Source organism: Cervus elaphus, chromosome 33 (genome assembly GCF_910594005.1).
Source record: "Cervus elaphus chromosome 33, mCerEla1.1, whole genome shotgun sequence".
Classification (NCBI taxonomy): domain Eukaryota; kingdom Metazoa; phylum Chordata; class Mammalia; order Artiodactyla; family Cervidae; genus Cervus; species Cervus elaphus.
Window position 1 is genome coordinate 75,103,401 of NC_057847.1, and position 72,089 is coordinate 75,175,489.

Here is a 72,089-nt window from a genome sequence, read left to right on the forward strand (position 1 = left end):
GAACCCTCTTACACTGTTGGTGGGAATGCAAACTAGTACAGCCACTGTGGAGAACAGTGTGGAGATTCCTTAAAAAACTGGAAATAGAACTGCCATATGACCCAGCAATCCCACTTCTGGGCATACACACCGAGGAAACCAGATCTGAAAGAGACACATGCATCCCAATGTTCATCGCAGCACTGTTTATAATAGCTAGGACATGGAAGCAACCTAGATGCCCATCAGCAGACGAATGGATAAGGAAGCTGTGGTACATATACACCATGGAATATTACTCAGCCGTTAAAAAGAATTCATTTGAATCAATTCTAATGATATGGATGAAACTGGAGCCCATTATACAGAGTGAAGTAAGCCAGAAAGATAAAGACCATTACAGTATACTAACACATATATATGGAATTTAGAAAGATGGTAACAATAACCCTATATGCAAAACAGAAAAAGAGACACAGATGTACAGAACAGACTTTTGGACTCTGTGGGAGAAGGCGAGGGTGGGATGTTCTGAGAGAACAGCATTGAAACAAGTATACTATCAAGGGTGAAACAGATCACCAGCCCAGGTTGGATGCATGAGACAAGTGCTCGGGCCTGGTGCACTGGGAAGATCCGGAGGGATCGGGTAGAGAGGGAGGGAGGCGGGAGGGGGGATCGGGATGGGGAATACATGTAACTCCATGGCTGATTCATGTCAATGTATGACAAAACCCACTACAATATTGTAAAGTAATTAGCCTCCAACTAATAAAAATAGAATAAAAAAAAAAAAGAACACTGAAATGGGTTGCCATGCCCTTCTCCAGGGGATCTTCTTAACTCAGCGTTCAAACCCTCATCTCTTACATCTCCTGCACTGTTAGGCGGGTTCTGTACCAGTAGCGCCATCTGGGAAACCATCAGTTCGGTTCAGTTGCTCAGTCGTGTCCGACTCTTTGTGACCCCATGAATCGCAGCATGCCAGGCCTCCCTGTCCATCAACTCCCGGAGTTAAGAGGCATCAAATGGGAAGGTTATAGACAAAGCAACAAGAATGACCAACCCACTAAAAACAGGCTCTATGATCCTCTTGTGGAAGAACATGCAGAGCTAACCCACCCCCGTCTTTTGGTCCTGGTGCTGGGAGGGGTTTGGACCGTGTACCTGTGGGGTTTGGCTCTGCCAGCGCCTGCCGATGGAGCGCACCCTTCTCTCCAGGCGACTCCCCTTCACCGCTCAGTCAACACCTGCTCAGCACCTTAATCCCGCTGCCAGGGTTTTTCACTCCATCATTCCCTCCCCACCCAACATTTAAATGACAACCTGGTCCCCAAGCTGCAATAAATTAAAAGAGGAAGAGAAATGACTTCACCAGAATTTATCTTGTGACCTAAAGAAGTTTCTCATGATTGACCAACATTTAAATTCACATATTTAATAAAGTGCTTTCTAAGGAAAGAAGATTAATCTAGATGTTTTCCTCTCTGTATGGTAGATAGCGGCCTGTCATCTTTTGATGTGTTTTCCTTTGTACATTTTCATTCTGAAACTTTTCCATCTTTAGTCAGTATCACTCATCCTGAAGTTGCTCTCTGGAGAAAGATGTCTTTTCTGATCATACTTTCATTTCTCAGAAAAAATTTTAGGTTTCAGTACCTCAGTCTCAGCACTATTCTCATATATACTTACTCACTTGAGGAAGATATGAGTGATAGAAAGTTGGTACTTCCTTGTATATGGGCAAAAAGTGCAAAGGTAATTTTAATATTAGAATTTATTTTAGGTTAATATATTCAAAAGAATGCATATAGTATAATATCTGCTGCTGCTGCTGCTAAGTCGCTTCAGTCATGTCCAACTCTGTGTGACCCCATAGATGGCAGCCCACCAGGCTTCCCCGTCCCTAGGATTCTCCAGGCAAGAACACTGGAGTGGGTTGCCATTTCCTTCTCTAGTATAATATCTAGTCTCCCTCAAATGCCTTCAAAAAGAGAAGTGTTGTGATTGCTCACACCCAGTTCAAGAACTACTAGTTTCTTTTTGTCTCTTATCACAAGTTTTAGATTCTGTATATCATACTTCATATAAGTAGGACCCTTTATTTCAGCTGCTCAGACTTTCCATTGTCAAGAAACTGCTCAATGACCTCCAAAATCTTGCCTTTAATTACATCACTGGATGAACTAAAAGAAATAGTGACTTTTAATGAACCACAAATAAAATCAATAAACTGTCAGAAATTGGATCCCAAGATAGCTCATCACCAATTGTTTTTTTATTCTCCATCGCCCTCAATAGAACTGTGGATTGAAACTATCCACCTTCTAATGAATGTCTAGGCTTTACCTAAAGTATTATATCTGATTAGCAACACAATAACCAATATTTCCAGAATGGCATTTGATTTCACAGATGCAAAGATTGGGATATAGAGTTGATTCTGTATTCCTAAGGAAGGACATCATCTTATTGAAGCAGTCTAATGAGAGCGATCTGTCCAAACTGCATGGTGGCTGAAAACTGACCCAGTCAACAGGAAGTTCTAGGCTCCAGGGACGCCCAGAGCTTTTGGGATTACTTACCTGGATGGGTCTACTTCATCCCCTCTCTCCCTTGTTCCTCCTGTCCTTCATCATCCTCTGTGGGTGACATACGGTACCTGCGTCCTTCCTCACCCCTTCATATTCTCTCCACTTTGTCTCAGTCTTGAATATCCTCCAGTCTTTTCTTCAGGTCTCAGGGAACTTTTGAACAACTCTCAGCGTAACATTGGTAAGTGGATTCTTGATAACTAGAGCCACTTGAGGTTTGATCTCTGGGTTGGGAAGATCCCCTAGAGTAGTCACTGACAATCCTCTGCAGTATTCTTGCCTGGAAAAATTCCACGGATGGAGGAGCCTATCAAGCTACAGTCCATGGGGCCCCAAAGGGTTGGCTATGACTAAGCACGCACACAAACCACCACACAGAGTAATGTGGTTCTTTGTTTCTAGTGAGCATTTGAAACTTTTTCTACACTACAAAAATCAAAAATGTGTGGTCATGGCCATGATACAACACATCATTGTGCATTGTTCAGTCATACAGTGCTTGAGGCAGATTTCAATGTAAGTTATTTGGAGTGTGGTACCTACACAGTTCCATTTCCATAGGCCAGATTATTCAGTACTGTTCTTAGTGTCTCTTTGCCTGAATTGCCCCTTGTATAATCTTTGTTCTCCAAACTTGGAATTTCAAACATACACAAAAGTAGAGTAGAATAACATTATGTTATAAAACCCAGTGTACTTATTATTTATATTCAAAAATTCATAATATACAAATATTTCTGTTAACTTTATGCCCCCACCCCCACTGTCTCCAATGGATTATTCTGAGCCTAATTCCAGGCAATATATAATTTTATACATAAATAGCTCATAGTTATAAAAATGTAAGGGATTTTTTTCTTTAAAAATCACACTTGCAAGTCCATTGACACATCACATGCACAAAAATTAAACTGGTTAATAGAACCAAGTGTCAAGTAAGTGTCCAAATGTGCACAGTTATCTTACTCATAGCTTCTCTCTATCTCTTCCATTCTCCCTGAAACTATCGTGCATAATTTGACAGATTAAAATCAGAATCTAAATAAAGTTGGCCAATGTCATTTGGTTGCTATCCCCAAAGTCTCTTACAGTCTGTCAATTTCTTCTTTTTTTAATCTTGTAATTTATTCTTGGAGACTTTGAGTTCATCACCTTTGCCTTCATATCCAGCACCCATTACCTTATTAACACTGAGTTCGCAGGCAGGACTTAAGCTCATCTTACTTATAGGCAGGTATCCCACTGCCTCAGTGAGAGACCAGAGTTTCACAAAGAAGACCATTTTGCCCAAGGACATATTTCCTAAAACCTGCAAGGGTGTGCCACTGCTTGAAGTAGAGCTTCATTTCTTGCATTCCCAAAAATGTCTGAGGCAAAGTGGTTTTTATTTAGGAAGGAGGGTGTCAAGAAAATGTCAATCATAGAAGAAAGTGGGCTTTAGTTACATCATCAGGAAGCTGCAAATGTTTCTGTTTCGCAGAGACTTCAGGGGCTGAGTCCTGCCGCAGAGGTGAGAAGAGCCTGCTGGTAGACCCTAGGCCTGAACACTTGCATGAACAGGAGCCCGGGTCCTCAGCTCTTCCACAGACCTCCTCTGTGACGCCAGTGTGGAGCCTGGGGCATTTTGCTTCAGCTAAGAAAGGTTCTGAGGACTGGAGGACCTGGGGCAGTTGAGCTGAGCCTGTCTGTGTCAGTTCACAGTAAGGACCCATGACATCCACGGTGGAATTCAACTCAACCTTTGAAGAGCGACATCACAACAAAGATGCAGATATAGAGGCAACGATGAGCAACGCGGCAGGAGGTCATCACCATAAAAAGGAGGGCGAGGTAGGAAGCGTGGACCAAGGGAATGGGATACACCAGAGACGGCACACACAAGGAGTCTGAGAGCGTGACTATTGTACTTGTCTGCTACTGTGGCCTCCGTGTCTGGCACAGGCACAGAAAACGCGTATGAGACATTAAATACATGCATGAATGAATTATTGCAGGAAAGCAAACCTGCCCAACCAATTAGAAGTACACATCTTGACAGATTGGTACAATAAGAGATATAATACCAAACAGGATGGAGAAACTGGAGGATGCAGGGAGCTGCCAGGTTGCTCTATTCTTCTGAAATATTTGTTTATTTATATTGGCTGTGCCAGGTCTTAGTTGTGCCACTCAGGATCTTCATGTGGCGTGAGAGATCTCTAGTTGCAAGATGAGGGTTCTTATTTCTGGCATGTGGGATCTAGTTCCCTGACAAGAATGTAAACCTGCCCCGCCTCCCCCCCCCCAACACTGGGAACACAGAAACTTAGCCACTGGGCCACCAAGAAAATCCCCAGATTGCTCTATTCTTGAAATATTTCCAGCAAGATTTAAAAAATCAATTACTTAATTTCATTATCATATTTTCATGAATGTCTAGGGACAGAATATCTAGCCCCTTGGTCCTAATATTCAAAGAGCCTGTGATTTGATTCATGAAACAAACAGCATACAGAGAGGATTTGCTATAGCTAAGGGGTATCTTGAGCAGAGAAGCACAATTGGTAAAGTCAAGACAGTGGAATGAATCTCATATTGTGAAGAGAAACCACACACATGTACTTAGTTTATGTATGCAAGGAAGAATGTTGTCTTCACTGTAATTTCAGGGTAAAAGATTAAAAATGAAACAACCGGCTTTATCGAGCCAAGTCAGAATATTTTATTTAAAATAAACACTTAATGTTCTAGTTTCAGCTGCCATAACAAAATACCATAGACTGGCTACATTATAAAGAAACAAACTTATTTCTCACATTTCTGGAGGCTTTGTCTGAGATCAGGGTTCCAGCATGGTCAGGTTCTTGTGAGAGCCTGAGGAAGCACAGTAAGGGGACATTGTGGGGTCTCTTATAAGAACCCCAATTCAAAGGCCCAACCCTAATATCATCACATTAGGGGTTAGGAATTCAACACGTCTTAGAGTGACACAAGCGTCCGATTCTTTGCACTTAGCTTTCATAATAGTTAAGTAAAGTGGGAACATAATTACGAGGTAATTGATTTGTGACCAGATTCCTTCCTCAGGGAAACCAACTTTGTTTACATTCAGGATGAAACTGAGAAAAACTCTCTGATTCTAGTTAATACACCTTGTGAGCCTCAGTTTCTTATTATAAAAACAAAGAGCTGCAACCTATTTTAAATAACAGAAAAGCAGCCTAGCCTTGATGCACTGCCTCTTGCAGGCTTGAGGAGACTGGGAAAGGAGAACTGTGATAGTTTGACAAAGTAGAGCAGCACCTTTGCTGCTAAATTAACAGACTATCACTACTTTGCTTTTAAACTTTTCCCACTTCTTTTATTTAGAAGTTTGCAGAGAAGATCTCTTCTTGGTAATTAATATGCTTCCACTTTCAGAAATGACAGGCTAAAAGTTCTACTTACCCAGATGGGAGCAAACTGCTTTTTGGCTTTTCTTCTTGAGAAGCAGCCAATACCACCATGGGTTTCTGGGTGAAATCCCAATGCAGAGACTCCCAAATCGCTGGCCTATAGGCAAAACACTCAATGTGTACCTGGTTTGTGCCAATCAGAAAAAAGAATTAAGAAATATAAAAATATGTAACTACATCCTCAAACATTTCCAGATTAGTTCAGAGAGGTTATTTGATAGGGGATTTTTATTTTTTTTTAATTGTAAGAAATAATTATTACAAAGATTTTGCTGTATTAAATAGACCTTGCTTTTCTCACACACACAAAAAATATGCATTTGTATTTGTGTATGCTTGTGTGCATATCAGGTTGATAGGTGAATCACTGAGTAATAAGATCAAGCAGATCTGAGTGGTGAGAAAGAAAAATCTCTCAATCTCTGCTTAGTTACAAAAGTAATTCAATAATCAGTGATAGTTTGAGAATAATGTAAAGATTATCTTTTGTATAAAACTTCATATTTGTCTTAAGCTGCATAGAGGGTAGAATTTTATTTAAGAGGAACATGGGCATGTATTTTTTTTTCAAAACTGGAAAATATGATTCTGGTCAAGTCAACGCCTCTGAGAGAAACTTCAAAATGTAGAAATCACCTCAACATTGTGTTTTCTCATGAAGAGAACACATTTCTTCCTAGTTGAGGACAATCTTTTGGCAGAAGGGAGAAAAGTGGCAAAGGGGGAAGGAATGGGTTACTTCCTGGTAGTGGAAATCACTGTGTTCATTATAAAACGTCACCTTGAAACACTAATTTATGGGTCATTTGAACAGCAAAATGTAGAAGCCAGGAAGGGTATATCTGAGAAGAGCTAGGAAGCAACTTATAGATGAAGCAAGACTCAGGACTAGCATTGAAGGAATGAAGGAATGATGTGCTGAATAGAGAAAATTTCATCATGTCTGAAAGCCTCCTTCAATCCTTTTAAATTATTTGTGAGGACAAAAATGCTCTGTTTTTTCTCTACATATTAAAGAGTGAAAATAGGTATGTTTACCAGTGTCTGCAGTGTTTTACATAAGTAAGTCTTGAAGAAATTAATGGCCACATGTCTTAGTTTAGATTATAGAATTTACTTTTCATACACATATATCTAAACAGCATTGGTCTTTGTGGCTCTGTGTGCACAAGATGTAGTAATAGCTATGTGCTTCATTGCTCAGTCATGTCTGACTCTTTGCAACCTCATGGACTGTAGCCCACCAGGCTCCTCTGTCCACGGGGATTCTCCAGGCAGTAATACAGAAGTGGGTTGCCATGCCGTCCTCCAGGGGATCTTCCCAATGCAGGGATGGAACCCAGGTCTCGCATATTGCAGGCAGATTCATCACTGTTTGAGCAACCAGGGAAGTCCCATTAATAGCTAAAGAGAATATTTTCTCCAAATATAGGTATGACAGAGATGGTAGTTCATTGACTTTCCCTCTAGCAATTCCCAATATTCTTTTTTTTTTTTTTAACCTTAAAATTTTAGGAAATTGTTCTCTTGAGACAAGGTCAGCTATGCTGTCAAACCAGCCTTACTGAAAATTCTGGTATTAGAACAAAATAATCAACAAAACCCCCAAAATGTCCTTAAGAAAAGTGTGCATTTTCAAGGACTCATGAATGCATATTATCACTAACTTTGTTGTTATCATCATATATTTAGACATTTCTAAGGAGATAAGGTTATGTCCCTGGAAACTTTCTTAGAAGTCCAAACCCAAACAAGGAAACCAAGTATAGAAGTTTAACTGAGAAGATGAACTCTAGAGTTAAGGTCAAGATTAATAAGAGGATACAGTGGTGTTCAAAGACAGGGTCAATGAGCACATCACAGATGCAAGAACTAGAGGCTCTGAAGAACTGGGACTGAACAGGTGGGGGTCCAAAGCAGGAGAACTGGCAGAATCCACCTTTGTGAAAATAGGGTTCTAAGGTTCAAAAGGAAAGCCCTGTCAAGCTAACTGCAGAGTCCTGAAAAGACTAAGGCTGATGAAATCACAGTCCAGGTCAACTCTGAGCGAAGCTTGATCATGCTCTTTCCCACATATGAATCTTTTTAAAGACTCTCTACTAAAGACATGTTTCTATTTCAAAACTTAGCAACATATTGTCTGGCTCTGACTCTCCTTCCAATTCCTGTCCTTCTAAATCATTTTTGAGAGCTAATTAGGTTTAGTGCCATTTTCAACTGCTACGTTGGAAGATAAGGTACATGCCTACATATTGTTCACTCACTGCTGTGCACATCTGTGCTCCATATCCATCTGCAGGGACTTGGAAAATTAACATCTCTTTAAAGGCAAAACAGGATTATAATCAAAGGGATGTACTTCTAATGGCCTTTGGTCTTTGTTCTTGAGGATACAACCTGGACTGCAATTGAAAATGTATTAAATCAGTAGTTAGGCTTCCAGAAAATTTTGGAGGTACTCCTCTCCCACACAAACACACATAGATAAAAAAACATAATTGGAAAATCTATATATGTATCTTAAAAAGAAAATGAGTATTAAAAATAACAAACAATTTTTGAAAACTTTGCCATGTCAATATAAAATGGAAATCCATTTATAATGTCAAGGAAATTGGTTATTGCAATTTTATATCAATTTTAAGATGCTTGAGATGGGGAGACCAAAAACAAAGAAAAATCATTAAATCTTGATTGCAATTATGATCTCTGAAGGCTTTAAGGTAGAAAAATATCCAACTATTCTTTCCCTATTAGAAGTGCAAATTTTTTTCCCCTACCACTTTCTATTTTATATTCTAGGTCTTAGTCCTTGGATTCAGAACATTTGTGCCTAGGAGAAAGAGAATAAGTTAAAGAGATGTGTATTTGTGACTCTTAAGTTTTACTTTAACTATTCTTCATAAAGAATATTTTAATTAGTGAATTAACTTTTATTTATCAAAGTTTAGGTGATTTATAATCTTACATGCCGTGTTAGTTTCAGGCGTTACACAGCAGGTCCTTGTTGGTCATCTACTAATACTGTCGCTGCTGTTAAGTCACTAAATCATGTCAGACTCTCTGCGACCCCTGGACTGCAGCACGCCAGTCTCCCCCGTCCCCATGGTCTCCCTACATTTCATCTATAGTAGTGTGCATATGTTAATCCAAAATTCCTGATTTATCCCTCCCCATTTCCTCTTTGGTAACCATAAGCTTGTTTTCTATGTCTGTATATCTACTTTTGTTCTGTAAATAAGCTCACATATAAATGGCAAACCACTCCAGTATTCTTGCCTGGAAAATCCCATGGACAGAGGAGCAGGGCTGGCTACAGTCTACGGGGTTGCAAAGAGTTGGACACGACTGAGGAACTGACACATTGTATATATACTTAGATTCCACATGTAAGTGATATCACGTGATATTTGTCATTCTCTAGATCGATCCATGTTGCTGTATATAGCATTATTTCATCCTTTTTTATGGTTGAATAATATTTCATTGTGTACATATACCACATCTTCTTTATCTGTTCATTGTGCAAGTGGACACCAAGATTGCTTTCACATCTTGGCTATTTAAATGCTGCTGCCACAAGCACCAGGGTGCGTGTATCTTTTTGAATTATGGTTTTCTATTGCTAAATGCCTAGGACTGTGACTGCAGGATCATATGGTAGCTCTGTTTTTAGTTTTTTAAGGAATCTCCATACTGTTCTTAAAAATTTCCTCTGTTTATTATGAGAATGCATATTATAGACACTTGAATACAAAGAGAAAAGTCTTATACTGTTTTTCATAGTCTCTGTACCAATTTACATTCCCACAAATAGTGTAAAAGGTTTCCTTTTTCTCCACACCCTCTCTGTCATTAGTTATTTATGGCAGAAAGTGAAGAAGAGCTAAAGAGCCTCTTGATGAAAGTGGAAGAGGAGAGTAAAGTTGGCTTAAAGCTCAACATTCAGAAAACTTAAGATCATGGCATCCAGTCCCATCACTTCATGGCAAATAGATGGAGAAACAGTGGAAACAGTGGAAACAGTGGCTGACTTTATTTTTTGGGGCTCCAAAATCACTGCAGATGGTGACTGCAGCCATGAAATTAAAAGACGCTTACTCCTTGGAAGGAAAGTTATGAGAAACCTAGATAGCATATTAAAAAGCAGAGACGTTACTTTGCCAATAAAGGTCTGTCTAGTCAAAGCTATGGTTTTTCCCGTAGTCATGTATGGATGATTGAGAGTTGGACTATAAAGAAAACTGAGCACCGAAGAATTGATGCTTTTGAACTGTGGTGTTGGAGAAGACTCTTGAGAGTCCGTTGGACTGCAGGGAGATCCAACCAGTCCATCCTAAAGGAGATCAGTCCTGGGTGTTCATTGGAAGGACTGATGCTGAAGCTGAAACTCCAACACTTTGGCCACCTGATGTGAAGAGTTGACTCATTTGAAAAGACGCTGATGCTGGGAAAGATTGAGGGCAGGAGGAGAAGGGGATGACAGAGGATGAGATGGTTGGATGGCATCACTGACTCAATGGACATAAGTTTGGGTAAACTCCAGGAGTTGGTGATGGACAGGGAGGCCTGGCTTGCTCTGGTTCATGGGGTTGTAAAGAGTCAGACATGACTGAGCAACTGAAGTGAACTCAACTGACTGATTCTGACTGGTGCTTCATTCTAGCTTTAATCACAGTACAAATGATACAACTCTTTCCCCAGGAAGAAAGGATTCGGTAACATATAGTGGTAACCTGGAGAGATGAAGGAATTGACAGGTTTGATGATTTCTTGAAATGGTCTTTAACCCTTTTAAGATAGAAAGAAAAGGAGCAAGATCGGTAGCTAGCAACACCCAGAGGATCAAGCCAAAGTGAGTTTTACAGTGTATTTTTAACTCTCTGGTGCTGTAGTAGGCACAAGGAGAAGGGAAGGTGAATGATATAAGAACAGAAACCTAGACATGTAGAGGGTTTGCTCCATGATTTATAAATGCAATTTATTACAAATATAATAAAACAGTATAGGCAGAAATCAAAGCAATAGGATGTATGGGTGAATGAAAAATAAGGCAATATAAAAGAATAAGGAAGTGAAACAGCCTGTGGCCCTGCTAGATTTGAGACCTTCGGATAGTCCTTTCTGCAAAGGGATGGATAGTAAGTATCACAGGTTTAGCAACTACTTGATTTTGACATTGTAGCAGAACTGTTACAGATAATATGTCAAAAAATGAGCATAACTGTGTTCCAATAAACACTTTGTATGGAAACTTAAGTTTGAATTTTATATAATTTTCATATGTCGCCAAATAAGCTGCTTCTTTTTTTCAAACCATTAACATGTATAAAAACGATTTTGAACTCTTGGGCCCTACAAAATCAGACCCCGGGATGGATTTCTCCCACAGACCTTCGTCTCTGAGTCCTGCTTTAGAGCCTTGTGCTCACACACGACTCTGTCTCATATGGGGATAGAGGAAGCACATTGCAAAACCCTCATGTTCTCTCTGACCACTGTGGTGTTTAAAATGCACTCCCTTTGAGTTACTTATTTTCTTGAAGTTAAAAACTCCCAATTTAGAAATACAGACATTAGAAGATCTGGCAAATGAAAGAGAATTGTGGATTACTTTTCCATTGAATGTTTTAAAAATAAATAAAAACAACTTTGATTGACATCACTGAACACACCAAAGCTTATTTCTGCAGATTAAAAAGCCAAATGCTATCTCATACAAAACAGAGACTGACATACATGTCAGACTCATTTGGTATTTCTGATATGATAAAAACAACAACAGAAAACAAAGACTTCAATAAGACCAATTAATTTATTTCTCTTTAGCATTGAGGCAAGTCATCTCACTCATCTCTTTGTGTACAGAGAAATACGTTTTCCATTGTTCTGTGCTGGGATGCTATTAAACACCACTGCTTTTTCAGTTACTCTTTATTATACTGACAGGAAAACAAAGTAACAGGGAAGCTAAATAAAAGCCATTTTCCCAAGATCAATTTGAAACGGTGGTTCATTTACAGTTTAGTGGCCTTGAAAATAAAGGAATGCTTTGTATTTTTCATCCAGTTTGTTATGGGTACTTTTGTTCAGTGTTAGTTACAAATGTACTATCTATATAAGAATGATTGTAGTCGTATAATGTTTACTCAGGCAGGCTGAACAATGAGAACTATTGTCTCCTATAATATTCTTCAAATAAAAAGATGAGTAAGGAGTAGTTCCACCTTGAAAGTACACTGCCTCCAAACATTGGCTTGGACTAGAAATTCTAGTACCTACATCTCCATCTGTGGATGTTAGAGAAGCCACCTTCCATCACATCATTTCATGGACCTACTTTATTCAACTGTTACTGTATTTCTCAGACTGCATTTATTTTCCAATAAACCCCAGGGTTTCTTGAGGGTGCCCACAAGCAGAAAGAGGGGCAAGCAGAAATGCACAGGGCCTGTCACCTCTGCCTAGATAAAAGACAGTTCTGATATGAATGTTTCATACCTATGAAACTTCTGCACAACATTCTATTTGCAAGCATATTTCTGTGGTTTAAGTCATGTGAAGTCAGAATGAAAAAGAATTTTCAGTAGATTATTCCCAAATTACTTGCTAACTAATAATCACGTTGATTTCCCTTCGGGTTTTCTCTTGAATGTTAACGTGTAGGAATACCGGTACTCAAATCATGGTTAATAATAAAAAATACCGAATGAGATCAGTGGTGTTGATGAAAAAAATCAGTAAAGAATCTATAATATGGACAGGAGAGAGTTTTACACGAGCCACACTGAGGACTATACCCTGGAAGACAGCTTCTGAGATAACTCTGAGGAGCTGCCCTGGAGAAGAAGCATGGATATCAACACAGTTTTCTGCCTTGTCAGGGCAAAGAACATCAAAACGTGGCAGGGATACATTCCCTTAAGATTAAAAAGGAGCAGTTCAGCATGCGCAGTGAGTCAGTGTGGCTGTGGCCCTTGGGAAGGGCGTCGGATCAACAGGACAGGGCCAGCTCTGAGACCCCAGCATTTAATCTTCATTTTTAGCATGGACTTTCTCTACTTTTGGCCAATGCACCCTTTCTTTAATAATTAAAGTAAATGTACAGTGTTTACTTGATAAGCCACAAACAGGTATAAAATCCACGTTAGCTCATGTAAAAGCCAGAATGACTCCTCCGTATCTCAGTATGTGAACCTTTCTTTATCCGTGTGAGTGGTGGAGCAAGGACCTCTAAAAATCCATTTCTCCTTAAAAACAATGAGAACATTATCAAAAGCTGTCAGAATTAGCTCCTTTTAGAGGAGTCTGTAAATTAGTCAAAGGCTTGAAACATCGTGGAACATTTTTTCAAGAAAGATAGCTGAATCTTAGCAATAATGAAAGTCTTTATGGCATTTTACTTGTCCTTTTCTCATCACCCTTCCCTCACCTCCACGGTCGCCTTGAAAACCAATAGTCTCAAAATCACACTGAAAGTCAGCAACCTAGCATGTACTAGTGAAGAAAGAATGGGTTTGGATCTTCCTAAAAGCAATGTTCAAAAAGAATTGCCATTATCTGATTGTTTGTATCAGTAAATGCCTATGTTAAAAATAAAAATCTCAAATAAATTATTGAACTTCTCTGCCTTAAAAATCTAGCAAAATAAGAGTAAATAAACCCAAATAAATCAGAAAAAAATTAAGTTTAGGGTGATAATAAAACAGAATAGAAAAATAATATAAATGTCACAAAATCACAGCTGGTTCTTTGAAGAGTTCAACAAAATTGACAAACATTAGCTAAAATGCCCCAGAAAAAAAGAAAGAAAATTTGATTTATGAAAATCAAGAATTAAAAGGGGACCTTATTACTGATATTGCAAATTTTTAAATTTTTTTTAAAAAGGTAATACTATAAAAATTATATGTCAACAATCTAGTAATCTAGATGAAATGGACAAATCCATAGAAAGTCACAAACTACTGAAAGTGACTCAAGAAAAAATAAAACTAAGAATAGATTTATAATAAGTCAATAGATGGAATAAGTAATCATGAAACTCCCACAAGAAATACGACAGGCTCAGATGCATCAGTGGCCAATTTATTTATTTATTTATTTATTTTAATTTGTTCATTTATTCTTTTTTTTTTTTTAATTTTTTTATTAGTTGGAGGCTAATTACTTCACAACATTTCAGTGGGTTTTGTCATACATTGATATGAATCAGCCATAGATTTACACTTATTCCCCATCCCGATCCCCCCTCCCATCTCCCTCTCCACCCGATTCCTCTGGGTCTTCCCAGTGCACCAGGCCGGAGCACTTGTCTCATGCATCCCACCTGGGCTGGTGATCTGTTTCACCATAGATAGTATACATGCTGTTCTTTTGAAACATCCCACCCTCACCTTCTCCCACAGAGTTCAAAAGTCTGTTCTGTATTTCTGTGTCTCTTTTTCTGTTTTGCATATAGGGTTATCGTTACCATCTTTCTAAATTCCATATATATGTGTTAGTATGCTGTAATGTTCTTTATCTTTCTGGCTTACTTCACTCTGTATAAGGGGCTCCAGTTTCATCCATCTCATTAGGACTAGTTCAAATGAATTCTTTTTGACGGCTGAGTAAAATTCCATGGTGTATATGTACCACAGCTTCCTTATCCATTCATCTGCTGATGGGCATCTAGGTTGCTTCCATGTCCTGGCTATTATAAACAGTGCTGCGATGAACATTGGGGTGCATGTGTCTCTTTCAGATCTGGTTTCCTCAGTGTGTATGCCCAGAAGTGGGATTGCTGGGTCATATGGCAGTTCTATTTCCAGTTTTTTAAGGAATCTCCACACTGTTTTCCATAGTGGCTGTACTAGTTTGCATTCCCACCAACAGTGTAAGAGGGTTCCCTTTTCTCCACACCCTCTCCAGCATTTATTGCTTGTAGACTTTTGGATAGCAGCCATCCTGACTGGTGTGTAATGGTACCTCATTGTGGTTTTGATTTGCATTTCTCTAATAATGAGTGATGTTGAGCACCTTTTCATGTGTTTGTTAGCCATCTGTATGTCTTCTTTGGAGAAATGTCTGTTTAGTTCTCTGGCCCATTTTTTGATTGGGTCATTTATTTTTCTGGAATTGAGCTGCAGGAGTTGCTTGTATATTTTTGAGATTAATCCTTTGTCTGTTTCTTCATTTGCTATTATTTTCTCCCAATCTGACGGCTGTCTTTTCACCTTACTTATAGTTTCTTTTGTAGTGCAAAAGCTTTTAAGTTTCATTAGATCCCATTTGTTTAGTTTTGCTTTTATTTCCAATATTCTGGAAGGTGGGTCATAGAGGATCTTGCTGTGATTTATGTCGGAGAGTGTTTTGCCTATGTTCTCCTCTAGGAGTTTTATAGTTTCTGGTCTTACATTTAGATCTTTAATCCATTTTGAGTTTATTTTTGTGTATGGTGTTAGAAAGTGTTCTAGTTTCATTCTTTTGCAAGTGGTTGACCAGTTTTCCCAGCACCACTTGTTAAAGAGGTTGTCTTTTTTCCATTGTATATCCTTGCCTCCTTTGTCAAAGAGAAGGTGTCCATAGGTCCGTGGATTTATCTCTGGGCTTTCTATTCTGTTCCATTGGTCTATATTTCTGTCTTTGTGCCAGTACCACACTGTCTTGATGACTGTGGCTTTGTAGTAGAGTCTGAAGTCAGGCAGGTTGATTCCTCCAGTTCCATTCTTCTTTTTCAAGGTTACTTTGGCTATTCGAGGTTTTTTGTATTTCCATACAAATTGTGAAATTCTTTGGTCTAGTTCTGTGAAAAATACCGTTGGTAGCTTGATAGGGATTGCACTGAATCTACAGATTGCTTTGGGTAGAATAGCCATTTTGACAATATTGATTCTTCCAATCCATGAACACGGTATGTTTCTCCATCTGTTTGTGTCCTCTTTGATTTCTTTCATCAGTGTTTTATAGTTTTCTATGTATAGGTCTTTTGTTTCTTTAGGTAGATATACTCCTAAGTATTTTATTCTTTTTGTTGCAATGGTGAATGGTATTGTTTCCTTAATTTCTCTTTCTGTTTTTTCATTGTTAGTATATAGGAATGCAAGGGATTTCTGTGTGTTAATTTTATATCCTGCAACTTTACTATATTCATTGATTAGTTCTAGTAATTTTCTGGTAGAGTCTTTAGGGTTTTCTATATAGAGGATCATGTCATCTGCAAACAGTGAGAGTTTCACTTCTTCTTTTCCTATCTGGATTCCTTTTACTTCTTTTTCTGCTCTGATTGCTGTGGCCAAAACTTCCAACACTATGTTGAACAGTAGTGGTGAGAGTGGGCACCCTTGTCTTGTTCCTGATTTCAGGGGAAATGCTTTCAATTTTTCACCATTGAGGGTGATGCTTGCTGTGGGTTTGTCATATATAGCTTTTATTATGTTGAGGTATGTTCCTTCTATTCCTGCTTTTTGGAGAGTTTTAATCATAAATGAGTGTTGAATTTTGTCAAAGGCTTTCTCTGCATCTATTGAGATAATCATATGGTTTTTATCTTTCAATTTGTTAATGTGGTGTATTACATTGATTGATTTGCGGATATTGAAGAATCCTTGCATTCCTGGGATAAAGCCCACTTGGTCGTGGTGTATGATTTTTTTAATATGTTGTTGGATTCTGTTTGCTAGAATTTTGTTAAGGATTTTTGCATCTATGTTCATCAGTGATATTGGCCTGTAGTTTTCTTTTTTTGTGGCATCTTTGTCAGGTTTTGGAATTAGGGTGATGGTGGCCTCATAGAATGAGTTTGGAAGTATACCTTCTTCTGCAATTTTCTGGAAGAGTTTGAGTAAGGTAGGTGTTAGCTCTTCTCTAAATTTTTGGTAGAATTCAGCTGTGAAGCCATCTGGTCCTGGGCTTTTGTTTGCTGGAAGATTTTTGATTACAGTTTCGATTTCCTTGCCTGTGATGGGTCTGTTAAGATCTCCTATTTCTTCCTGGTTCAGTTTTGGAAAGTTATACTTTTCTAAGAATTTGTCCATTTCATCCAAGTTGTCCATTTTATTGGCATAGAGCTGCTGGTAGTAGTCTCTTATGATCCTTTGTATTTCAGTGTTGTCTGTTGTGATCTCTCCATTTTCATTTCTAATTTTGTTAATTTGGTTCTTCTCTCTTTGTTTCTTAATGAGTCTTGCTAATGGTTTGTCAATTTTGTTTATTTTTTCAAAAAACCAGCTTTTAGCTTTGTTGATTTTTGCTATGGTCTCTTTAGTTTCTATTGCATTTATTTCTGCCTTAATTTTTAAGATTTCTTTCCTTCTGCTAACCCTGGGGTTCTTCATTTCTTCCTTCTCTAATTGCTTTAGGTGTAGAGTTAGGTTATTTATTTGGCTTTTTTCTTGTTTCTTGATGTAAGCCTGTAATGCTATGAACCTTCCCCTTAGCACTGCTTTTACAGTGTCCCATAGGTTTTGGGTTGTTGTGTTTTCATTTTCATTCATTTCTATACATATTTTGATTTCTTTTTTGATTTCTTCTATGATTTGTTGGTTATTCAGAAGCGTGTTATGTCTAGAGAAGATCCTTTAGCATTTGTTGAAGAGCTGGTTTGGTGGTGGTGAATTCTCTCAGCTTTTGCTTATCTGTAAAGCTTTTGAGTTCTCCTTCATATCTGAATGAGATCCTTGCTGGATACAGTAATCTAGGTTGTAGGTTATTCTCTTTCATTACTTTCAGTACGTCCTGCCATTCCCTTCTGGCCTGGAGGGTTTCTATTGATAGGTCAGCTGTTATCCTTATGGGAATCCCTTTGTGTGTTATTTGTTGTTTTTCCCTTGCTGCTTTTAATATTTGTTCTTTGTGTTTGATCTTTGTTAGTTTGATTAATATGTGTCTTGGGGTGTTTCGCCTTGGGTTTATCCTGTTTGGGACTCTCTGGGTTTCTTGGACTTGAGTGGCTATTTCCTTCCCCATTTTAGGGAAGTTTTCAGCTATTATCTCCTCGAGTATTTTCTCATGGCCTTTCTTTTTGTCTTCTTCTTCTGGAACTCCTATGATTCGAATGTTGGGGCGTTTCACAGTGTCCCAGAGGTCCCTGAGGTTGTCCTCATTTCTTTTGATCCTTTTTTCTTTTTTCCTCTCTGCTTCATTTATTTCCACCATTTTATCTTCTACCTCACTTATCCTATCTTCTGCCTCCGTTATTCTACTCTTGGTTCCCTCCAAAGTGTTTTTGATCTCATTCATTGCATTGTTCATTTTTAATTGACTTTTTTATTTCTTCTAGGTCTTTATTAAACAATTCTTGTATCTTTTCAATCTTTGTCTCCAGGCTATTTATCTGTAACTCCATTTTGTTTTCAAGATTTTGGATCATTTTTATTATCATTATTCTAAATTCTTTTTCAGGTAGATTCCCTATCTCCTCCTCTTTTGTTTGACTTGGTGGGCATTTTTCATGTTCCTTTACCTGTTGGGTATTTCTTTGCCTTTTCATCTTGTTTAGATTGCTGTGTCTGGAGTGGACTTTCTGTATTCTGGAGGTCTGTGGTTCCTTTTTATTGTGGAGGATTTACCCAGTGGGTGGGGTTAGACGATTGGCTTGTCAAGGTTTCCCGGTTAGGGAAGCTTGCGTCAGTGTACTGGTGCGTGGAACTTGATTTCTTCTTTTTGGAGAGCAATGGAGTGCCCAGTAATGAGTTTTGAGATGGGTCTATGTGTTGGGTGTCACCTTGGGCAGCCTGTATGTTGACATTCGGGGCTATGTTCCTGTGTTGCTGGAGAATTTGCGTGGTATGTCTTGCTCTAAAACTTACTGGCTCTTGGGTGGTGGTTGGTTTCAGTGTAGGTATGGAGGCTTTAGGACGGTCACTTATTGCTTAAAGTTCCATGTAGTCAGGAGTTTTCTGGTGTTCTCAGGTTTTGGGCTTAAGTTTCCTGCCTCTGGATTTCAGTTTTATTCTTCCTGTAGTCTCAGGACTTCTCCAACTATACAGCACTGATAATAAAACTTCTAGGTTAATGGCGAAAAGATTCTCCCCTGTTAGGGACACCCAGAGAGGTTCACAGAGTTACATGAACAGGAGAAAAGGGAGGAGGGAGATAGAGATGAGCAGGAGGAGAAAAAGGGGGACTCAAGAGGAGAGAGACAGATCTACACAGCTGTCTGTTCCCAGAGTGTTCTCCGTATCTCAGACACCTACAAGGATTCACAGAATTGGATTGGGAAGAGAAGGGGAAAGGAGGAAATAGAGGTGTTCTGAGGTAGAAAACAGAGAGTCAAGATTGGGAGAGAATAATCTTCGGTTTAAAGATAGGGCTTCTCTTTTTTTTTTTTTTTTGGTAAGGTTATAGTGTAGTGAAAACGAAAATGAAGAGTAGTAGAGGAGTACTAGAGGACTTTAAAAGAAATAAGAGAAAAAGAAAAATAGAAAATAAAAGAGAAAACGGAAAGAAAAAAAAGAAGAAAAAAGAAAAAAAAGAAAAAGAAAAAAAAGAAAAAAAAAACAAAAAAAAAAAAGAAAGAAAAAAAAAAATTTTTTTTTTCCCCTAATTAAAAAAATCGTAAAAATCTATGTAAATGAAAGTTAAGGAGTAATGGGGGAGTAATAGGGAATTTTAAAGGAAAATAAAAGAGAAAAAATAAAAGAGAAAAAATATAAAAAGAAAAAAAAATTTTTTTTTTTTTTTCCTTACTTAGAAAAAAAAAAGTAAAAATATATCTAGGAGTTTCTCTGGAGCTGCTGCGGTCAGTGTGGGTTCAGCTCAGTTTCAGATAGCTCCTCCTTCCAGCTTACACTTCTCGATAACTACAGGGCCCTTCCGGTGAAGTCGGTGTTTTCTACAGGGATTTTAATCTGTTGCACCAGTCCCTTCTGAAGCGGTTCCCTTTGTTTATTTGGCTTCTGTTTGCCGGTCTCTTCAGAGCCTCATTTCCGCCCTGACACAGGCGGGCGGAGGTGGACTCTTATTCAGTTAGCTAGTTCCGTTGCGCTGCGGGGCGGGGCTGACGCTGCGGGGAGGGGCTGGCCCTGCGGGGGCGGGCTGGCGCCGCCGGAAGGGGCTGACGCTGCTTTCTCCGTCTGCGCTGCTCAGGCTCCCGGCTGTTCTATATGGAGCGCGCCCCGCGCTGCGCTAGGTTCCAGCCCTCGGGTGTTCCACAAAAGCGCGGAAGGAAAAGCTGCGCCTGCTCTCTGTGCCTTCCCCGTCAGAGCGGTCCAGGCAGCGAGGGGCTTGATGGGCGCACTATCCCCAGGTGTGGCGCACTCACTCCCTTCCGCGGACCCAGTCTCAGTTTCCGCTGACGCCAGTCGGGAGCGCGCGCCTTCCGCCCTCCGCGTCCCCAGCCCCAGTCCCCGCCCGCGCCGGTCGGGTGCCTGCGCCCTGTGTCTCACCGCGACCCTCCCCTCCCCCCTGCCTCCTGCCTCCGGCGGGGCTGGGCCGGTCCGCAGCCTGCGAGCTCTTCTTGGGACTTCCTCCGTCCCTTTGTTCTGCGAACGGCCGGCAGTGTGTTTCCGCCGGTTAATTTTCTCTCATTTGGTCTCCCACAGTTCAAGTTGGCACCTCACAGAGGCTCCCTCCGATTGTCCTCAGGGCACTCAGGCCCGGACCCTAGCCCAAGCAAGGCCGCCTAAGACTCCCTTCCCAGGACGGGTCTCCGTCCTTAGCTCTTTTGTCTCACTTTTTATCTTTTATATTTTGTCCTACCTCCTTTCGAAGACAATGGTCTGCTTTTCTGGGCGCCTGATGACCTCAGCTAGCGATCAGAAGTTGTTTTGTGAGGTTTGCTCTGCATTCAGTTATTCTTTTGATGAATTTGTAGGAGAGAAAGTAGTCTCCTCGTCCTACTCCTCCGCCATCTTGGCTCCTCCCCCTCCCATCTTGGCTCCTCCCCCTCATCAGTGGCCAATTTAAAGAAAAATTGGTTTGAAGAAACCGCTAGAGAATTATACTCATATTTTTCAAATTCTTCCAAAAAATAAAGAGAAAAGGACATTTTCTAACAGATTCTATGAAGCAAGGAATACCTTGACACCAAAATCAAAGCAAGACATTATAAGAAAAGAAAATTAGCGCCCCATATTACTAATGAACATAGATGGAATAATCCTCAACTCAACAAAAGAGTGAATCTAGCAATGTACAAAAAGGACAATATTGAAAATTACATGTCTCATAGAGAATTGATATCCAATACACACAAGCAATTCATACAATTCAATAGCAAAAACAACAACAAAAAACACTCAATTTATAATGACATTGTAAATACCCTTTCCTGACCATTTATCAGTAAAATATGGCTCTGCACCCTCATTTCCCACGTGTTCTCCTGGCTTTTGATTCTCTTTCTCTGCTTCTCCTTTCTCTTCTCTGACACATCAGGTTGGGACGGTCAAGAGCTCAGACCGTAGACCCGCGTGCTCTCCACACCCCCCACTTTCACTCTGGCTGAAACTGCTGTCCCCACACCAGACCACCCCTCACCTTCGTGGCTGTACGCCCAGCAGCATCCCGAACATCTTTACTTGTGTTATCCCTAAACCCAGCTTCACCTGCTGTTTGCTATCTCAGTTCATTGTTGAGGTGTTCTGGCCAAATCCCTGAAGAAATTCTTGCACAATTATTCTCTCAAACCTGACATCAAATCCATTAACAAATCATGTTGGAGTTTGCTTCCAAATATGTCCAGACTATGACTGCTTCTCATCACTGGTACTGCTACTGCTGACGGTCACGCCAGCATCCTATCTCACCTGACATCCTGGTCAAATCTCCTGACCCACCTTCGTGCTATTGTCTTTGTCCTCATTCATTCAATGCACAGTTTACACCAACGTTTCCAAACTTACACCAAAGTAGCCAAAGTTTCCTCATTAAAATGTAAATTACTTAATTCTCTGACAAAAATTCTATAATACCTCCCGATCTTAAACAACATTCAAAGTTTTTATAATGACCTACAAGGCTGTATGGTCTCCCCTGGTGGCTCAGCCAGTAAAGAATCAGCCTGAAATGCAGGAAATGTGGGTTCACTCCCTGGGTCAGGGAAGGATCCCCTGGAGAAGGGCACGGTGACCCAATTCAGTATTCTCACCTGGAGAAACCCATGGACTGCGGACCCTAGCAGGCTATAGTCCATAAGGTCACAAAATACACATGCACGCCCAAGGCCATATGTAAACTGGCCCTATTATTTCCCTGACCTCGCCTTTTAATATGCCTTTGTTCACTTTACTCCAGGCCCCCGCTTTGCATTGGTTTCCTTCTCTTCCTTGTCGCAAACTCCCACACATTGTCTAGTATTTCCTGGAATCACTTTCCAAATAAACTAATTACACTACCATCCAGTGAAAGCCTAAACCAAGATTTATGGCACTAGAAGTATTTCTAAGAAGAAAAATCTTAGGAATGCCTTCTAACTTTGGATCATCTACTGTCCGAATGGCAGTGATGACTTTATTGTTGGTGGAAGATCAAGGTTGATAACACCTGACATGTTATGACATTAAAAAGTTTAAGACTTCTGTCTATGGTTGATTGAGTGGGGCTAGAGGCAGAAGTGGATGCAGAGGTCTATGCGGTAACCCTAGCACTTTGAGGTATAGGAAGGAAATGATAGTTAAAAGAAGGTGGCTTGGTTGACTATAGTGAAATGTCGCTGAAACTCTGGCAGAAGAAAATTATTGGTTCAAGTTAATCAACTCTCAATTTAATGTCTCCATGAAAGTTCAAATTTAAAGGTTTTCATGTTCTGAAACTGGATGAGACAGTTGCAGACTTACAAAGATAGCTGAATGCACAGTCTTTAGAAGCCTCTCTTGCTAAAGTCAGGATGCAGATAGGAAGAAATGGGGTCTTGAGGCTTGGGATGGGTGTGTCTGGTGGTTGGGCTTGAGAACCAGAAGCATCTAGGTTCCTCTGAATCACTTAGAAGGTAGTGATTCTTTCTTCTCCTTGCTAAAGATTAGCAGAGGTCTAGTCTCAGTATGCCTTCCTGCTCCTGATAGAGGAAGAAAGACATTATTTACAGAAGTACTGAAGGAACTGTCTAATGAGGATGAGCAGAACTAGGATAACAGTTCAGGAATTATTCTGGAGTTTGCTGGACGCTGGTGATGGAGAAATGATACGGATTGAGAATGGAAATTTGATTGACGTGGGGGTGCATTTCTGTAACCCGAGGTTTAATGTCCTGACAAGGATAGCCGAGCAAGCCTCAGTACACTGCTGGAACAGATCTTTAAAGGGAACGATGGCATACTGAAAATGAAGTGGGAGTGACAGAACTGCAGTAGAAGAATATTGATAAATGGATAAAATGCCTCAAATAACTGTGTTAAAGTTCATCTATTACAGAACAGCAGAGACTCTGGCCCTAAACTGTTAGCAATCAGGTGAACCTAAACAGTGTCAAGCACCAAAAAGATATTGATTCACAGGGACCAGGTCACTGCTAGAAATTCAAAGATCAGCTATTGGTGAAACTGATTTACTGAAAGAACCAGGAGATCAAGAGCAGAGGAAGAGACTGCGGACATTACTACTACAAAGGAAAAGCAGGGATGTGGCTGGGTTTCCATATCTGAGTTAGTTCTTAGATCCAGAGGCATTTTTGAAGACCACAGCAAACCTCTCCAATAGAAATTCTACAAGATTTACTCAAAGAAAATACAGTTATATGCTAGTATCATTGATCACTGGGGAAAGGGTATACCCATACCCACACCCAGGATGGCAGAGCAGAAGCATGTGTGAGACGGCAGGTGAGGGGTGTCCTCAATGGCTAAGTAGTGCAAGAGGTGCTGTCCCTGGCATGCCCACATTTAAGCTTTTAGCTTAATGCCTGCAAAACACAGAAGGCATATGTCTCAGCTTGTTGAGAGGAGCATGGAGGCAGCAACATTGGAATTTCAGAGATACAAAGTTCTTTGGGCCAATGGGTATTAAGTTTGTAGATTTTTGAAACTTGCATTAATGTCCATGAAAGATCACCTCTCAAGGCACAAATCAACAAGATGAATAATATATTTTGTCCAGAGGAGGTGAATCATCTTCCAGCCTGCTCACCTTGTGGATAGAAGAAAGCCCAGTGATTCATAACGGACTATGAAGAAAGCTGTACTAGTCAGAAGAGAGAGGATGCGTGGGTCCAGGTGTATGAGTTCCCATTAACCACAGGAAATACGGCTGCTACTGAGGCTGAGTAATCAACCTTTTAGCAGCAGAGATGAATGCTGAGCCCTCAGGATGCTTCTGCCTCTTCAAAAGACCAGCAAGCTACTTGGTGGTAAATAAATTACATCCTTCTCCTTTGAATACCTAGTGCCATGACCATTGCCTGGTCAGCTTGGGATCTTCATACTGTGGAACTTGTGGGCAAAGGAAGGAGTTACTACATTGTAAAAGCTGTGATCCTTACCTTGTGATCTCTCTTACCATGGAGAGAGAATTTAGAGACAGGGTTTAGATCAAACACTCAGGAATAAAGGTCTGAGTTACTCCACTGAGTTACTCCACTGAGTTACTCCACCAGAAACCTTGCCAGGAGAAATAGTAGTCCAGGATGTTAGGAATATAGAATGAGAGGTGGAGGATGGACAGAAAGAAAATCTTTTTGCCCAACTTTTGTATTCCCTGGTTCAATCCACTGTTGGTTGAACCAGTGATTAGTGAAACATGGGAAAGCAGAACCAGCAACTATTAAGGACTGGCTGTAAAGGACTTGAGCATCCCTGGATTTTGGTACCCACAGTGAGTTCTGGAATCAGACAGTGACCTGTGGATGCCAAGGAGAGTTGTACAGATTTGGAAGCATATGCTATAGCTAGTCCCACTGAAACTCATAGAACGTTTTTTGTTAAGCATTTGTGATTGACTACTCTTCAGAAACAAGTGACCTGACAGAATGAACTTGCAAGTGGTGAAGTATAGGTGATACTTCAGTGCCTTGCTCTTGTCCCCTGAGCATGTAACTCTCCAAGCTGAAGGCTGCCTAAGTAGAAACATCTGAGCCTGCTCCTTGGGGCATTTTGTCCGGCTGTGGGGACATTCTGGGTCTTTGCACAGGGCAGGTATGCCAGAGCACTAACTATGCCAGTCACAGTCCTGGATCATTGAAGAGCAGGGAGTTTATGTATAACCACCAGAGCTTCAAGTCAGCCTCATGGACTCAGCTCCAGTGCCCGCAGTAGTGACCGACTTGATCACAAACCAAACTCCCCCTGGCTGGCTTCTATTCTGTGTCTCAAGACTGCACTTCTTTACTGGTATTTCCTGAGATTATTTCCCAAATAAACTGCTGCAATTAAAATCCCTTTTTAAAAATTTAATGGCTTATTTATTTTAATTTCAGGTAAATTACTTACAATATTCTGATAGCTTTTGCCATACATCTATGTGAGTCAGCCATAGATAAACATGAGTCCCCTCCATCCGGAATCCCCTCCCACCACCCTCCCCACCCTGTCTCTCCAGGTTTCACAGATCACCTGCGTCATACCTCAAACTTGCACTGCTTATCTGTTTTACATATGGTAATGTATATGTTTCAATGCTATACACTCAAATCATCTGACTTTCTCCCTTTTCAGAATCTGTTCCTGGAGAAATTCACACTAAGACAATGATCTGTTGGGAAGCTGAGTTTAGGCTTGCATTTTGAGGGAACTATTGCACTTAAGAGATAAATAATTTCAGAAGGTTATAGTTGATGAGATTCTAGAACTCATTAAATTTGCAATTCTAAATGCAATATATGCATTTTCTATTGCATATTCTATATGCAGTATAATCAATCTGCCTTTCACAATATATAGGTAAAACAAGCTAGAGTCCACATAAGTTAGTCACTAATCCTAAAATTTTCTTCTAATTTTTAGTTAGTTGCATTAACGTGTCCATGTAACTCTCATTTTTAATTCACTGAGGCCTCTAAGGCAACTATCAAATATCTAAAGAAGCCACCATTACTCCCAACAGGACAGAAAAGAGATAACTAAAGTTCCCATAATTGTGATGAATTGTGTATTATAAGAAATTATTCAGAGATTGTTGGAACATGACATTCTGTTCATTAATGTTTATAAATACATTCATTACAGCAGTCTATGGTGTATCTACCAGTAAGGGTGATAACGGCAGACACAGTCCATGGTGTATCTACCAGTAAGGGTGATAACGGCAGAAATAAAGTCTTACCTCCACTGACTTATGTCTCCTGATCTCAGAGGTTTTACCGTCATCGCTTTTCCAATAACTACCTTTTTATTTGTTTGCTCATAAGGCTCTCATTTCCCCCAACAGTAATACATAGGCTTTACAAAGAATATTTAAGAACAGAAATATAAGCATAAAGTGCATACTTTTTTTCCTCTAAACTTTGGCTTCCTTTTTTCTTGAAGCAACTATTGTTCCCAGTTCCTTGAATATCTTTCTTGGTATTTTTCTGCAGGTGTGCACGCACATACAAAGGCTTTGACACACCTGCAAAACCACATAATCACGGCAGGCACATGTGAATGTACATGTTTATATGTTTGCATAAATGAGATTGCATTACCCACAGATTCAAGAACCTGCACTACTGATGTAATGGGTCCTCGAGATGATTTGTATCAGGGTGTCAAGACACACCCATTTTTTATTTATCATTTTCATTGTATTGCATCATATGGGTATACTCCAATTTTTAACTATGTCTATATTTACAGATTTTAAATTTCTTCTGATTTATATCCTATGACAAACCATAACACTGTAATCAACTTTCTTAGATGCTTATCTTGCAATATTTGAAAGCACAGATTTTTAGAAGTGGAATTTTGGAGTTTAAGGGCTAAGACACTTTAAATTATAAAGATAATGAGAAGTTGCTCTCCTTAAATTTGTTGTAACATTTTATAAATACCACTTATATTACTTTTTGAATTTTCTTAATACTATTATAAATATATCACTTGTTTTATTATATTAAGCAAAAATGGTATCACTTGTAATGTTGATGATCTATTTAAAATACTTATTGGTTGTTTGTGCTTCTTCTACCATGAATTGTTTATTCAGATATTTTGCTCTTTTTCTATTGCATTGTTATATATTTAAATTTGTGACTTATAAGAGCATTCATGTATTACAAATTCTAATTTTAATTTAAATATTACACATATTTTCCTAGCCTTTCTTTTAAACACTTTGTTAATATTTTCTTCTCTGATAGACTGTCCCATTTTTATATATTCAAATCACTCACAATAAAAATCAAATCACACATATTTGGAGCATTTACTTATTAACTAAATTCAAGTTTTGTTTGTCAAGTTTCTTTGATTATAATTACATGAATTTTGGGAGGCAAACAACATTTCAAATTATACTTGCTTTCTTAAGCTATTCTCAAACTGTCATTCAGCCAGTTCACAGATGTTTACCATATTTCTGTCATTGACGATATAGCTATGAACAACAAATTGACAGCTTATTCTTTTCTGTGGGTGATATTTTAACACTTAAAGGTCATGGTATATTGAAAATAATCTCAAAATTCAAAAGTAGTGAAAGTGAAATCGCTCAGTTGTGTCTGACTCTTTGCGTCCCTGTTGACTGTAGCCCACCAGGCTCTTCTGTCCATGGGATTCTCTAACCAAGAATACTGGAGTGGGTTGCCATTTCCTTCTCCAGGGGACCTTCCCGATCCAGGGATTGAACTGGGGTCTCCCACATTGTAGGCAGACGTGTTACTCTCTGAGCCACCAGGGAAGTCGTTTCTCCAAAAGTAGTCATTTCTCTTATATCTCTGGTTCCTATCACTCACTCTTCTAACATTTTCAATTATTTGGATGCACATTCATACAGCCGTCTCTTCTAATTTCCTTTTCCTTTCCCCCATCATGAAACAAACATTCTGTCCATACTTCTTGACCTGCATGTGCAGGTCTCCCCTTTCTCTGTCCTCTCCTGCATTTTTAGACATGATGTTGGTTCATGAGTCAGGCAACCTTTATTTCCCCTCATTTCCCTGTTCTCTATGTTTATTGCTGTCAAATAGAAGATCCTAACACACAGCTTTGATCATATCATATCTCAGATCAAGTTCTTCAAACTCTTTTCTTCAAACTTCCAAGAATACAAACTTGGCCTGGCATTCAAGGGGGGCTGGCACTGAAAAATCAGTGAGAAATGTGATTTGCTTCTGAAAATTAATAGAATCCTTAATTTTAGAAGTAGAGAATGCATTCATTAGAGAGGAGTGTGGCATCAGCAGATAATGGACAAAAGCAAAGTAGGTGAAACAAGAAAGATTAACAGGATGAACACGAGTTGTGTGTATGTTTTGTTTTTTATTCCTTTGAGCATATTTTGTCACTTTCATATTCACAGTATGGATAGTATATCCTCAGGATTTAATGAATGTTCAAGGCAGAGAAACAGATATTGATATAGATTATTGTTTGGGAGTTGCCTTCCTATTTGAGTACGGGTCAAGAGGGCTTCCCAGGTGGTGTGGTGGTAAAGAATCTGCCTGCCAATGTAGGAGACACAAGAAATGTGGGTTTGATCCCTGAATGGGGAAGATACCATAGAGGAGGAAATGGCAGCCCACTCCAGTATTATTTCCTGGAGAGTTCCATGGACAGAGAAGCCTGGAGCCCTACAGTCCGTAGGCTTGCAAAGACTTGGACACAACTGAGCGATTGAGCAAGCACACATGCTATTGATCATGAAGGCTCAGAGAACCATTTATGGAACAATGATTTGGTAGTGGTTTGTCGATGCTTACCAGGTACTAGGTATGGCCTAATGCTTTACATTCCTTATATTATTTAATCCCTAAACATCCATGTGATATAATTTTATCATTTCTATTCATTTTAAAGATAAAGTAACTGAGGCTTAAAGGGTCTAATTAATCCCCTGGAGAAGGAAATGGCTACCCACTGCAGTATTCTCGCCTGGAGAATTCCATGGACAGAGGAGCCTGGAACATTCCAGTCTGTGGGTCACAAAGAGGTGAACACGACTGAGTGACTAACACTTTCACTTTTTCAATATATCAGATGCCAAAGCTAAATGCATGATAGAAACAGAATTTGAACCTACAGAAACATACACTAATTTTATTACATAGAACAGGACCTAAAGTATGTTAGAGTTACAAAATAAGTAAAGAAAATGATCATACGAAGTAGAAAACCTAAATACATAAGAACCATATAAGTTTTAAAAATGCTAAAAAAATTAAAAACCAATTCCTTATTATACTATGGTGATTTCTTTCAGATTTTTAGTGTTGACACATTTTAATGCTACAAAAGTGTTTCTTGAAAAGAATAAATCTTGGAAAGTTTCATATTTAATTTTTCAATGTCAATTATTTTTCTGAAAAAAAGAATGAACATACATAAGTATAGATGTAATAATCTTACATAAATTGCCATATGTATAATCAAATAATGTGTAAAACTTATAATTTACTTTGCCAAAACAGACTTTTGGGTTAATTTAGCATTAAGAAATCTGTTTCTATAATTGTTTCATTACGTAGAAAGAAAAAATATATGTCATAATTTAGAGAATAAGTAGGCACTTTAAAAAGTATAGCAACTATGTCTGGTAAAACCTGAAAACTGGTATTGTGAGGATATGTTTTTTGCATAATAAAGATTATTTTCTTGAACCAACAGTTCATCTCATAATTGAAAGCAAAACCCCAAAGAAGTTCCCATCACATTTAGGATATGTCAAGAATGTGATTATTTCAAAAATATTTAGCATTATTCTGAAAGCTGGAATTAACAGAGAAAAGACTAAGAAAACTAGTTTTATTTTTGTTTGATATATTTATTATGTTAGTATATGGAGTGGGAGAGAGTTCATTTAAAAGACATATGTATACCTGTGACATTGAAGTTTGACAAAACCAAAATTCTGTAAAGCAATTATTCTTCAGTTAAAAAATAAATAAATCATTTTTTTAAAAAGACAAACTGTATGGGAAACTGATTTTATATATGATTCTTCAATTTATTTTGAAAAAAAAAATCAGTGATCAAGTAAAAGAGTCACATGGAGGAAAGATGGAGAAAATCTTTCTAGTTTCGTGAAAATGGCACCTTGCTATGGTTGTTCTCAGAGAAGGCAATGGCAGCCCACTCCAGCACTCTTGCCTGGAGAATCCCAGGGACGGTGAGCCTGGTGGGCTGCGGTCCATGGGGTCGCTAAGAGTCGGACACGACTGAGCAACTTCACTTTCACTTTTCACTTTCATGCATTGGAGAAGGAAATGGCAGCCCACTCCAGTGTTCTTGCCTGGAGGGTCCCGGGGACGGGGGAGCCTGGTGGGCTGCCGTCTGTGGGGTCGCACAGAGTCGGACACGACTGAGCTGACTCAGCATGGTTGTTCGATCAGTTGACCCTTTCAGTAAAATCTGGGAAGTCCCACCCCAAGGTGTACACTCGTTACCATCTGTATGTCTTGGAATGTGGCCAGTGTCTTGTGTGCATATTTTTCTAGATTCTGCCTCTTATAATGGCCTCTGGATAAAAGCGGGACCCAGGTTCTGACATGACAACATCGTCAAGCTGTTACCCAACTGAAGTAAACCACGCGGCAGTAACTTGAAACATGTTGTACCTGGCTCATATCAGACTCACACAAAACCTGAACTTGCTTCTCATTCCTCCATTGCCGTGAAGATGAGGTAGAAAGCAGGAAGGAGACATGTGGGAATCCTGGGGTTTAACTCTTATTTTGATATTCCAGGGTTTGGGGACCATAGAGGAATCAGCTTGAGTTTCAGGCATCTCTGTGCATCTCAGCCTTTTCTACAGCAGTCGCGTATTCTAAATCTTCGATCTTTCCACATTTCCAATTCCATACATCAAAAATTCTAACATAATGTACTTTAAATACTGAAGTGCAAATCATAGGAGAAGTGATTCTGAAAGTAACAAATGTAGATATGCAAGCATTTATGGTGAAGTATTAAGCTGGGAAAAATGGTAACTTTAGTAGAGTTTAGACTCTTTAAATTCAGGTATCGAAAACTATGCCTTGTTTTGAATGAATGTTTTGTTTTCCACAAAGGTAACACAAAAAGAAACAGCCCTGAATTGATATCACCCACATCTATCTACAAACTGAACCTCCAAATCTCAAATCAACTAAGATACTATTAGAAACAAGCGCAGCAATATAGACAGTTGAAAAATTAGAAACAAAATCAAAATGATTTCCTGTGAATTATTTTCTGGAGATTAGTATACACCTAGGTATAAAAATTTGTATGCAGACTACATAGTCTGGGTAAATTAGCTTGTGGAATAACCATTACCTGCTGAGAACAATTATGAAAGTTGGATAAAATACCAAAAATATCTATTTGAAGTCATGGAAGAACTATCAAGAGTGCCAGAACTTGAGGAGCCAAGCTTTTATGAAGAAATAATGGAAGATACTTTTAAATTGAAATAAGCACAGTCTTTTACACTGTTTGAGAAGAGGCTCAAGGCAAGATATAGAGAACCCAAGGAGAAACTGAAGGCTAAAATGACCAGATTGGTGGACTTTTGATAGTCTCACAGTGCTAGATAAATGAAAAATGGACATCTGGGCCAACCAAGAAAGGAGAAACTAGTCTACATCTCAGGAGTAAGGAAGAAAAAGAAATTGCTCAGTCCATTTGAAGACTGATAAATTTTATTTACTAGCTCAAGCCCTAATTAGGTTAATACAATGTACACTTTATTCAAACTATCTGCCAGAAGCTAAGGAGGTTTTGGTACCCGTACAATTTTTCAGTCCAAAAGTCCAGTTTCACTAAACAATTAACCAAACAATCAAAAACAATCAAATAGCACTACCAAAGGGAAAACAGACGACAGACACAGTCACAAGCGATCTAAACAGTGGCATTATCATGTGTAACTTTAAAATAACTGCAATTGATATGAGAAAATACAGGGGAAAATGGACATCTTAAACAGAGAATTGTAATCTATACAAAGAGAACAAGTGGGAATCCAAGGATTAAATAAATCAGGGAAATTACCTGGTGGTCCAGTGGTTAGGACTTCATGCTTTCAGTGCTGAGAGGTAGGTTCAATCCCTGGTCGAGAAACTAAGATCCCACAAGCTGTGTGGTATAACAAAATAAATAAATAAATGAAACATCTTAGTACTTTAGACTGTCCTAGATGTGTACAATAGCAAATCGGACACAATGGAATAGAGGATTAATGAGCAAAATATAAAGTCACCGGATATTATCAAGATTGAAATACTGAGAGAAAATGGAAAATTCCTCTGTGAGAGGGTGGGAAAAAAACATGCAAAGGATGTAATTGAATTCTCAAAAAGAGAGGCGCTAGAAAGAAAAACGAGGGCAGAAACATTTGAAGAGGTAACAGCTAAGAATTTTCAAAAACTGATAAAAGATACAAAGATATTTGCTATCAAGCAAAGCAGGATAAACAAACAGAGAAAGAGTGCATACTTAGGCATATTGTAAAAAAGAGAGTGTTTCCCTAGCGGCTCAGTGGTAAAGAATCTGCCTGCCAAGCAGGAGACACAGGTTTGATCCCTGCATCAGGAAGATCCCCTAGGAAGGAAATGGCAACCCACCTCAATATTCTTGCCAGGGAAATCCCATGAGCAGAGGAGCCTGGGGGGCTATAGTCTATGGGGTCCCAAAGACAGACACAGCTTAGCAACTAAACAACAAGAAGAGTAAAGCTGAAGAAAGCCATTGAGAAAGTGAACATCTTAAAAGTGTCTGGATTAAAAAAAAAAAGAAGAAAACTGCCTTGTAAATATCAACAGTGAAATGACAACTAACTTCTCAGAAGAAAAGATGGAAGCTTTAAGATGATGGAATGGCATTTAAAATGTTTGGTTTCTCCATGTTTTGAAGGTTTTCTTAAAAAAAATGGTAGTCTCCCCAAGAGCTAGTTGTATAATAATTCGAGAATAATTATCTTTGAGAAATGAGTGATTTATATTGATAGAGGTCATCAGGCTAATCCCTAAAATTTTATAGACTTCTTAGAAAATAAGCTGAAGAACAGACACTGTTTAAATTGAGGCAATGATTGCTAGAAAGGAGAGAAATGTCTGAAGTACCAGACTGGATCTAAAGAAAACATTTAATGTGAAATAACCCCATGTAGAATCAGTCCAGTTCAGTTCAGTCACTCAGTCGTGTCTGAGTCTATGCAACCCCAAGAATCGGAGCACGCCAGGCCTCCCTGTCCATCACCAGCTCCCGGAGTTTACTCAAACTCATGTCCATCGAGTCGGTGATGCCATCCAGCCATCTCATCCTCTGTTGTCCTCTTCTCCTCCTGCCCCCAATCCCTCCCAACATCAGGGTCTTTTCCAATGAGTCAGCTCTTCACATCAGGTGGCCAAAGTATTGGAGTTGCAGCTTCAGTATCAGTCCTTCCAATGAACACCCAGGACTGATTTCCTTTAGGATGGACTGGTTGGATCCCCTTGCAGTTCAAGGGACTCTCAAGAGCCTTCTCCAACACCACAGATCAAAAGCATCAATTCTTCAGCGTTCAGCTTTCTTTATAGTCCAACTCTCACATCCATATATGACCACTGGAAAAACCATAGCCTTGACTAGATGGACCTTTGTTGACAAAGTTATGTCTCTGCTTTTTAATATGCTATCTAGGTTGGTCATAACTTTCCTTCCAAGGAGCAAGCGTCTTTTAAATTCATGGCTGCAATCACCATCCTCAGTGATTTTGGAGCCCCCCAAAAATAAAGTCAGCCACTGTTTCCACTGTTTCCTCATCTATTTGCCATGAAGTGATGGGACTGGATGCCATGATCTTAGTTTTCTGAATGTTGAGCTTTAAGCCAACTTTTTCACTCTCCTCTTTCACTTTCATCAAGAGGCTTTTTAGTTCTTCTTCACTTTATGCCATAAGGGTGGTGTCATCTGCATATATGAGGTTATTGATATTTCTCCCGGCAATCTTGATTCCAGCTTGGGCTTCTTCCAGCCCAGCGTTTCTCATGATGTACTCTGCATATAAGTTAAATAAGCAGGGTGACAATATACAGCCTTGACGTACTCCCTTTCCTATTTGGAACCAGTCTGTTGTTCCATGTCCAGTTCTAACTATTGCTTCCTGATCTGCATACAGTTTTCTCAAGAGACACGTCAGGTGGTCTGGTATTCCCATCTCTTTCAGAACTTTCCAGTTTATTGTGATCCACACGGTCAACGGCTTTGGCATAGTCAATAAAGCAAAAATGGATGTTTTGGAACTCTCTTGCTTTTTCGATGATCCAGAGGATGTTGGCAATTTGATCTCTGGTTCTTCTGCATTTTCTAAAACCAGCTTGAACATCTGGAAGTTCACAGTTCACATATTGCTGAAGCCTGGCTTGGAGAATTTTGAGCATTACTTTACTAGCTAAATACATATTAACATATCTTTTAAAAAGTGGTATGTAGCTACTTAAAAATGTTGTATTGGTTTCTACCGTACAACGAAGGGCATCCACTGTATGCATGAGTATATCCCTTCCCTGTTAGGTCTCCCATCCACCGCCCACCCTTGATTCCACTCATCTAGGTCATCATGCAGCACCAAGCTGATCTCCCTGTGCCCAACAGCAGGTTCCCACCCACTATCTACTGGACACACAGCAGTGTGCATATCTCAATCCTGGTCTTCCAACTCATCCCCCCGCACCTTCCCGCCCCTTGTCCATGTGTTCATTCTGCACTCTGTCTTTGTCTCTATTCCTGCCGTGTAAGGAGGTTCCTCTGGGTTGTTTTTCTAGGTTCTACATATACACATTAGTATATATTTGCTTTTCTCTTCCTGACTGTTTTCACTCTGTATGGCAGACTCAGTGTCCATACACGTCTCTACAAATGACCCAGCTTCATTCCTCGTACGGCTTCATTGTATATATGTGTCACATCTTCTTTATCCATTCATCTGTTGGTGGACATTTAGCTTGCTTCCATGTCCTGTCTACTGTAAACAGTGTTGCAATGAACATTGGGGTGCATGCGTCTTTTTGAATTATGGTTTTCTCAGGGTGTATGTCCAGTAATGGGATTACTTCTACTTATGATAGTTCTATTTTAGATAGTTTTATAGCTTAAAAGAACCACAGTGCTGTTCTCCATAGTGGCTACACCAATTTACATTCCCACCCACAGTGCAGAGTGTTCCCTTTTCCACACCGTTTCAGCATTTTAAAGGTGCACTGTTTACATGCTCTGGCTATTTTATATATTCATTTCTTTTTTTCTCAGCCTTTATTATTTATAACTAAAAGGTCTTAGTTTTCATCACGTGCAGTGTCTGAACAATGAGCCCTATTAGACTTTTTACGGTGTACTTCTTTTTCTCACTTGTGCTCTGCAAAACGTGAATTTCCTGTTCTTTGGTCAATGGTAATAACTCTCCTCCTCATTCTCTCTTCCATCACATGCCTGTGTCTTTGTTCTCTTTGTGAGCTGAGCTCTAAGTGGGTCGATGAACCCTGTGGGATGCGGTGAGCAGGAGGCACTTTAACCTCTCGCGCTGGGCGAGTCCCTTGTGTGTCCAATTCTGAACCAAGAATAGATCTCCCCTCCTCTGGCTACTTCCTGGGTCAGACATCAAACACTGCCCTGGCAGTGATTCTTAAGATCATTGCTATCTAACCACTCTCTACTGTGCCAGACTTCAAGGTGGGAAGGAGCGGTGAAGAAAGGAAGGAAGTGAAAATGTGGGATGGGTGGTGAGGTCATAATGACAAGTGAAGAGCAGGGGATTATAATCCTATCTCAGGGAGCACAGTCCATTATGGATTTTATTGACTGTCTATGAGTCTATGACAGCCATCCCCAACCTTTTTGGCACCAGGGACTGATTTCATGGAAGACAAGTTTTCCATGGACCAGAGGGGAGGGATGGCACATTCTATTCCATTCCATTACAAATGTAATATACATTCAAGCACATTACAGTTATTGTCTACTTTATTTCTATCATTATTACTTTGTGATAAATCATGAAATAAGTATACAGTTCACCAAAATGCAGAATCAGTAGGAGCCCTGGGTTTGTTTTTCTTCACATAGATGGTCCCTCCTGGGGGTGATGGAAGGCAGTGATGAACAAAGCATGCTGCTTATTTCCTGTCTACTCTGTAATCTCATTCTGGTTCTCACTGTAGAAAACCCTGCTTCACGAAGATCGGATGTTGGAAACAGAAGTAGGCTTTTCAGTGCTGTTTGTGGCAATCTCAGGGTATTCTGCTTTGACTTTAATAAGGCCACTTTCTTTTGTGACCACAAGCAGTTGATCCTCTTCTACCAGGGCCAGAGTGGATTCACTTGGCTTATCCACAGATGTGTTGCAGATCCAGTCCTTCCCAGCTCTGGGGTATTCTGTGCTTGGAAAATAATGTTCAAACTCTTTGAAAGCTGAGATAGGTGATGCATGCAGCCGCTGGGAGAAAGAAGGCCTTGGCTCGGTCTCTGAAAATCTCTGCTAATGTTCGAAGCATCTCAAAAATCCGCATGTTCTCTCATCACCCCCATAATTCCAGCTCAGCTAGGAATGCGGCCACTTCATCTGTGAACTTGAACACAGTTGTCAGTTGTCCTTCCCCACTGAAGTGACAGCTTGAGTTCACTGAGCAAGTTGAACATGTCACGTAAACAAGCAAGTTTTGCAACCCGTTCTGTTTCCCTGAAATGAGCTTCCAATGGTGACTGTTTTTCTAAAAGAAATCTCAGAAGCAGCTCTTGTAAAGCAAAATCTCTGGCCAGTGATCTACCTTTAGAAATCTATCTTACTTCTGTGTATAAGAGAAGATAAGTGCTCTGCGTCCATTTCCTTACAGAGCTGTGTGAATAGACAAGTTAACGACATATACTTCAATGTGGTTGATGATTTTAATCATATCTGTCAAAATGTTAAGATCAGGTGACATTTTTCGGCTAGCCAGCATTTCTCTATGGATGACATAGTATGTAGACTCACGTTCAGAACTGACCTTTTTGACCTGAGTAGTGAAACCAGAAAGCTCTCTAGTCATAGCAGCCACTCTGGCCCTGCAAACACCAGCACAAAATGACTAATTCAATTTTCCTGATATGTAATCATTCAAGGACTTGAATAGTTCTGAAGCCTTGGTGTTGGCAACAGAAGTACACATAACATATCTTCATGCACATCCTCCTGAAAATATATATGCCATAAAGACAAGCTTGGTTGCCTTGTTGTCAACATTGGTAGACTTGTCAAACTGGATTGAGTACCACAGTGACTCCGTAATCCTATCTAACAATTGTGCTTCAGTATCCTCTGTTATTTCATCAATCTGTATAGATATGGTGCTAGTCAAATGAAGAACATGTGCTACCTTTTGAATTTCAGCCTCTCCTGAAAGTTCATGACAAATGTCCTCAGCAGCAGACAGCATCAACTCTTCAAAAACAGTAGAGGGCTTCTTAGCTTTAGCCATGAGGTTCAACACTAAGAATGATGTCCTCAGTGCAGACAGATTTGATGAAGGTGTGGCCTTCATTAATTGCTCCTGTTCTTCAAGTTCATGCTTTTTCTCTTGAAACACTCCAAAGGCTTGTCTTTTACTTCAGAGGGCTTGGTCTTCATGAGGCAAAGCAGTTTTCAAGGTTTCATGGGTTCATTGGATAGCCAGTCATCACATATATATGAAGAGGGCTTACAGAATGAGAATTACGTGTTGCAATGAACACTTAAGTAGGACTCTTGGTATTTTCTTTGAAATGCAGCTGTCTTTGTGTCGGCAGTCTTAGGGTATTCTGGTGTTTCATCATTGGCTCTTTCCCCTCTTTTGAAAGAACTCCAGCAACTTTTTTTTTTTTTTTTTTAACTCATTTTAGATGGGGTTAGCTTGTGGCCTTACCAAAACTGTGACGGACACAAGTGCACAGTGACAGAAAGAGGCACAGATGGAAGTGGTAAATAAAATGATGGGCAGGTCACACGTGGGATAAAATAAGTGTCAGATTCTGACTCAAAACCTGCCACCAGATGCATCTTAATTGTCGTGTGCCACTCACTGATAAGGTTTTGATATGAGCCTGCAAACAAGTAATTTATTGTGATCTCTGTGCAATCAAACCTCTCTGATGATGATAATCTGTATTTGTAGCTGCTCCCCAGTGAAGCATCACCACATCAGCCCCAGTGAAGCATCACCACATCAGCTCCATCAGATCATCATGTGTGAGATTCTCATGAGGAGCATGCAGCCTAGATCTCTCACATGCACAGGTAACAGTAGGGCCCACACTTCTGTGAGAACCTAATGCCATCGCTGCACTTACAGGAGGCAGAGCTTAGGTGGTAAAGCAAGTGATGGGGAGTGATTGTAAATGCAAATGAAGCTTCACTTAATTGTCTGCACGCAGCTTATATCTTCCTGTGCAGCCCGGTTCCTAACAGGGTATGAACTGATAATTGTCAGTGACTCAGAGATTGGAGGTCACTGGTCTATAGGATACTGTTCTTTTTAATATATTTTAATTTTCATGTATAGTATAGTGTAAGTTTGGTTAATTTCTACTGTACAGTAAAGTGATTCAGTTATATGAATCTATATGTGTGTGCATGTGTGATATATCAGCTCAGTTCAGTTCAGTTGCTCAGTCATTTCTGACTCTGTGACCCCGGGTCTCAGCATGCCAGGCTTCACTGTCCATCATTAATACGTGCAGCATGCTCAAACTCATGTCCATTGAGTCGGTGATGCCATCCAACCATCTCATCCTCTGTCATCCCCTTCTCCTCTTGCCCTCAATCTTTCCCAGCATCAGCGTCTTTTCAAATGAGTCAGCTCTTCACATCAGGTGGCCAAAGTATTGGAGTTTCAGCTTCAGCATCAGTCCTTCCAATGAACACCCAGGACTGATCTCCTTTAGGATGGACTGGTTGGATCTCCTTGCAGTCCAAGGGACTCTCAAGAGTCTTCTCCAACACCACAGCTCAAAAGAATAAATTCTTTGGTGCTCAGCTTTCTTTATGGTCCAGCTCTCAGATCCATACATGACTACTGGAAAAATCACAGCTTTGACAAGATGGATATTTGTCAGCAAAATAATGTCTCTGCTTTTTAATATGTTGTCTAGGTTGGTCATAACTTTTCTTCCAAGGGGCAAGCATCTTTTAATTTCATGGCTGCAATCACCATCTGCAGTGATTTTGGAGCCCAAGAAAATAAAGTCTGTTTCCACTGTTTTCCCAACTATTTCCCATGAAGTGATGGGACTGGATGCCATGATCTTAGTTTTCTGAATGTTGAGTTTTAAGCCAACTTTTTCACTCTCCTCTTTCACTTTCATCAAGAGGCTCTTCAGTTCCTCTTCTCTTTCTGCCATAAGGGTGGTGTCATCTGCATATCTGAGTATCATATTGATTTTTCTCCTGACAATCTTGATTCTAGCTTGTGCATCATCTACCCCATCATTTTGCATGATGTACTCTGGATATAAGTTAAATAAACAAGGTGACTATATACAGCCTTGACACACTCCTTTCCCAATTTAGAACCAGTCTGTTGTTCCATGTCCAGTTCTAACTGTTGTTTCTTTACCTGCATACAGCTTTCTCAGCAGGCAGGTCAGGTGGTCTGATATCTCCTCTTTAAGAATTTTCCACAGTTTTTTGTGATTCACACAGTTAAGGCTTTGGCATAGTCAATGAAGCAGAAGTAGATGTTTTCTGGAACTCTCTTTCTTTTTCTGTGATCCAACAGATGTTGGCAGTTTGATCTCTTGTTCCTCTGCCTTTTCAAAATACAACTTTCTACACAAGGACATCACCAGATGGTCAATACTGAAATCAGATTGATTATATCTCTTCAGCCAAAGGTGGTGAAGCTCTCTACAGTCAGCAAAAACAAGACCAGGAGTTGACTGTGGCTCAGATCATGAACTCCTTATTGCAAGATGCAGACTTAAATTGCAGAAAATAGGGAAAACTACCTAGATTATTCAGGTATGACCTAAATTAAATCCCTTATGATTATACAGTGGAAGTGACAGATTCAAGGGATTAGGTCTGATAGAATTTCTGAAGAACTGTGAATGAAGGTTTGTGATATTGTACAGAGACAGGGATCAAGACCATCCCCAAGAAAAAGAAATGCAAAAAGGCAAAATAGCTGTCTGAGGAGGTCTTACAAATAGCTGAGAAAAGAAGAGAAGTGAAAGGCCAAGGAGAAAAGGAAAGATATTACCATTTGAATGCAGCGTTCCAAAGAATATCAAGGAGAGATAAGAAAGCCTTCCTCAGTGATCAATGCAAAGAAATAGAGGTAAACAATAGAATGGGAAAGACTAGAGATCTCTTCAAGAAAATTAGAGGTACCAAGGGAACATTTCATGCCCCGATGGGCTCAATAAAGGACAGAAATGGTAGGAACCTGACAGAAGCAGAAGGCATTAAGAAGAGGTGGCAAGAATACACAGAAGAACTACACGAAAAAGATCTTTATGACCCAGATAATCACGATGGTGTGATCACTCAGTGAGAGTCAGATATCCTAGAATGTGAAGTCAAGTGGGCCTTAGAAAGCATCACTACAAATAAAGCTAGTGGAGATGATGAAATTCCAACTGAGCTATATTAAATCCTGAAAGATGATACTGTGAAAGTGCTGCACTCAATATGCCAGCAAATTTGGAAAACTCAGCAGTGGCCACAGGACTGGAAAAGGTCAGTTTTCATTCCAATCCCAAAGAAAGGCAATGCCAAAGAATGTTCAAACTACCAAACAATTGCACTCATCTCACACACTAGTAAGTTAATGCTCAAAATTCTCCAAGTGAGGCTTCAACAATGTGTATATTTATATATATACTCACACACACACGCATATCTATCTATCCATCTGCAGATTCTTTTTCAGATTCTTTTCCATCATAGGTGTTTGAAGATATTGAGTGTACTTCCCTGCTCCCCACAGTAGGACCTTGCTGTTTGCTTCACACATAGCAGTGTGTATGTGTTTCTTAGAAGAAAAGTATTGACGCTTATTTGCTTTACGGTGTGTGTTACTTTCTACTGTGTGTGTGCTCAGTTGCTCAGTCAGGTTTGACTCTTTGTGGCCCCGTAGATGGTAGCCCACCAGGCTCCTCAGTTCATGGATTTTTTTTTTTTTTTTTCAGGCAAGAATAGTGGAGACAGTTGCTGTTTCCTCCTCCAGGGGATCTTCCTGACCCAAGGACTGAACTCACCTCCCTGTGTCTCCCACGTTGGAAGGTATATTTTCTATCATCGAGCCATTGAGTTTCTACTGTACGGAAATGTGTATCATCTATATGGTGCAAACAGCCTCTCTTTTTTGGATTTCCTCCCCATTTAGTCACACAGAGCACTGAGTAGGGCTCCCTGAGCTGCACAATACGTTCTCCTTCGTTAGTTATCTATTTTATACGAGCTATCAGCGGTGTATACGTGTCAATCCCAATCGCGATCTCCCCCAACAAATTTTGGTTACCAAAGGGGAAGGGGGAGAAGGGATAAATTAGTAGTGTGCATATTTTAATCCCAACCTCCTAATTCATCCCTTCCCCCCTTCACCTTTGTTAACTATTAGTTTATTTTCTATGTTTGTTTCTGTTTTGTAAATAAGAATCTGTTTCTAGTTTGTAGATAAATTCATTTCCTTCTTCTTTTTTTTTTTTTTTTCCAGATTCTACCTGTAACTGATGTACTTGTCATTCTGTCTGGCTCACTTCACTTAGTATGGTCATCTCTAGGTCCTCCTCTAATATATGTGAGATATTTGTAAAGTAGGAATTTACATTTGATTTCTCATTGTCTTACCAAATTAGCAAGTGGATTTGCTGGAATCCAAACACAGGATTATTTGAACATAAAAGATTTTGCTTTAAAATCAAAATGACTGTAATCCAAAATTCCCAATTTTCTTTCTCTCCAGGCTCCTGAACATATCTCAGCATCCTATTTCTAAGAGGGCTTCCCTGGTGGTTCAGATGGTAAGGTGTCTGCCTGCGATACGGAAGACCCAGGTTTGATCTTGGGTTCAGGAAGGTCCCCTGGAGAAGGAAATGGCAACCCACTCCAGTACTCTTGCCTGGAAAACCCTATGGACGGAGGAGCCTGGTAGGGGTCGCAAAGAGTCAGACATGACTGAGTAACTTCATTTTACTTTATTTCTAAGAGACACATATACATTAGCATGATGTTTAGAAATATTTATTAAAAGATGAAGCCTAATACTGGTGTCAGCATGTTTGCCTTCAAAAAGGTAAAATTGGTCTTATGTTGAATTACAGTAGGTGCTCATCTTTTAGTTTTAGGTCATCCATCATCACACAATAGTTGGATCATGATTTTATTTCTTCCTAATCCAGAAAACTATTTTCAAGACACATATGTATCCCAAGGCTGGGATTTTGCAATTATATTTGTCCCACTATCCATGTATTTCACTACATTTTTTAGAGATTATCAATATTCTACCTATTTTTTTGTTTGACATAGCAAATGTTTCTCAACCCAGTAGAGTACTTAAATTTTTTTTTACATCCCTAAATGCAGCTTGATGAGGGCAAATTCTGGCCTTCCAAGGCAATATATTGTCTGCTACACAGAAAGTATTTAGAAAATAGTATTTATTACTTTAATTATATTTTCTTTATTTACTATTTCTTGTGTTACTCCAATTGTTAAGTTTTGGGCAAAATCCTTGTCAAATTTAACTTGGATTCTTTTTTTTTTTTTGGATTCTTTTAAAATAAGAAATCAAGAGTAATTTTATGACAGAAGGGATTTCAGCAGGAGGATAGGTGCATAGCTACTGGCCGTTGTCCTTTACAAAATGATACTCAAGAGCAATCAGAAAATACTTAACACTAAATTCAGCCTTCTCTTGACATGTTCTAGCCTTTTGCTTTGTGAGGGCTTTTGTTTTGTTTCCCCAAAGTCTGAGCAGTTCTCAACTCCCAGTTATGGAGAGAAACAAAGGCAGAAGCTTTTTCTTCCATACTGGAGAAAATGCTTCAAGGGGAAAAGGTTATTTCAATCCTTTATATAACCTATCTTTGGGCAGAAACAGTTAGTTTGTTGAATTCTACTCAAAACTACAATAAGTCATTTGTGATACATTGAGAGACAAGGTTCTCATTCATCCTCATAGCTTCAGGAAACACTGAGCAAATATTGAAGCAAGTTTTTCTTTTTCTTTTTTTTTTTTTTTTTTAAGCAGGAACTCTGCAAGTATTGCATGTTTCATGTATTAAAGAAATTTATAATGTTTCATGAAGAATTTTGTTTTCCAAAGAGAGAAATAGAGACATATCTCAGTACAACTTTTTAACAGGCATAGTTTACCTTTTTCAGCTTTTTTTTTTTTTTTTTTGAGTAAAAAAAAGAGCATTGCTTATAGAGTGAGCATCGGGAGACTTGTACAGGGAAGAATAACCAAGTGTCTTCTAGAACAGTTTGTTAGTGAACCAATTTTGAGCTAAGTGAATTTGTCATAATTGCTGCAGATAAAATGGTAAACAGGACAGTTATCACCACCAGTGTGGAATTTGTAGTTAAGTGGAGACAGCTAAATATTAACATGTTTGTTTTGAAAATAAGTACAAGAACACAATTCATTGACGAAGATTGTAAGTGGAATTTGTCTGGAGTTTCAGGGAAATATAGATATGGAAATACCTTTCACCACACTCTCCTACACAGACACTTCTGATTACATATGCTTATTGTGCTAAATGACAGCTCTAGGTTATCATGAAATATCATTTTCCATGTGCATTTGTGCTAGATTACAAGCTCCCTGAGGACACAGGGGTGCCTGGGTTGCCCAGCACAGAGGCTGCCAGAGAAAACACCCTTAAAACATATGTATTGAATTGCATGGTAACAGTGTATCCACAACAGAGGTGTCAGACTTATTAACTTCCTATTTTTCTAATCTCTGAGGCTGTTGTACATTAGTATGTACATAGAAACAATGTTTAATGAGTGTCAGAGGGCAAATAAAGATGTTAGCTGGAAGCAGGAAGTAAATATTAAACATGAGGACGTATGGCCCCCTAACAGAGATGAAAATGGTTTATTTGCATGGAAAGCATGCTTGGTCTCTTCTGCTTCTCAAGTGCCTGTTTTCATTAGCGATGGTCTCAGGTGTTTTCTTCCAGCTCATGTTTTTTTTGTTTTTTCCTCAGCTCTCTTTCCCCTGAGCTTTTGAAATCTTAGCCTGCTCTTCTGATGGGCATTGGCATTACCAGCTTTATCAAGCGTGACATCTCCTCCTAGTTTTTGACATTCCTCACAGATGGTGTTTCTCAACGTGAACTACTTTGTCAAACATGACATTTACTTACAAGATTTCTAAGGGGTGGCCTTTGAGGCCTCCTCATAATTTTGACTGCTACAGGTCATTTTCTCAAAATTCCCACTGAAAACATATTAGTTACACCACCTTGCTTCTCCAGAGGTCCATTGTAAAGGAGTTTAAAATTTACATTTCACAGGTTAGTTAAAATAAACCACCGCTGCTTCAATCCCATTTGTCATTACTATCTTTCTGACAATTCCTAAAAATCAAGCAAAAGGGCCAATCCTTTGCTAGCCTGTGTATGTGTATGTACATGTGTGTGTGCCTACATATATGTCTAATTAAATACTTCAAGTATTAAGTGATCAATGTGTGTGATTGGTATACAAGCACCGGAGTATTTGTTTATGGGAACTGAAAAGCTAGAAAAATGTAGAACATAAGAAGACTGTGTGAGTGCTGTGTGTGTGTCTGTGTGTCTTTAAAAAAAGCAGACACATAGAAAAAGAATTCTGTCTGCATCTTGTTAACTATACACTTATTTGGAAATATCAATTTAAAAGATTAATTTTTAAACAGATATGCAATGCCAGGTGGAGACAGCTTCTGCCAACATTAATTTTCAGTTGGACTCTGTGGGTATAGTAATTTCTTTTCTGCACTAAATTCTGACATAATATGGGAGAGGTTCTTCTGGGTTATGGTTTTAGTTTTGTCTGTTTTTTTTCACTTCTCATAGCGACGTACATAGATCCCAGCCCCCGGTTGATAATTCCTTCTCCCCACAGCCTTGGTTTTACAACTTCCTCTCATTATCTGAAAGGGGATCAAAAACTGCCTCCTGTCCCTTCCCTCAGTCCCTGAAAAGTGAGCTGACCCACTGTTCTTGAGATATTAAGACCCCATCAGGTCACACATGGCTACATTAGCATTTTAGAAAGTAGTATTTGGAGAGAAAAAGTAATTGCAAGGATAGAAAAGAAATAAAAGGCTTCCTGGACACCCAATGATCCTTCACACATTGGCGATTAAGATGCAATATATACTTTGATTGTCTCTGTAAATCTACAGAGAAGGAGAAAACATGCCTAGCAAAATGGGACATGGAATATCAAGGGTTCAAAACGCTATGAAATAAACTTATAAAACATCTAATGCACTAAGTTCATTAGTCCTTTCCAAGGCCAAAGAACATTTGTTCATAAAAAGAAAAGTATGAGAAACAAATTGCAAGTGTATTAATAATTTAAACTCGGGCCATGCAAAAAGAAAATATCATCACAATTTTAGAAATTAAATTAGTCAGTTAATTGCGATTTCAAACACTCATGCTAACTGTGGTGTGAGAAGTTAGGCATTAACGATACTTCGTTGCAAGTGGATTTTATATGATTAGTCAGAATGGGCCAATTCCAGAGCTGAATGTTAACTGTTTTAATCATTTACTTTTCCCACCATGTTCTTAAATTTCATCTTTATTCTTCTCACTATCAAAAAGCTAGAGTGTGCCTCTTTAAGGAAAAAAATAGCTAAAAAAATGTGTCCTTCCTCTCTCTGGTTCTTGTATATTTGTTTTGGCAGTCAGCTGAAATAGAAATGAACTTTGCATTTCAAGTAAAGTTTAATTATCTGCACTCTGTAGTGTGGGGGTCCCAAACCCCCAATCATGGACCAGTGCCAGCCTGTGGCCTGTTAGGAACCAGGCCACACAGCAGGAGGTGAGCGGCAGGGGTAACCAGAACCATCTCCCCTCCCCAGTCCACGGAAAAACCTGTCTGCCCTCCCCAGTCCACAAAACTGGACCCCGGTTCCACAAAGGTTGGGGACCACTGCTATAGTGTCAGTGCATACAAATAGAAGATACTTGTTCTTTTACTGAGATAACCATCAGTTCAGTTCAGTTCAGTCACTCAGTTGTGTACAATTCTTTGTGACCCCATGGACTGCAGCACGCTAGGCTTCCCTGTCTGTCACCAACTCCCAGAGCTTACTCAAACTCACGTCTGTTGAGTCAGTGATGCCATCCAACCATCTCATCCTCTGTCGTTCCCTTCTCCTGCTGCCTTCCATCTTTCCCACCATCAGGGTCTTTTCAAATGAGTCAATTCTTCCCATCAGATGGCCCAAGTATTGGAGTTTCAGCTTCAGCATGAGTCCTTCCAGTGAATATTCAGGACTGATCTCCTTTAGGATGGGCTGGTTGGATCTCCTTGCAGTCCAAGGGACCCTCAAGAGTGTTCTCCAACACCACACTTCAAAAAGCATCAATTCTTCGGTGCTCAGCTTTATTTGTAGTCCAACTCCCACATCCATACATGACTACTGGAAAAACCGTAGCTTTGACTAGATGGACCTTTGTTGGCAAAGTAATGTCTCTGTGTTTTAATGTGCTGTCTAGGTTGGTCATAGCTTTTCTTCCAAGGAGCAAGCATCTTTTAATTTCATGTCTGCAATCACCATCTGCAGTGATTTTGGAGGCCAAAAACATGAAGTCTCTCACTGTTTCCATCACTTCCCCATCTATTTGCCATGAAGTGATGGGACTGGATGCCGTGATCTTATTTTTCTGGATGTTGAGTTTTAAGTCAACTTTTTCACTCCTCTCTTTCAAATTCATCAAGAGGCTCTTTAGTTCTTCTTTGCTTTCTGCCATAAAGGTGGTGTCATCTGCATATCTGAGGTTATTGATATTTCTCCTGGCAATCTTGATTCCAGCTTGTGCTTTATTCAGCCTGGAATTTTGCATGATGTACTCTGCATATAAGTTAAATAAGCAGGGTGACAATATACAGGCTTGATGTACTCCTTTCCTGATTTGGAACCAGTCTGTTGTTCCATGTCCAGTTCTAACTGTTGCTTCTTGACCTGCATTCTGGTCTCTCAGGAGGCAGGTCAGGTGGTCTGGGATTCCAATCTCTTTAAGAATTTTCCATAGTTTGTTGTGATAACCATAATGGAAAAGAATATGACTGAAATGTTTATAAATGACTGAATTGCTTAGGTGCACAGCAGATATTAACACAAGACTGTATAACAACTATACTTCAATAAAACATAAAATATAATGGAAATTTAATAGGGACCCTTAATAAGCAACCTTTTCTTTTGTGGGTCCAGCTCCAGGCAGCACAGAGAAATGAAATGATTTGCTAAGTCAATGATCTCCATCTTATTCACATATATTTTAAGATGACCTCTTTCTGCTTAGATTTCAGGCTCAACAAACAAATGTCTCAGGACTAAAATGCAATGAGAAAATTGCTACAGAAAGACAATGTTCTGCAAAAAAGGCACATTTGCAAAATATCTTGATTGAAAAAGCAATGGTCTCCGCCATTATGCATAGAACATATGCAGTCTATTAGAAACAGTTTTATTTATCTGGGTCTACTCATAAAATTTCTGTTTCCTTTTTCTGTGTTTAATTTTGGGTCTGTAAGTTTGATTTGAAGACACAGGATGCATCATGGCTTGTCACATGGTCATGGAATTCACTGAAATCTCTTGACAGCCTCATGTGCCTAGTCTTTCCCTGGGCCTCCCTCCATCTCATGGCTTATACTGCAGCTCTCAGGGTAAATCTCTATTCTCCATCATCTCCTCTTTGTTTCATGCAGTATTCATGCCAGTGCCTACTGCAAGGACCTATTATATAGTATAGGGAGCTCTGCTCAGTATTATGTGAAAATCTAAATGGGAAAATAATTTGAAAAAGAATTATTTACATACATGTATAACTGAATCACTTTGCTCTACACCTGAAACTAACACAACCTTGTTAATCAACTATTTATTGCTGTTGTTCAGTCACCCAGTCATGTCTGACTTTACGACCATGGACTGCAGCCCACCAGGTCTCCCTGTCCCTCACCAACTCCTGAAGTTTGCCCAAGTTCATGTCTATTGCATCAGAGATGCCTTACATCCATCTCATCCCCTGATACCCTCTTCTCCTTCTGCCCTCAATCTTTCCCATCATCAGGGACAGTTGGCTGTTTGTATCAGATGACCAAAATACTGGAGCTTCAGCTTCAGTGTCAGTCCTTCCAATGAGTATTCAAGGTTGATTTCCCTTAAGATTGCCTGGCTTGATATCCTTGCTGTCCAAGGGACTTTCAGAAGTCTTCTCCAGCACCACAGTTTGAAGGCATCAATTCTTTGGCATTTTGCCTTCTTTAGAGTCCAGTTCTCACAATTGTATGACTACTGGGAAGACCACAGCCTTGACAATATGGACTTTGTTGGCCAAGTAATGTCTCTGGTTTTCCACACACTGTCTAGGTTTGTCATAGCTTTCCTGACAAGAAGCAATTGCATTCTCATTTCATGAGACTGCAGTCACCATTCGCAGTGATTTTGGAGACCAAGAATAGGAAATCTGTCATTGCTTCCACTTTCCCCCCTTCTATTTGCCATGAAGTAATGGGGCTGGGTCCCACATTCTTAGTTTTGTTAATATTTAGCTTTAAGCTGGCTCTTTCACTCTCCTTCTTCACCCTCATCAAGAGTCTCTTTCCTCTAACTTTCTGCCATTAGAGTGGTATCACCCATATATCTGAGGTTGCTGGTGTTTCACACATCTGTCTTAATTCCAGCTTGTAACTCATCCAGCCAGGCATTTCTCATGATATGCTCAGTGTATAGGGTAAAAAACCATACTCCAATATAAAATAAAAAGTTAAATTTTCTTTTTTTTGAAAAGGCTTCTTTCAAGGGTGAGTAAGGAGCAGTGAGAAGAAAACAATCCTTCCTTGCACTTTACCAGGATTCTGTTAGCAAAAGGGACCTAAGCAGTTTGGGTTAAAAGTAACTGAGATATTCTTCTTCTGTTATAATTGTCTTGGTTTGCATCTTATGATTTATCATATTTAAGATAGTTGGTTTTTTTTTTTTTGCATCATTCTCCTCTAAAAAGTTTGTTCCATTTCAATGCTGGGTCAAGACATATTTTTACTGCCTTTGATGTTTTATATCATCTGAGATGGGGATCAAGTAATTGGCCCTGAAGAGAAGTACTTGGGAGTACTTCCAAGCACTGGCAAATCCAGCTGTCAAAGCTACCATGGTCTAGAGTGGTATGTTGATATGTCAGATGGCAGAGAACATCACTGGATGCATTAAGAGAAGTCTTAAACAGAGCTTGAGGAAATCACTACTGAATATGTGCTTGAGTCAGTTAGGGTTTATGTAGGCTTAAGCTGGCATGTTAGGGAATATTTTGGCTGGATCGGAACTGAACTGTCCATAGAGTCACTTCACCTTTGTGCTACTTACAGCCTTTCTTTCCTGAGCTATGTATGAGCCCATGAATCTTTCGCTTACTCTGTTCTAATTGTAAGTAATATGGGAAAATGCAAATAGAAGACAGGGAGGGGACGGGGTTGAGAGAAGGGGCTTATTGTGGGTGTGCTGTAGGCACAGAAGAAAAGCATGTGATCACACATGCAAGACCAGGATCAGGAATACTACAGCTATGTAAAAAACATCACAGCTCGGTATAGCTGGGGGTCTGTAGATTCAGTGTGACCCTAATTAAAATCCTGACAGACTCTTTTGTAGGTACCAAAAATCTGATTTTAAAATTTATGTGGCAAGGAGCAATTTACATTGAAAAGTTAGAAAGTTGCAGAACTCACAAGGCCTCATTTAAAATCTTATTGTAATGATGTAAGAACCAAGATGGCATGGAATTAGTGAAAGAATAGAGACAAAGATCAATAGAACAGTATAGAGTACAGATATATATGTCCACGTGAATATAGTCTACTTATTATTGACAAAGGTACAAAAATAATTCAAGAAAAAGTGTGTTTTTAACAATAGTGTTGGAAAAATTAGAAATCTATTTGAGTAAAATAGAACTTCAACCTATTCCTCACATCTTATATAAAATTAATTCAAAATGGATCATACACATGTAGATAAACTGTTAAACTATGAAACTTCTAGAAAAAGAAAAGATAAAAATATGTGATTTGAACTAAGCAGAGAGTTCTTCTATATAACTTCAAAATATGGTCTTTTGAACTTTTTAAAAAATAATAAATTGGACATTACCAAATTCTTAATCTTTTGCTATGCAAATAATTGTAGTCAGAGAATAAAAAAAGGCAAGCTTCAGACTGCAAAAAATACTTTCAGATGATAATTGACAAAGTACTTGTATGCAGAATATATAGGGAACTTCTAAAAGTTCAGCAGTAAGAACAAGTTCAATTAGAAAACAGGCAAAATTTTCAAGATATCGTGCCAAAGAAGATCAGTTCAGTTCACTTCAGTCACTCAATCATGTCCGACTCTTTGTGACCCCATGAACCGCAGTACACCAGGCCTCCCTGTCCATCACCAGCTTCCAGAATTTTCTGAAACTCATGTCCATCCTGTCGGTGACGCCATCCAGCCATCTCATCCTCTGTCGCCCCTTCTCCTCTCACCTTCAATCTTTCCCAGCATCCGGGTCTTTTCAAATGAGTCAGTTATTCACATTAGGTGGCCCAGGTATTAGAGTTTCAGCTTCAACATCAGTCCTTCCAGTGAATATTCAGCACTGATTTCCTTTAGGATGGACTGGTTGGATCTCCTTGCAGTCCAAGGGACTCTCAAAGAGTCTTCTCCAATACCACAGTTCAAAAGCATCAATTTTTCGGTGCTCAACTGTCTTTATAGTCGAATTCTCACATCCATACATAACTACTGGAAAAACTATAGCCTTGACTAGACAGACCTTTGTTGGAAGAGCAACATCTCTGCTTTTTAATATGCTGTCTAGGTTGGTCATAACTTTTCTCCCAAGGAGTAAGCGTCTTTTAATTTCAAGGCTGCAGTCATCATCTGCAGTGATTTTGGAGCCCCCAAAATAATGTCAGCCACTGCTTCCACTGTTTCCCCATCTATTTCCCATGAAGTGATGGGACCAGATGGCATGATCTTAGTTTTCTGAATGTTGAGCTTTCAGCCAACTTTTTCACTCTCCTCTTTCACTTTCATCAAGAGGCTCTTTAATTCTTCTTCACTTTCTGCCATAAAGGTGGTGTTATCTGCATATCTGAGGTTATTGATATTTCTCCTGGCAATTTTGATTCCAGCTTGTGCTTCATCTAGCCCTGCATTTGTCATGATGTACTCTGCAAATAAGTTAAATAAGCAGGGTGACAATATACAGCCTTGACATACTCCTTTCCCTATTTGGAACCAGTCTGTTGTTCCATGTCTAGTTCTAACTATTGCTTCCTGACCTGCATACAGATTTCTCAAGAGGCAGGTCAGGTGGTCTGGTATTCCCATCTCGTGAACAATTTTCTACAGTTTGTGGTGATCTACACAGTCAAAGGCTTTGGTATAGTCAATAAAGCAGAAATAGATGTTTTTCTGGAACTCTCTTGGTTTTTCGGTGATTCAGCAGATGTTGACAATTTGATTTCTGGTTCCTCTGCCTTTTCTAAAACCAGCTTGAACATCTGGAAGTTCATGGTTCACATATTGTTGAAGCCTGGCTTGGAGAATTTTGAGCATTACTTTGTTAGCGTGTGAGATGAGTGCAATTGTGCAGTAGTTTAAGCATTCTTTGGCATTGCCTTTTTTTGGGATTGGAATGAAAACTGACCTTTTCCAGTCCTGTGGCCACTGCTGAGTTTTCCAAATTTGCTGGCATAGTGACTGCAGCACTTTCACAGCATCATCTTTTAGGATTTGAAATAGCTCAACTGGAATTCCATCTACTCCACTAGCTTTGTTCATAGTGATGCTTCCTAAGGCCCACTTGACTTCACATTCCAGGATGTCTGGCTCTAGGTGAGTGATCACACCACTGTGATTATCTGCGTCATGAAGATTTTTTTGTACAGTTCTTCTGTGTATTCTTGCCACCTCTTCTTAATATCTTCTGCTTTTGTTAGGTCTATATCATTACTGTCCTTTATTGAGCTCATCTTTGCATGAAAAGTTCCCTTGGTATCTCTAATTTTCTTCAAGAGATCTCTAGTCTTTCCTATTCTGTTGTTTTCCTCTATTTCTTTGCACTGATAACTCTAGAAGGCTTTCTTATCTCTCCTTGCTATTCTTTGGAACTCTGCATTCAAATGGGTTGATCGTTCCTTTCCTCCTTTGCTTTCCACTTCCCTTCTTTTCACAGCTATTGGTGAGGCCTCCTCAGAGAGCCGTTTTGCTTTTCTGCATTTCTTTCTCTTGGGGATGGTCTTGCTCCCTGTCTCCTGTACAATGTCCTGAACCTCCGTCCATAGTTCTTCTTGCACTTTGTCACATCTATTCCCTTAAATCTAATTCTCACTTCCACTGTATAATCGTTAGGTATTTGATTTTGGTCATACCTGAATAGTCTAGTGGTTTTCCCTACTTTCTTCAATTTTAAGTCTGCATCTTGCAATAAGGAGTTCACGATCTGAGCCACAGTCAGCTCCCAGTCTTGTTTTTGCTGACTGTATAGAGCTTCTCCGTCTTTGGCTGCAAAGAATATAATCAATCTGATTTTGGTGTTGACCATCTGGTGGTGTCCATGTGTAGAGTCTTCTCTTGTGTTGTTGGAGGAGGGTGTTTGCTATGACCAGTGTGTTCTCTTGGCAGACCTCTGTTAGCCTTTGCCCTGTTTCATTCTGTACCCCAAGGCCAAATTTGCCTGTTACTCCAGGTGTTTCTTGACTTCCTACTTTTGCATTCCAGTCCCCTACAGTGAAAAGGACATCTTTTTTGGGTGTTAGTTCTAGAAGGTCTTGTAGGTCTTCATAGAACCATTCAACTTCAGCTTCTTCAGTGTTACTGGTCGGGGCATAGACTTGTATTACTGTGATATACCATGATTTACTTGGATTTACCATAAGGCACAATTATGGGAAGAGAAAACAGGTCAGTGGTTGCCAGAATTTAAGTCCAGAGAGTCTCTGACCACAGGGACAGCATGAGGAAAATGTCTGAGGATGAGGAATGCATCTGTATCTTGTGTGGGGTGGTAGATACATGACTCTAGGTATTTACCAAAGGGCTTCCCAGGTGGGTCATTGGTAGAGAATTACCTGCCACGGCAAGAGTCAAGGAGACATGGGTTCAATCCCTGGGTCAGGAAGATTCCCTGGAGAACTGAATGGCAACCGACTCCAGTATTCTGGCCTGGAGAATATCATGGACAGAGGAGCCTGGTGGGCTATAGTGCATGATGTCACAAAAGCATTCCATACAGCTGTGAACACATCAAAAGCCATAGAGCTGTCCACCAGGGAGAGTTAATTTTACTCTTCTTAAATTTAAAAAATAAGGGTCAGGCATGACTTAGCCACTGAATAACAACAGATTTAAAGGTAAAACAATTATGAAACATAGAACGGGTTGGTTTGGCAAAAGGCAATGTCTCTTTTAGTTTGGTTTAACACTAATCATTATGATGTCTGGATCAAGTAATGGTACTGCAGACAAAAATGCTATTGAGGATTTATGGGAAAGATGGAAGTGATGAGAGCAAAGGAAAGGGTGAGAAAATGAGAGTGATACGGATTGAGTGCAGTTTATTGTGAGCTCATTTCTAGGCTGTTAACGTGCGTGATTTCTCTTCATATTGATGATTATTACTATACTCATTTGATGGATAGTGAAACCTAGGCTTGTCCAGAGGAAAGAGAACATTTTCTGAGGATACACATCTCTGTATACAGAATACATAACACCAACCCCGGACTATCATTCAGGGAGAGTCATGAAAATGAGGAAATGCATAAGAAAGCATTAAACAAAATCCTGCTTACAGTTTAACAATTTTCTCAGTTTTTTGACAATAATTCTAAATAGTCTTGGGGACATGATTGAGAAACACTGGCTGGTTGATAATGCAAATACATGGAGTTATAGATATTAAAAGAACAGTGCCCAAAGAGTGTTTGGGACAGAGTAATCTAGTGGTCTTCCACAGGGTTCTGTGTTCTATAATCTAAGACACAACTCAAGCGAAGGCATATCATGCAAGTTTATCAAATTCACATGTATTACAGAGGCAGATAAATGGTTTATCTGTTGGATAGAATATTCAAAATATCATGCCAGGCTAGAAATAAGGGAACAAGCAAACTCGAAATTCAGCAAGGATCAGAGTAAGCATATGCATTTTAATTCAGAAAAAGATACTTGTATAAAATAGTGTGTTGCCAACATTTTGTGAGAGTGAGACATAAAGAGTGTTTTTCTAGGTACTTGTCTATGTCCTTTACATTTACAAAATTTAAAAAGTAGAGGGTAAAAATTTTTTATTTTAAAGCTAGTTTTGGGAACATAAATCTGTTTTTGCTGGTCAGATTGGAACATGATCAATGATGTAGCCATAAATATATGTCCATCTCAAGTTATATTAATGGACGTACAGAATAGAATTGATACCAATGGAGGTGTTAGGTCAGTTCCTCTGCTTTGACCTAAACGTAAAAGTGAGCCTGGCCCTTGACTTTCCTGTATATGTGTATGCGCCTGCTTGTTTGCATTTGTGTATTGGGAGCCATCGAGATCTGGTGAAAAACCTTCAGTCTTCTTGATGGAAATGAGATAGCAAGCTTTGTTTTTCTTACCTGTTAAGTTAAACAATTAATTCAACCAATATTTGTTCAGGGTATAACATGCATTCCAGACATGTTTCTAGGGCTAATATTACAGTAGTGAATTAAAATGTATAGTTTTTTATTAATAAAAATGAAGATATTGCCATTTTTTCATATCTGTCAGAATTCAAATAACTTGGTTTTTTATTTATGCATATAATCATTGCCAAGCTTGACAGTTACTGACAGAGGGAACAAGTTAGAATAAACAAACATTTTATGTTCTGACGACTTTTAGAAATTTCATACAAAGGTATTGATTTGCCAAGACAGAATTAAACCACTTGGCTGGTCTAGGCTGTAACTTCAAAGATCACTTTGAGTATTTTAGTGATAACCCTATTAAAATGTCTCCTTTTGACCAGTGATTCATTTGAACTGCATCGCATATCTGGCAAATTTGATATTTTAAATTTGAAACTGACAGAAAAAAAAAACATACCAAGAAAAGCTCTTGTTTGAATTTTCCGGTCTCTGAGAATGGCTGTATTCTATGGCATGGGGGAGACCTTCTCATTGGCCAGCAGCCCTGAGCACCAAAGCAGGAAGCTCCTCAAAAGCTGACACCCTGGGAAGCCGAAAACACAGCCAGACCAACACAGCCAGCATGGAAGCCTCACAGGTGTGTAATTAGGATCTTTTTTGTCAGACTGAAAAGTCATAAAAGGAAAGGCCCCATGGATTATGGGCAAATATTGGCCAGAATAGAGTTATTTGCAAAAGTAAGAAGGATAGATGACTTCAGCCCCTCTGCAAAGAAAAGGATAACCTACCTCTAATTACAAGGGAGAAAAAGAACCACTTTTTTTTTTTTTTTAATGGAAGTCTAGTTGGTTTACAATGTTGTGTCAGTTTCAGGTGTAAGGCAAGATGGCGCAGTTATGTATATTTTAAGGAGGAGAAGGCAAATCAAAACATTATTTGCATAATTGTCATGGAAGGGAAGCAGTGTAATGACCCTATGACTTCTGTCCCTTGTCCATTTGCTCCTCTGGGCTGGTCTGCCAGCCAGAGATGCTTCTGAATGTTTGCCTTTCATTAAGGTTTATTCTCCGTGTGCCTAGGAATATATTAGTATATTTATCCTAGAGTTGGAAAATCAGACCATGAATTCTAGGCCAGAGAAAATAAGAGTGAGTGATCGAGACAGATATCCCTGGAGGAGGAAATGGCACCCCACTCTAGTGTTCTTGCCTAGAAAATTCCAAAGACAGAGGAGTCTGGTGGGCTGTAGTCCATGGGGTCGCAAAGAGTCAAACAGGACTGAGCACGCACACACACTGTATAATCAATAACCGCCTCCCTACAGTTCATTTGACACCTAGGGGTTATTTTCACAAATCTAAAGTAGCAGTTTAAGTACATTTCAATCATATCTAGGAGAAGTCTCTGGGCCACCATCACAGGTTATAAATGTTTAGGACATGTTTTTCTCCATTGACCAATCATTTACCAAGAATCTACCACCAGGCAGGTACTGCAAATTCCTACTTGTTAAGATCATATCACTGCTTCCTACAAACTGTTCACTTGCTAGTGGAAGAGAAACAGACATCCACAGATAATGACAATGTGCTATCACAAATTGTTAATTTTCTGAGCAATTTTGTCTCCAGGTGGGTCATGGTAGTGGCCTTCTCAGAGAATAAGCTCAGAACTGAACCTCCAAGAACACATGTATGTTATCCGGTGAAAATGGAAAGAGGTGGAGGGGAAATAGGAAATTCTAAATGAGAGGAGAAAGATGAGGATGATCAGATGCTTCAGCAGATTTCACCTAAAAGATGTGGAAAATAATTGTCTTGTCCAACAACTGCATAAAATTACACTGAAAGAGTAGGAGGAATTATAATATGAAAAAATTTTGCTATGGAAACTATCCTAAAGGCAAGAATGGAGTCCAGTGAGGGAATTTCATGGTGGTTCAGTGGCTAAGACTCCATGCTCCCAACTCTGGTGGCCCAGGTTCAATCCCTGGTCCACATGCTGCAGCTAAAGGTCTCACAGGCCACAGTGATGATCAAAGATCCTGCATGCTGCAAATAAAACTAGCACAGCTAAATAATTTTGTTTTTTAAAGACAGAATCCAGTGAACCAGGATGTTCATTTCTCTCTCAAGATCATCTATGGCATTTTGGTTGGGTTACAGACAGCCCTGCAGTCTAGAGATGTGTGCTGAACCACTGAAAGCGCTCAGCAAGAAAGTTGCCGGTTGGAGGGGGACAAAAAGGTAACATGTGTCATCAGGGCAGGGTTGCCCCTCAGCAACCTGCTGGGGACCTATTTGAAGCAATGAACCTATGACTGATTATGCGATGGGTTCTTTCCTTAATTGCCACTTCTATATCTGGTTTTAAAATTGGAATGTATGAAAAAGCTGGGAAGTTCTTTAGAACTGGCCATAAAGAAAACCTAAGTTAATTATGACACAGATGATTTAATTGTATCAATTTCTGTGACATTAGTCGTTCCAAAGGGTAGCTGTAGCCCTTACATCAGTGCAAGTAAGCCTGGTGGTGAATGCTTCATGCAGAATTCTCATCTGAATTTTGTGGGCTGGTGAGGAAGCCTCTGGGAGATGGACTTGAAGGATCTGGAAGGAAATCTCTAGGACCAAGGGGCTCACTTGTTTGGAATGCTTTTCACATTTGTGAGTAAAAGTTGACAAGTGAAATTCTCAAAAGACCTACGGTGGAGTGACAGGGTTTATGAACCACATCTTGCCCTTTTATAGAGATGTGTTTTTCAGCAGGAGCAAATTGTCTTGTCCTGCCCACTTGTCATCCTGTGTGTCCACAACTCTGCCCCACACCACTTCCTCTTTAGTGGTCTGCAGTGTGCCCTCTTCTGGAGTTCCATAAAGGGAGGACAGTTGGTTATACTTGAACCTGCCTCCAGGGCTTTGCTCCTGGATGCAAGGGGAGGGCACATTGCTCTTGTGCCTTGACCTTTGGTTTGGTGGTCATAGGATGGACGCAGGCTTCAGTGCCCGTAGGTCAAAGGACATGTGATTTGAAGTTCTGCGAGTCTCAGATTAGACTTTGATTTTTCTCCCAAAGGCTTTGATGTCTTTGAGTGACTTCCCATACCTTAGATTTTCTTCACAAGAAACTGAAGAACATCAGCTAAATTTTGTTCTGAGATTTTACAAGTCCATAAATAATGATATGCTCGTCTGACTTGAGAGGAGAACAGTTACCTTGTACTCATGTACTTCTGAAATCTAGGCCACAGAGCATGTGAAAGGGAATGCAAGTGATATTCTGATTTGTGACTCAGATAACGAGGTGAACAGGCCCCAGATTAGCAGCTATAATTTCCTCTTTCAGCAGCAGAAAGTGAAAGTCACTCAGTCATGTTCAACTCTTTGCAACCCCATAGACTATACAGTCCATGGAATTCTCCAGGCCAGAATACTGGGTTGGGTAGCCTTTCCCTTCTCTAAGGGATCTTCTCAACTCAGGGATCAAACCCAGGTCTCCCTCAATGCAACCATATTCTTTATCAGTTGAGTTACCCAGGAAACCCAGCAGTAGAACCAGGGCTCAAATCTAATTTAAAATTTATTTGGTTGTAACCCTCCAGATACCTGTCCTGGAAGCAGATAGATTCAGAGCAAAGCTAATCTCTTAAAACAGGACGTTATAGACTCCAAAGGGCTCTTTGCTCCAAGATAGTTCTTTTTGACCCTACAAAAGGTCTGTGTTAAGAAGCCAGGGTAAGGTTTGCCCAGGTGCCTCCGTGTACTTGGCCAACAGCCTCTGAGACCACACACCCAAGCTCCCCAGGAGCTGGTGGGTGGTGGCCCTTCCCCAGGACCCTCCAGAGCCCAGGGGGACAAAAGTGACTCTAAATCCAGACATGCATACTGAAGTAAGTTAAAGGATTTAATATGAGGCACTGAAGCAGATAATGCCAAAAAGCAAGCAGTAGTTGGTACACATTTAGTGATTAAGGCAGCCTTTCCTTCTCCCACTGCCGCTGAGCTGGCTGAAATTAGTCAAATTCAGTACAAAATGGAATACACCGAAAGTGTTAGCGAATGAGGGTCTGAAAAAATTAAAGGTAGCTTGACCAAATGCTGACCTGTAACAAGGATTCCAAGACGGAGTTTCAAATGCTAGTGTGATTATGCAGGTCCCAGAGGGAGTTGTGGTAGTAGGAAATAATGAAAACATTCAACATCAAGACTGGTAGATCTTGACCTTATACAATCAAATCCCTTTAAGCCTCTGGCACTAAAAATACTGTCTCATGTGCTTACGTTAAATGCAAGAACACTAAATTTTCTGGATTTAGAAACACCTCCTCCAGCCCCTCAAAAGCAAGAAATCTATGCAGTTGACAGCTAAAAAGGAGCACTCTATGAGTGAAAATGCTGTTTGCAAAAATTGTTAGCTGGTCAGAACTGACTCCATGTATGACATTTCAAATGTAGAGGCAGCGACTGAAGGAACTTCAGAAGACTTGACAGTTGTAGATGGAGCTTCATTAAGATGACAGATAATCAAACTAAATAGATGTCTACAACTTCTTGAAGAGGAGAACAAAAATTGTGCTAAAAAAGAAATGGTCATGTATTTAATTACTGTAGCATTCTGGCTGCCTAATAGCTGGCTCTGGTTTTGCCACTAGAGGTAACCTCAACTCTCAAAAATGTTTTCTCAACATCCGGAAATATAAAGAATTTGCAAACTTCCAAAAAAAAAAAAAAGTCAAGGTAAGCCAGGGCCTCCCACATTTTGGCCATTACTGTACCATTCTCTTCTGCTTCTGTTTTATTGACTATGTTAAAGTCTTTGACTGTGTGGATCATAACAAAGTGTGGAAAATTCTTAAAGAGATAGGAATACCAGACCACCTGATTTCCCTTCTGAAAAATCTGTATACAGGCTAAGAAGCAACAGTTAGAACTGAACGTGGAAAAACAGACTGATTCCAAATCGGGAAAGGAGTACGTCAAGGTTGTATATTGTCACCCTGCTTATTTAACTTATACTCAGAGTACATCATGCCAAATGCTGGGCTGGATAAATCACAAGCTGGAATCAAGGTTGCTGGGAGAAATAACAATAACGTCAGATATGCAGATGACACCACCCTTATGGCAGAAAGTGAAGAAGAACTAAAGAGCCTCTTAATGAAAGTGAAAGAGAAGAGTGAACAAGTTGGCTTAAAACTCAACATTCAGAAAACTAAGATCATGGCATCCAGTCCCATCACTTCATGGCAAATAGATGGGGAAACAATGGAAACAGTGAGAGACTTTGTTTTTTGGGGTTCTCAAATCACTGCAGATGGTGACTGCAGTCATGAAATTAAAAGATGCTTGCTCCTTGGAAGAAAAGCTATGACCAATCTAGATAGCATATTAAAAAGCAGAGACATCATTTTGCCTGTAATGGTCCATCTAGTCAAATCTATGGTTTTCCCAGTAGTCATGTTTGGCTGTAAGAGTTGGACTATAAAGAAAGCTGAGCACTGAAGAATTGATGCTTTCGAACTGTGGAGTTGAAGACTTTTGAGAGTCCCTTGGACTGCAAGGAGATCCAACCAGTCCATCCTAAAGGAAATCAGTCCTAAACATTCACTGAAAGGACTGATGCTGAAGCTGAAACTCCAATGCTTTGGGCACCTGATGTGAAGAACTGATCTTTTCATTTGAAAAGACCCTGATGCTGGGAAAGATTGAGGACAGGAGGAGAAGGGGACGACAGAGGATGAGATGGTTGGATGGCATCACTGACTTGATGGACATGAGTTTGAGTAAGCTCTGGGAGTTTGTGATTGACAGGGAAGCCTGGCATGCTGCAGTCCATGGGGTCGCAAAGGGTAACACATGACTGAGCAACTGAACTGACTGACTGTACCATTCTCACAGTTTTTGACATTTGCACTAAATTTTACTTATTTCTCCTCTTTTTCTTTTTTCAAATTAACTTAATACATTATCAAAAATAAAATTTCTCATCACTACCAAATAATAAATAGTATAATAGGACACAAGTGAAAGATATTTTTTTTCCAAATAAATATAAAGAAAGCATAACAATTTACATGAATCCTACTCATCTATGTAAAACTCTAAATCATTTCACAAACACTGAGCTAAACATGACTAGTAGTATTTGGTACCATAATAAATATAATTCCTCTTGTCAAGGAATTCAGAACATAGGGAGAGAGAGATACATATAAATAGGCCATTGAAAACTTATGTCAGTATTTCTGGGATGAAGATAATCCTAGAATATTTTATAGGCACAAAAGAAGAGCATTTAACACCACAAACATGTCAGAGAAAAATTTGCTGGGACAGGTGATGTCAGATCCAAGTGTTTGGTAAGGGGCGTGCAGAGGCCATGGCTAGATGACAAAGTGGCTCCTGAGCAGAAGGACGGTAACAATATTTTAGACCCTAGAAAAGGCATGGGATGAGTAGCATTTCTGTTGCCACAGTGAACGGTGGGGTCAAGGAATGATGAGAGGCAGTTGGGGTTGAAGGCTAGGCAGGCAGCTTACACTTCATTTTGCAAGTAAGGGGCTGAGAGGATGGATTTTACACTTTTCAGCAGGAGGTTTTTAAAAGAATGTTACAGTTGCAGTCTAGCGAGTAAATACCACTTAGTGAACAAGGAACACAAAGGCGGGAGGGAGATGGAAAGAAAGCTCTGTAAATGGTAACCTGTAGAGGCTTTGGAGAGGACCACTGAGAGGGCAGATCCTCACTGCCTAAAAAGGATGAAGACTGGACGGCCTTCCCTCCTGGTCCAGGCAAGCTTATTCCAAGAATAGAGAGTTGGGGTGAAGGTTGAAGTAGTGAAGATGAGTAGGCTCCCAATTATTCTGTGATTGTGGACAGTATACCTTGAAAGCTGGCCTTCTTGACATTGAATCTGTTCTTCCCCTGAGCTGATCACTTTTAAATACTCTTAGAATATTTCTTACAGTCTCCAGACAAGATTTTTTCCAAGGCAAAATCATGTCTTTGTGCCCTTATGTGTGATTATAGGTAAGTATCTTCCTTTTCAAAGGCTTAATTTTCTCATCTCTAAAATGGGATTAATGAAAGTCCCCTTAAGAAGCAGTTTTGAAAATCAGTACATATTAAGTATGAAGATACCTTGCCCTGGGGTCTACACACACTGTTGAGACTCAGTAACTGTTAGTTTTTTCAATTTCATTTACTACACAATAGTAAGCATGTGAAGGATGCTTAATAATGATGGTGACTGGGAAGGATTGACTAGCACATGCTCTGGTGGATTGGAAATGCAATTAAGGAAACGACATGGACTTCAGGGTTTTGTTTTGATGACAGTGTTAAATAATTTGGTGTTTGGACTTTAACTGTATTTGGTTATTGTAGACTCTTCTATGCTTTAGTTGTGATGAAGTGATAAAAGAGAACCCAGGCTAAGTACATCATTGGTTCCTCCTTACCCCTGATACTGACTATAATTACTCCAGTTAATAGACCTTTAGCTTATTAGTCAGAAAGCCTATTGGAGCTTCCCAGGTGACACAACTGTTGTGTGTGTGTGTGTGTGTGCGTGCACACACATGCTAAGTCACTTCAGTCTTGTCCAACTCTGTGCAACCTTATGGACTGTAGCCCATCAGACTCCTCTGTCCGTGGGATTCTCCAGGCAAGAATACTGGAGTGGGTTGTGATACTATCCTCCAGGGGAATCTTCCCAAGCCAGGGATTAAACCTGTGTTTTTTATGTCTCCTTCACTGGCAGGTGGGTTCTTTGCCACTGGTGTGGTCTGTACAAATACAGACAAAAGTCTGTATGTGTGTTGAACTCATCGTAGAAGAATCCAGAAGCTTCTGCTGAACCATGATGTCTCCAGTCACATCCTCAGACCAACCTGGAGGACAAATAATTAGTTTATGAAGATCTTATGTTTAAGATAGTTAATTTCCCTTTACATCAGCCATTTATACCAATGTGATTAAAAGATCAGATGAGGACAAGGACTCTGGAATGGGATGAAGTAAAAAGTAAATTCTATCCCTCAGAAATATTTTATGCAGGTCAGGGCAATGCTGTTGATCTTCCATTTTTTAAAGCCTCCTGAGAAACCTTTATGCAGGTCAGGAAGCAACAGTTAGAACTGGACATGGAACAACAGACTGGTTCCAAGTAGGAAAAGGAGTACGTCAAGGTTGTATATTGTCACCCAACTTATTTAACTTATATGCAGAGTACATCATGAAAAAACGCTGGGCTGGAGGAAGCACAAGCTGGAATCAAGATTGCCAGGAGAAATATCAATAACCTCAGATATGCAGATGACACCACCCTTATGGCAGAAAGTGAAGAGGAACTAAAAAGCCTCTTGATGAAAGTGAAAGAGGAAAGTGAAAAAGTTGGCTTAAAACTCAACATTCAGGAAACTAAGATCATGGAATCCGGTCCCATCACTTCATGGAAGATAGATGGGGAAACAGTGGAAACAGTGGCTGACTTTATTTTTCTGGGCTCCAAAATCACTGCAGATGGTGACTGCAGCCATGAAATTAAAAGACGCTTACTCCTTGAAAGGAAAGTTATGACCAACCTAGACAGCATATTAAAAAGCAGAGACATTACTTTGCCAACAAAGGTCCGTCTGGTCAAGGCTATGGTTTTTCCAGTGGTCATGTATGGATGTGAGTTGGACTATAAAGAAAGCTGAGCATCGAAGAATTGACGCTTTTGAACTGTGGTGTTGGAGAAGACTCTTGAGAGTCCCTTGGACTGCAAAGAGATCCAACCAGTCCATCCCAAAGGAGATCAGTCCTGGGTGTTCATTGGAAGGACTGATGCTGAAGCTGAAACTCCAGTACTTTGGCCACCTGATGAGAAGAGTTGACTTATTGGACAAGACCCTGATGCTGGGAAAGATTGAGGGCAGGAGGAGAAGGGGACGACAGAGGATGAGATGGTTGGATGGCATCACTGACTCGATGGACATGGGTTTGGGTGGACTCCGGGTGTTGGTGATGGACAGGGAGGCCTGGCGTGCTGTGGCTCATGAGGTTGCATAGAGTCGAACAGGACTGAGTGTCTGAATTGAACTGATGTGCCAGGAATCGTGCTAAGTGCTTGACATACATTATTTCACTGAATTATTCCCAATGAGCTTATGATACACACATTTTTTAAAGAGATGAAACTCACTGAGCCTGAGAAAATTAAATGAATTGCCTAAGGTTACAGTGTGAACTGAGAAGCAGTCTGGCTGCCCTGTTTACTATCCACCTGTAGCCAGTGTTCAGGGAGATTGCTATTTCCTCATTTGTTAGAGGATAAAAAGCATATTTCCACTAATATGAAACTCACTGGGGAGACATAGAAATCAAGTAAGTAAACAAGTGTGAAGGATATTTAAAAAAATTAAATAAAATGACACAGCATGAGAACCATAACTAATGTATGTCTATGTCCACAGAGCATTATCATACAAAGGAGATGTCAAATAAGTATTGTGGGTAATGTTGGCTGTAAGTGTAAATTATACGAGTTAAATTAGAAGCAAACACACGGGGAGAAGTAGTTTGGGGGAAGGTCTACAATTTCTTATAAATGTAATATTCAGGTTGATGGAGTTGACATAGACGCTAAGTAGATTACCCATCTCTTCAAAGTTTGTAGGTAGATAGAAATCTCTTATAACCTACCAATGTCTTGAACAAAATGTCATCTTTCTAAGCTTTTTTAATTAAAAATATTTTACTGAAGTATAGTTGATTTATTATATCTTAAATTCTGCTATACAGTAAAGTGATTCAACTCTACATATATGTATATATACACACACACACACACACACATTCTTTTTCATATCAGAGGGTATTGACTATAGTTCCCAGTGCTATACAGTAGGATCTTGTTACCCATTCTATATATATTAGTTTGCATTGGCTAACCCCAAACTCTAAACTCATCCTTCCCCTATCCTCGTCTTCCCCTTGACAATCACAAGTCTTTTTTCTATGTCTGTGAGTCTGTTTCTGTTTCATAGATAAGTTCACTTGGGTCATATTTAAGATCCACAAGTAAGTGATGTCGTATGGTATTTATATGTCTCTTTCTGACTGACTTCACTTAGTATGAGAATCTCCAGGTCCATCCATGTTACTGCTTGTGTGCATGCTAAGTCGTCTCCAACTCTCCACAACCCCAACCTGCACGTAGAAGGTCTGATCTTCCCTCCTACACTCCAGAAGTCTCTGAAATTGGTTTGTGCAGAAAATGTTTCCAGATGATGTCCCCAGTAGATATCACTTTTCCCTTCTTTGATGAACAAAGCAGCATGTGAATAGCTTTTAGACAACATCATTTCTGACCTCTTTGTTTGAAAATTATTTTCTAGGTTTTATATATGATACCTACAGTCACAGTGCTTAGTGAATAGCAAACACAATCCTTTTTTTTTTTGCTAAATTTAATTAATTAAATTGTTACAAATTTCACAGAGATGCATAAATATTGACTGAATGAAAACTCACAGTTGATGTGTCCTGACTTTCTAATGGTGAAAAGTCACACTGTAGTCACTAGTTCACATGTGTTCACCAGCACAGCATGTTTGGAATAAAATATCCAGCTGGAAATGTCTCATTAGGCATTACTCTATCTGTATGTGCTCCGAAAGGAAAGGAAAATTGATTCTAAAGTCTGTTGCTCCTGCAGACTTGCTGGATTTGGTTAATGAGATAAATTTGGCAGGAGAATTCCTTGCTGCTGGGAATGACTAAGTCACCACACCATAACTGTACACCTCTTTGGTGGGGAAGGATACCCCTGGCTAGGGCAGATATAAGTTTTGCTTTTTGTAAAAGGATCATTAAATTTTATTTACATTTCCTATTGTATCATCATAGGCATAGATTTAGATGTGAGCCCAACAAGGATAGAGCTGAGATAGCAATCTGAGAGTCAGAAAATCTGCTGTCATCAAATTCATTCATCCCGTACTTAGACTTCATTCCTATATCAAGCAAATTGTGTCTGACTTCATGCTCCTTGTAAAGGGTACAATCATCAAGAATGATGGCCACCAAATATGTCCAGTACATGGGTCTAACTAAATTTTATGGCTTCTTGTAGTTGAATGTATCCATGGGACCAGTTATGGCAAGGATCTGTGAGCAGAATTGAGGGGTGTTACTTCCCAGCCTGAGCACTTAATTGGTAGCCTGGATGCACAGTCTTTCCAAAACTCTCTTCCTTCTGCTGGCCATGCAACCGGAATGTGGTTGCTCTGTCCCCTGGCTGCAGTGAGGAGACATAAGGGCTGACCCACAGTGAGAAAGAAGCCTAAGACCACCTCTTTCTTTTTATGTCATTAGCTTCCGTGGTTATTTTTTTAAGCAGAATAACCTTGTCTATCTTATGGTACATGGGAACTGCCCAGGTCCTCACAAACACAAACTTTGTGTCAGTTTTCTTATTGAACAAGGAATTCACTGAAAACTACTTCAAGATAGACATTATCTAGGCATTGAACAAAACTGTTTATGCTATTTGCCGCTAATGGGAAGCATGAGGGGCTGACTTGAAAGAACTTCCAGATGAGACTGTCCCATCTATGAATGAGTATTGGAATTAACCTGGGTTTCCATGAATTCAGCATGGAAAGAATAATACTAAGTAGGATATTGCATTCATCCAACAAAATTTCATTGCATTCCTATGAGAGCAGAGAATTACAATGTCATTTGTAGCAACACGGATGGGCCTAGAGATTTTCATACTAAGGAAAATAAACCAGAAAGAGAAAGTCAAATACCATATGCTATCACTTATATGTAGAATCTTAAAAAATGATACAAAGGAACTTATTTACCAAACAGAAAGAGATTCACAGGCATAGAGAACAAACTTGTGGTGTCCAAAGGGGAAGGAGGGTAGAGGTACAGATGAGGAGTTTGAGATTAACGTATACACACTACCAGCTATAGCTATAGACATATGATAGCTAACCAATAAGAACCTACTCTATAGTACAGGGACCTATGCTCAATATTTTGTGATAACCTTCAAGAGAAAAGAATCTGAAAAAAACAAACTAGGTTTATGCAGGTATAACGGAATCACTTTATTTTACACCTGAAACTAACACAACACTGTAAATCAACTATACTTCAATTAGAAAAAGAGTTTATTAGAATTCCATCAATTAAAAGAGACGTGAAAGTGGAATTCTGATTATCTTCAGAGTATAACAATAGTAATTATAGCTTCTATCTGTTGGGCACCTTCTACAGGATCGCTACTTGAATATATACAAATTATCCAGAATTATGCATGAACATGAAATTATATTCATTTTCTATCACTGCATATTAAATTACCATAAATTGAGCAACTTGAAACCATCCCTGTGATCTGTGGGTCAGAGGTCCAAGTGAGCTCAACTGGTCTCTGCTCAGGTACCACAAAGCTGGAATCAATATGTTAACCAGGTTAAGAGCTTACCTGGAGAACTGGAGAACCTATTTCCAAACTCAGGCAGGTGACTGACAGAATGCCTTTCTATGTGACTGTGAAACTGAGATCCCATGTCTTTGCTGGCTGCAGGAGGTCTGTCTCTGCTCCTAGAGGCCCCTGCGCTGCTGCCTCCATCTGTAGACCAGCAACAGCACCTTGAGGACTTCTCGTGCTGCAAACCTCTGTGACGCCACACACCCCCTTCTGCGGCCGCCTTCTTCCGACTTTTAAAAACACTTTAATTGGAAGATAATTACATTACGACGTTGTGTTGGGTGCTGCCTTACAGCAATGCAAATAAGTCATAAGTGTGTGTGTGTGTATATATATATATACTCTCCCTCATCAACCTTCCTCCCAATCCCTTCTTTTGCCTTATAAAAGAAGCATTTAATTTGATTAAACTCACCTGGATGATCTTCAAAATTTAACATCAACTGATTTGCACCTGAAATTACTAAGTCCTTTTACCACAATACCTAAACTTATGTTTGATCTCTAGGGAATGGAAATCTTTGGGGGCGAGAGAACAATCCTTGGAATTCTGCCTACCACATAAAGTTCTGGAATTTCTCAAAATTGAGCATGTTGAGGTCATGCTAACAAATAAAAATTCCTACTCTGATAATTGTTTTCATCTCTCTGTGTCAACTTCACTCACATCACTCTGAGAAGCCACCTGTCAAAGAGAGCTTTAAAAAAAACAAAACAAACCCCACCTAGGAGCTTCCCTATTGGTCCAGTGGTCCAGTGTGCCTGCCAACGCCAGCACAGAGTGTGGGCTTGCTCCCTGGTCCAGAAAGATCTCACGTGCCACTGGGCAACTAGGCCCTCATGCCACAGCTACTGAGCCCGTACATTCTAGAGCCTGTGCTCTGCAACAAGAGACGTCACCACAATAAGAAGCTTGCACACTGCACGCAGAAGTTCTCCCTCACTCACTGCAACTGGAGAAAGCTCGGTGCAGCAACCAAGCCCCAGCACATCCCAAAATAAACAAATAAAACTTAAAAAACCAAATTGGCACAGAGTTGTCAATAACTGTAAAAAAACAAAAACAAAAATACACCTCCATAACCCTTAAATACATTATCCCCCCATACATATGCACATACACAACATGTACACACACTTTTAGTGCTAAGATAACTCAAATACTGACTTTTGCTTTACTAGTGAGAAAAAAAAATGCCACAGAATCCATTAATCTAAAACATCAAGAAAAACAAAATTAAAAAGTTGAAAAATGGCGTGGCGCTAATTTGGGATTATAACTAATTTGTAAGGTGAGTGCAGATACGCACGCTGGCAAACACGCGTAGGCACCCCCAGTTTGAATTCAGAATCAGCTCTACATCATGTCAGCCTCACCATGACCCTTTCTTTTGAACCCTATATCAAAGTGCCAAAGCCATTCAGTGGGCTCTCCTCTGTAAAAGTTGACAGCGTTGTATTTTTACTAATTCATAGTATCTGACTGCAGCTCAGATGTCACAGTTAGTGAGCAAACGGCTTCCTTCTCTCTTTCTTTTGTCAGACTGCCAAGAAGCTGGCCATCAACCAAGACTGGTTCTGCTGGGTAACTCCTCATGCTGGCAAGTGCCAAGGGCCCGTGAGAGAGACCCCTGGTCTATAATTCCGGAGCTCAGTGGGGAGGAAACAGCTTACTGGCATCTGTTAGCAGATAGAGGACTTCCTCATATGTCCCCTCTGCTCTAATCAGACAGCACTTGACATTTCTCCTGTTCACGCTCTGTTAGTTTCCATTTCAGGATTTCCCATGTGTTTATCCCTTACCTGAAAATCTCCTGCCTTTCTGCTTACTTAGAGGGTTATATTAATAAATTCTTGATTCAATTTATGGAATAGATATAAACCTATTTGAATGATCTATTTTCTTTGTGTGAGTTCTGATAGTTTGCGTCTTAGAAGGAATCGGTGCATTTCAACTAGTATCTGATTTGTGGTTATTTGTTGTTCATAGTTCTGAGCATTCTTTTACTTTTTAGTTTTTTGTTGATTCAGTGTACACAGAATCAGCTTTTTAATTGATTTTTTATTGGGATAGATTTACTTTGCCATGTTGTGTTAATCTCTCTGTACAATGAAGAGATCAGACACGCGTATGTTTATTCCCCCCCTTCGCACCTCCCAGCCCTCCGACCACCCATGTAGGTCACCACAGAGCACCAGGCTAAGCTCCCTGCGCTACACGTCAGATTTATGCCACTGTGGAGGACAGTATGGTGGCTCCTTAAGGACTAACCGTAGAGTTACCATACGAGCCGGCAATCCCATTCCTAAGCATATACTCTAAGAAAGCCACAATTCAAAAAGACACATGCACGCGATCAGTTTTGATGCCCCATGGGGGCTTCCCTGTGGCTCAGATGGTAAAGAGTCCGTCTGCACTGCAGGAGACCCAGGTTTGATCCCTGGGCTGGGAAGATCCCCTGGAGAAGGGAATGGCAACCCACTCCGGTATTCTTGCCTGGAGAATCTCCTGGACAGAGGGGCCTGGTGGGCGCCAGAAATGCAGGAGACCCATGTTCTATCCTTGGGTTGGGAAGCTCCCCTGGAGAAGGAAATGGCTACGCACTCCAGTTTTCTTGCCTGAAGAATTCCATGGACAGAGGAGCCTGGCAGGCTACGGTCTATGGGGTCATAAAGAGTTGGACACGACTGAGCGGCTAACACACACACACACGTGCTGTACGGAAAGTGGCGTCTCACCACTGTTTTCTTGGAGCCATACAGCAAGAACCAGACTTAGTCAAGCGTAGGTTATATTGGAAAAACTATTCCAATAGGGAGAACATTCTCGTGACAAACTACAAGCCAATCAAAATCAAACAGAAAAATAATTTTCCGTTTTTCAGGGGTTAGAGAATTTGTCCAGACTAAAGGACAATCAGAGTTCAGGTATCTATGGGCAGGAGAGAAGCCTGTCAAGAGACAGTCCAAGCCAGAGTAAAGGGTAAAAGTGAAAGGGTTAGCTGCTTTTTCTGCACCCCACACATCTTGATAAGTTGCATTTAGACTTTTCCTTTAGTTCAAAATATTTGGAAATATTTTTCTTGAGACCTCTTTGACCTATGTGTTATTTAGGTATGTATGTTTAATGACCAAATATTGGTGATTTTCCAACCTTTTTCCGGAATTGATTTCTAGTTCAGTTCCATTGTGGTCGGATAACATACTCTATTTATATTTGTATAAATCTGCTAAGGTGTGTTTTACAGTCTGGAATGCCATCTGCCTTTGTGAACGTCTCGTGAGCTTGAGAAGAATATGTACTCTATTGTTGTTGAAGGGATAGTCTATAAATATCAATTAGATCAAGAGTATTGAGAGTGATGTTTAGGTCAACTCTATCTTTAGTGATTTTCTACCTACTTGAACTACCAAATACTGACAGATTGTGTTGAAATCTCTGACTTTAATAGTGGGCTTGTCTATTTCTTCTTGTAGTTCTCTGAGTTTTTGACTCACGTGTTTTGATGCTCTGTTAAGTTCATAGGTGTGTAAGTTTGTTAGGTGTTCTTGGAAAAGTGACAACTGATAATCCCTGATAATTTTCCTTGTTCTGAACCCTGCTGTCTCTGAAACTGATGGCACTATTTATCAATATATCTTGGGAATTCCCTGATGGTCCAGTGGTTAAAACACAGGATTTCACTGCCAAGAAGGGCCCAGGTTAGATCTCTGGTAGGAAAATTAAGATCCCACAAACTGCTGGTATGGCCAACAAATAAATAAATAAAATCTTAAAAAATATAGTATATCTTTTTTCTTTCCCTATGTTTTACCTGAGTCTTTTTTTTTTTTTTTTTAATAGTGGCTTTCTTATTGACAACATACAGTATGGTCTTGTTTATTCACTCACTCTGACAATCTCTATCTTTTTAATTGGTGTAGTCCTTCTAAATGTTTAGACCTTATTCATTGTGATTGGCAAAATAATATCCCCCCAATACAGCTATGACCTAGTATCTGGAAACTGTGACTGTGTTGCCTTTCATGGCAAAAGGTACTTTGCTGAAGTGATGAAAGTTGAGATGAAGAATTTTTCTAGATTTTCAGGGTGAAACCAATCTAAATCATGGTGAAAAATGAAGGCAGCTGAGTAGGTAAGAATATATACTATGAGAAGGACCGAATCTTCCATTGCTAGCTTTAAAGGTAGAAGAAAGGTTTCATGAGCTAAGGAACGTGAGCTGCTTCTAGAAGGTGGGAAGCACAACAGAATGGATGCTACCAAAAGCCTCTAGTAAAGAGCACAACCCTACAACACTGACTTTAGCCCAGTGATTTTGTCTCAGATTTCTGACCTATAGAGCCATAAGGTGATGCATTTCTATTGCTAAACTCTCCAACTTTGTGGTTATTTCTTATGATAGTGATAGAAAACTAATAAACTTGCATTTCATATTCCAAGATCAAATCCAAACTAAGTCTCCCTGGTATACGTAGTGCTTATATATCAACCTGGCTTGTACTTCAATTTCTTTTGTGGTAAATTCTCTTCCTTATCATTCTTACCTGTTCTCTGTTTCATGTATTTGGTTTTGTGTATATGAGACAGAGTTAGTGTTTGTGTTCTGTGGTTTTCCTTTACCAGCCCCACACTGAGCTACATTATTATTTGTTCCTAACATTTTTCAGATTTTGTATGTTACTCAGATGCATGCTAGAAGTATAAAAG

General features: G+C 39.6%; 1 pseudogene; it reads left to right on the forward strand.

Annotated features, from left to right (window-relative positions):
* Positions 1-4,358: 4,358 nt before the first annotated feature.
* Positions 4,359-59,534, forward strand: LOC122688530 (annotated as a pseudogene).
* The last annotated feature ends 12,555 nt before the right edge of the window (positions 59,535-72,089 follow it).